Below are 71,259 nucleotides of genomic sequence, written 5' to 3'. Positions count from 1 at the left end.
TCCAATATGATGGAGTGAGACTCATGGGCACTCATTACATTTCCTGGCCACTGGAGTTCTTTGTGGTGCACTCCAAAGAGTCTTGAGTCCCCGGCTCTGCACTCCAATTGACTTGGAGTACTCTAGTCTGTACTCCAACAATCATTGGAGTGCACACTCCATACACTCACTTTTGGAGTGCTTTTGGGATTTTTTTGGAGTGCATTTAGGCTGACCCATTTTTTTCTCTCAACAACAATCGGTCTTGCGCTCTCACTTTGTAAACCCAATCTCCCTTTGCTCTAGACTTAACAAAATGCCCGCTTGTACGATTCAAAATCCATCGGCCCTTATTGGGAAAGTCCCGGTCCTGGACGGTAACTCAGTCGGTTTCCCCGCTTGGCGCACCCGACTCGAGGAACTGTTTGCTATTCAAGGGGTGCACGACATCGTGACCGGCAGGCTCCTCCGACCTGAGATGGACTACAAAGACAAGGAATCAAAGCCGTTAACTCAAGGTTCTCACCGATTGTATTACGCTGAGGAATCCGGCACCGATTGGGACACCTTATCAGACATTGCCAGGGCAACCTTGAAAATGACTTTGTCCATTGATCTAGCGATTCGTTATAAAGACACCAAGCCCGTGAGTACGCTCTTCAAAACAATCTGTGAGGCGTATGAAAAGAACACCTGAGCACGCCACATGATGCTTCAAGATGCCTTCTGGACGGCTTGTCACAACCCAAATAAGCCAATTGCCACCTGGATTGCTCAAATCCAAAACTCGGCCTCCAACCTCAAGTCAGTCAAGCTTGCTCCTGCGGACCAACAGGTTTGCGATTGTCTCCTTCGCGGCTTGGACGACTCCTGGAAGCCGATCAGGGACCATCTTGTGTACTCTCCGAACGAGATGTCACTCAACGACGCTATTGGAGCGCTCAAAGCGCACGAGGTCTTGATGCAAGTTTATTTTGATCACACTGCTCCAGAAGCTTTCGCGTCTCCGGCGGTTACTAGGAAGAAGAAACCTGGTTGTTGGAACTGCGGCGAAATTGGACACCACTCATCCGCCTATCCCAACCCCCCGGCCAAAAACAAAGGAAAAGCTTGATTCAAAACTCAAGCTGGTGCGGTGTCGACGTGTCGTCTTGGAGGAGTTGGTCCAAGCAAGGACGAAGAAGAAGATGATGATGACAAGGACGACTTTGACAGAGAAATCAACATTGTTTGGGGATGAATCTGAAGTAGAAGAAAACTTTTATTTGTAGGAAGGGCAACACCGGCACAACCTGATAGTTAATTCCTCAATGGTCGTTTAGAGTATATTTGTTGTCATGACATTTCCCTGTTCTTTAGCATCATTGGATCTCTAACTTGATTTTAAAAGAGTTTTTTATTTTATTTTCTGTTCCCTGTCAGAAATATGGTCTACTAGGTACATTAAGTAGTTTAAATATTTCTTTAAGTAGTTATGGTCTTCAGCAAGGGGGTGTGTTGAGATATGCTTATATCCATTATGTAGTATGCTTCAATCCATAACACTAACAACTTGTATATAGTCTATACTGAGTTGTTCTAGGAGTTTCTTCCCCCAGTGAATCAGAACCATATCTTTCTCTTACTCCTGAGTGTCACAAGACTGTTTGTCTGTGAACTTCAGTATTCATCCCTTGTTCCCTTCAACACTTGTCACCAAGTTACCCTCAACATTTGCCCCCAGCCACCATCACAAGGGGCCAATTCCTTTGAGACACTAACAGTGTCTCAGAGCCAATCTGCCGCCATCACCCCTGACCGCCGGGCTACACAAGCCTACCTCCACCACACAGCCAGCCCTGTTGATGCCACCCAAATGCAACAAAACCCAACTCAACTCCTTGCAGGCGCCTTCAATGGTTTCCTCTCAACTTAGCCTTCAACCGGAGAACAAACCTATTGAAAGCAGCAGTCAAACTGACCAAGAGGAAGAAAACTGTAGCTCAAAATTGAGAGAATTCAAAGGACTAGGATTTTATTTCTTTTAATCAGACTCTGTGTAGCTAAATCACAGCTGTTTTCTATCTGATAATTAAGAAAAGAAAATTTCCCAAGTATTTACCTAGGAGCAAGAAAATGGGCCGCTCTTGCCAGATGGGAGTTTAAAAGAAAGTGAGGATGAAAACTGCAAGGGTTCTGCGTATGTCGTCTTTACAATCTGCGCACCATTGACCTTTGTCAGCTCATTCCTCATTCTGTCGTTGGATCTCTTTGGGTCTGTTTCTTACGCTCTTTGAGCCTGCGGGTCTTAGGATCCGTTTGATTGGTTCTCAGCGAAACAGCAAAGGAATAGTGCAGCGTTATCTATAACGGTGGTGCAATTCTTTTAGCACTTAGTTTCCATTTGCTGGGTTGTGGACACGTTCACTCACCAATTGTTTTCCCTGCACTTTGTGTGGGATTGGTTCGAGCGGTCTTTTTCTTTTTGACTTGGTCTGGTCTGCAAGAAAGGATCAAGGCATTAGCACACAAATGGTCAGTGTTAAAGCTTAATCATTTTTTTCTCACCTTTGGTGGGCAATGTTATTCTTGCTTTAAGGGACTTTGGCTTGGGATTTACCGCAAGCTTGATTTTGCTATGCGCTGGAGCCGTGCCTGCTTGCATCAAAGTTTGATGAGTCAGTTTAACGACCCTGCGGAGCGAGTTTTGGACTGCGGAATATGGTTTGCTTTGCTTACCATTTTCCGCAGCTGATTGAGTCCCCGGCCGCTTGCTCAATTTATGAGTTCGCAGCCGTTCACCTAGGCGTGTAATCTCACAAAAATCAGGAAATGCTCCAGAATCAACGGAAGGATGGGAGGTACCCTGTCAAGCGGTGCCAGGTGCGGTACCAGGTGTCCGTTTTTTGGAAAAAACAACTAGGTACCCGGTTCCACTGGGCCATCTCTACTACTAGTAACTACAGCCTCAGGCTTAGGATTTTTTTTTTCCTTTTTTCCAAAAATTAAGATTTTGGTGGTGTAAATTGAGATCTGAGAGGCTCCCAGGCTTGACGGGAAGTCATCCAATAATCAATAGGGGGATTCAAAGTTGGCCATGCATGACTTGCATGCACTTTTGCAAGTTGGTGTTCAAGGCTTTCATTGAAGACCAAATTTCAAAAAAACATTCAAGCAGGCTTAGGGGGTGTATTAATGGCTTGCATGCACTTTTGCAACTTGGTGTTCAAGAATGAACTTGAACACCGACTTGCAAAAGTGCATGCAAGTCACATCTGGCCAACTTTGAAACCCCCTATTTAATAGGGGGTTTCAAAGTAGACCCGCGCGTGCATGCAGGTCACTTTGTATAACCCAGTTTTTTTGGGAGACTGCAAGTCAACGTTCAACACCGGCTTGCCTTGCCTTGCAAGTTGGATGCGCGGGTCTATGTAGTTTGAAACCCCTTAATGAGTAGGAAGACAAGCTCTTTATATGAAGTTACAATATTCTAACCACAGGAAGAGCAGTCAAGTATTATGTAATAGTATGGGAATTCTATTAGGGGGGTTCACAATACAGTTGCGGTAGTCATCCATTGTGGTAGATGGAAAAGTGAAAAATCAAAAGTTTTTTTCTCATACATATATTTACTTGCCCTAGGCCTCAAGATACAACCAAATGGACCTCAGAAATGTATTCTACAGCCAATTTTACCCCTATCCACCACTGGAAGCATCACTGGAACCCCGCTGGATTGGAAGTTACACCCTCTTGGAGTCGGACCCTCATGGACACCGCCAGCCCCAGTCATCAACCTGTCACACCCCTCAAGTCACCTTTCCCAGATACTCAGCCCCAGCCAAACACATACTCTTTCTTATCCTACCTATCTCCACTGCATATGCAGGGGACCAATCCCATTTCTTCTGTATTTGACATGTCCCCGCATCATTTATGCACCCCTTGCAGCTGCATGCAGTCTTCTGACCCCATTTTGGCATTTCTGCACTCTTTACATTATTCTGACACCACTCATGCACCCCTTGCATGAGGTACCCCTGTATTTGACATTTCCCCACTTTGTTTATGCACTCCTTGCATTAGTATGACCTCATTCTTCATTTCTCACCCCACTTTCTACCTGTATTTAGTATCTTCTGACACCACTTGTGCACAGCCCCACTAGCTAAATTCCCTCATGCAGGGTCCCCCTTGTAGCTAAAATCCCTCACATTTGTCTATATAAGGAGCTCTCTCCCCCCAGTTGTTTTTCCCTCAGCTCAGTACTCCCCAGTTATTTACATACCACCTTCACACTTACCATCACATCCATACATCACCACAACCCTCATATATTTGCAAATCAACTCTCACATACCTGTTGTCAAACAACTTCATCTGGAACTAGACCAGACCTATCACTTGATTAAACCAAGCTTAGCCTGGTGGGTCTTGTTATTGGATAGTATAGAAGGGCAGAGTTTGCACCTCCATCATCCCCTTCTCCATTCAGCAAAAGGATTTCACAATCAGTTTTGAGTCTTACACCGTCAGTACCAACCCGCGGGCAAAATTTGACAACCAGATGTGGGGCAAACCTGAGAGTGTAACATAGGCCCAAAACTCACATTGACCACATTTTTTGGGGTCTTTGGAGGTTGTAGATTCTAAACCTATGTGTGTGAGCCTGAGTCTCTATGGTGACAACAGGACACAAGAAATGGGGGGGGGCAATATTTGGACTTCTTTGGATAAAGAAAATACAAATATAAGAGAGAAAGAGAAAGAGAGAGGGAAACTGAGCAGAATCAAGATTTGCAGATATTCAAGGTTATTCAGGTGGGAATGCACGTCCACTGGCAATGCTACCTCTTCAGAAGAGTGCTGCCAAGCTGTGCTAGAGAGAGCTACAGCCTCCTCTCACCAAAGAAACATGGAGGGCCTCTGGATTAGATAAGTTTAATCCAGCCACAATGTTTTTGCTTCCTTCTGGATAGTCAAGGTTCTTTAAAGGGAAACCTATGTGGTTTGGTTCTTACAAAAACCACAGAAAAAGAAGCAGTTAAAAAGGGACAGCCCTGTGATCAAGAATGAGGCAAAGGCCAGCAGAAAAGAGCAGATCAAGCAAGACACAGAGTTGTACCTCTGAGATAAACAAGGTTCAGTGAAAGAGGTTACTTACTGTCAATATCCTAGGTGCCTGTGACAGTAGGTATACTGGGAGTGTGGTAATCTCTTTGGTGGTGATCCTGGAGTTATCTGGGGTGTGGTTCTGGTGGGCTGAAGTCTGTAGATCCGCCTCAGGCAAGGGGGATCCTGACTACAAAAATTTTCACAGTTTGCTTATGTAATTTACATATGTACATGTGGTTTGGCGTGCCTGATAGCGCTGACACGTCACAACTGCGCATGTGCACCACAACTCAGTAATTCAGGGAAGGAGTATAGTTACAAAGAATTGGTAAGTTGTAACTAGGGTTAAAATTGCATGAAGAAACAGAATATGAAGTCTAAACAAGGTTATCTATTAAGATGAAAAAGATATGAAGTAATTCATATGTATAAAGTAGAAAAAGGCAGACTTTAGGTCAGCTGAGATGACTCTAAGGCTGACAATGTGGGCTTGCTGATTGCTCCAGCCAAAAAAAAGTTTCATTTTTTTGATCTCTGCAATTGGCACCTGGGCATATATACATACTATAAGGCCCTATATATGGACTTATACTTATTTTATGGGCTCATGGAGCTTTCTAAAGCCATAATCTCATGTTTAATTCACACATCTGTGAACATAACATAGCTTCAAGCCTCAAAGCTGCTTAACAGGTCTTGATAAAAATGAAAAGATAAGATAGTTTTTGCCCCAAAAAATCAACCAGGCTCAAGCTGATCTTGACTTTCTCTCATTTTTCTCACCCATGGCGGACGTCCAGCTGACTCCAACCACGTCCGGTCTCCCCGCGGGGCCCCTATGTTTTTTTGAAAAATTCCGGGCCCCCCAATGGCAATTGGGACCAGCCAAAAGTTTGACCTGACAGATGCCTACCGCAACTGTAGGATATAAAACTTTAGAGCTAATTTTAAGGTCTTTATGAACAATTTTTAAAAAATGAAGAAGTTGCTCTGATTCTCAGGAGACACCCAGTCCTGTACATCTTGCCAGATTTTTAAACATTTGTTGATAAAGGCCTTAAAATTGACTCTAAAATTTTATTTTTATCCTATTGTGAACCCCCCTATTACATGGTAGTGTGGATGAATCTATGTATGAAGATTACTCTATGCTACAACAGATGGCGGATGTTGAGATCGGTGGTATCCGTCGAAAGGAACGATATCCGCGGGTCAGGGTGCAGGCTGGGCCACATCAGGCCACATCCGGCTCCGAGGCACCAGATCGAAACTTTATGTAAATGGGCGTCTGGCCCCATCTGAGCAGGAACCACTCCATTTCGCCGATCGGGATCATCACAGCCACCACCGATGGCAGACGCGGTTGGCTTCGAAGCCGGCCAAAGTAATAATCCGTTGGATGTCATTCTGGCCACCGGTGGATACGATAATACAATCAGATTTTGGGAAGCGTGGTCTGGGATTTGTGTCAAAAGTATCAACCATCCGTCAAGCGTATGTCCTACTTGGGAGTTTCCAATGATTTATCTTACCAGCAGAAGAAGAGGTTATCTGACTTAGGAGTTATTCTGTTAGCAAATTAATCGACTCGCTATTTCTCCTGATAAACGCCATCTCGCTGTTGCCGGAAACGCGCATGTCAGACTATACGATGTGGCGATCGCCACAGCTTCTAATCATCCCGCTCCAAATCATGCGACTCCAGCCAACGATCCAACATCTCAACATCAACAACAGGCACATGCTCAAACCGGTCTCGTAAGTCATGCGGTCTGATGGGCTCCTAGTAAATGCCACCCTCAAAACTGCTAAAATCTTCCCCCCCCCCCTCCAACAGCTTCAAAGCTTTCCCCACAATGGAAATGTTACTAGTGTGGCGTGGCCTAAAGAAAGTAAATGGTTCGTCACTGGATGTGAGGATGGTGCGATGCGAATATGGGACACTCGGTGAGAACAGCTCAGCACGGACTCGGGCGTCGTAAATAACTACTTAAGCCACTACGAACTTTTCCTCAGGACACCTGTGGCACAACGCACAGTTGAGTTTGTTATCCAACACTCTGTCTCCTCTTGGAGGGTTTGTGTTACTTATATCCGCTCTGATTTGATTGGAAAGTATGACCACAAATGCGCCGTAAATGGTAAGGCCCACACCCCTGCCCCGACGTCACTAAAATAGACAGGAGCAGTAACCCCTGGACCGCATACAGATATTGCAATCCATCCAAACCAAGGTGAAATCATCTCGTGCGATCAATCCGGGGCTATCAAGATCTGGGACCTCGCTGCGGACTCGTGTACTCATGAATTAGTTTCGTCGAACTCTTCTCTAGCACTCGTATCTCATTTACCTCCACACTCTGACTTACCTCAAACAGTTCCCAGAAGACGATGTACCCCAAAGAAGTGTCAGCATCGCTAGTGACAATAGTTGTCTTGTTGCTGGAAACAACTCGGTTAGAAAATTTCTTTCCCGCGAAGAGAACGTCCTTTTTGACAGTTGGTCCTGTCTTTAATGCGAACAGGGCAACGTGTTTCTCTGGAATATATCCACATCAGCCATTGGAGGATACACAGATCTTCAAGCAGAGGCAACGTTCAAGGCGCACAAGCGCTACTGCTTGAAAGTACTACTAAGCCCTGATGTGAGGTGAGGACGATACATAATGTTGAGAAAAAAATGTTATTATTGATCTGAGGAAAAACTCTTGAGTGATACAGGCTTTTGGCGACGTGTTCGGCAGATACCACGATCAAGATATGGTCACTGACACCTAATCAGCCTCCAAAGCTTGAGAAGACACTATACGACCACCAGAGATGGGTATGGGATCTTGCATTTTCCGCCGACTCGGCCTATCTCGTCTCGGCTTCCTCCGACCATTCCGCCCGGCTGTGGGAACTCGCCTCGGGTCAAACCGTCCGACAATACTCTGGACACTCCAAACCTTGTGTCGCTGTTGCTTTAAACGATAGTTGAGTCTCTTCTACCTTCTTTTCATCCTTTTTTTCCTGCCTCGCCGTTGAGCTCTTTTTTGTTCTATCCCCTGCCCACTCTCTCCTAGTCAACGTCGTGTAAAGAGAAACCAAACTACATCAATGCTCAACGATAATATACCAAGAATGTGTGTATATACATGTATGATTGGCCAACTGTTGATACATTCAGCTTATTTCTTGTGTCTATGTTCATGACTTCATTTGGACTTGCTTTGTTTTGTTTTTCCAGTGGAATATATGTGTGAGTGTGATAGCAAATTTTCAATTTATTCTTGTTGGAACAATTAATTTTAAGTTTTCTATTCCATGTAACCTTTTCATGAGTAGGAGAGACCACGCAGAGGTGACAGGTTTAGTTCCAATTTACATAACTGGAGTGCAATCGGGTGGAATCACGACTCCAATAATTTTGGACTAACCCACTGTGCACTCCAGAACCTTTGCATGGTGCAGTGGGTACCATTCCTCACCACAGAGCATATTGGAATCCATGACTTTGGTGCTCCAAATATGAGTATGCTGGAGTTTTCACTCCTACAAGTCTGGAGTGCAAGCTTGAGCACAACAAAATGCGAGCTTAACCAAGCCTCTCTGGAGGAGAGCCCCGCAGGGTCTCTGTCTTACAGAGAGGCTTGCCCCCAAGCGGCAAATTCTGGCGTGAGAGCTGACAGACCGTAGTCCTGGCCAGCACCCAAATTCCACTAAATCAATGCCTGCACATTTTTCACGCAACATATGGGGTCATGAGTAGCACAGCCTTGTAGCCTGGCTGCTTGCGCAGCCAGCCATCCATCCATCATCTATCCATCCCCCCAGAGCAGTGCTAGAGATCCTTTCAAAAAACACGATCAGCTGTTTTCCAAAAGTCAAACTCTTGTTTTTTTTTACTCCTGTACACTCCACTATCCAATAAACTTGCTGCATCCTACCTGTACTGTGACAAAAACATAGTACAGAAGCCACCATAACTGTACACTTTGGCATGTGTATTTAGCTCTTATGTACTTGCCTCGCATGTACAAAGGTACGGACAATCCAAGAATATTGGTAAGATGAAGTTACAAGCTTTGTAACTTCAAGACCGTTTGAGTTAATGACATGTGATCTATGTAGGATTGAAGGCGAGATGCAGGCCTTCAATCTGGCACGAGGGCAGCCTGATTGGCCCGCAGGAGGCAAATTTAGTGTGGTGTTGAAGTTTGACACCAGCCAAATGGTTGGAGGTGGTCCTCAGCGCTCACGCCAAATTTCCCCGCTTACTCCCAAGTCCCTCCTTCGGAGGCTTGCGCTTCGGGCGAGGGGCGCCAGCCTGCCAACTCAGAAGGGAGGACTGACTAAGTTCAAACAAAATGCACTCTTGACTTCTAGTCTAAAAACTGGGGCTGATTAGCTCTTCTAATTCAGATTCCTTCCGCTGTTTCTGTATGTGTGGGGAGGCTGTTGTGTTTAATTGCATGTGCCAACCAACAATACATCCAATTATGAATATGCAGCAAGAAATTCAATTCACACTTGAATTGGGAAGATTCCAAAGTTTAACGTAACCCTAACCAAAATTCCCCCGGCAACAAAAGTGAATCAACTCACCCAACCTGCTAGTCTTTTCCTCATGTGTTACTCTATCCAATTTGTGAGGAAGAGACTAGTAAGCATTTTTCCATCTTCTTATCCAACAATCACAGCTAAGCATAAAAACTCAACAAAACACTAACAACCAGGGAAGTTTTGGGGGCACTCCCCAGGGAGTGCCACAGCGGAATTTGGTGTTATTTTTTGTCTGAACTGGGGCAGAAGTCCTTACAATGTGATGTTGAATTGTTTCATTACTTGCCAAGAACTATAGGCCAATCTAGTTTGGAGTGATATGTAACTATTCAACTCTGTTGAAGTAATCTTGAAGTCAAGCTCATGTCAATTCTACCTTAAGTTTTACCTTTCCAAATCAGTGAAATCTTGCAATTTTGTATTTACGTTGGGGCAAACTGCCTTCATCAAATAGATATCACACCTGCAAAGAAACTACCTAGATTTGGATAAAGAAAATATCAGAAGTAAAAACATTTTTAGTATTTGCACAAGAGTAAGAAAGATCATGTTGGCTGGGTAAATGAGGGTGAAACAGTTCAGAGATTACTCTGCTGGAAATGCCCCTCTGGCCTGAGAAATGTTTGATTGGTGTGTAATTTAGGGGCATTTCTGCCAAATAAATGAGGGTGACACAGTTTGGAAATGATCCAGCTGGACATGCGGCTCTTGTCTGGAAAGTGTGTTATTGGTGTGTGATTTGTCACCCCATTGTATGTTGTCAAAATAAAATTGTGTCGCCTGATAAGAATTGGTGCTCTGCCTCTTTTCTAGATAACTCCGGGTTTGTATGGTTACTGGCGCTGGGTTTCTGCAACAAACATATCTCTTCAGCGCTCCGTGGTGTTGCGTGGGACGCAAGATGAAAAACCCAAAGTTCACGGTTGACAGACCAGTGACACTTTGGTGAGTGAGAAATAAAGGATTCTGATTCACTGACAAAGGAAACTCCAGGGAAAATCTAGTATAGACTATATACAAGATTTTCTGTGTTATGGTTCAATCATACTATCCAAGTTTCTTAAATCCACACAAATGTGGAAACCTAGATCTCAGTTTTGGCGTATTTTGGATTTAGAAATTGCACAACAGAAGAGCACACAATTTAGACAATAAACACAGCTGTTGAAAATATCCCCAAAGACCAAAGGCCCTATGGATGACCCTCCAGCTGTGCCAGAGCAACAAGCAAAAAAGGGCCGGTTGTGAAAGACTCTGTGAAAGAGCTGTCAAGGAGGGGCCTAACCAAGCAACTAGGGGGCTTCCAGGGAGGGGGCAGGAAAAACCGGAACCCCTGGGGGACATTTTTGCTTCATGGTGCCCTCCTGAGTCCTTATATACCCACTCTTCCACTGGGATGATCCAGCCGCACTTGTTGCCAATGCCATGGCCAGCTCCATTCAACATGACACGCCCCCGTTTCCACGTTACATTACAGCCTCATTGCTGCCGCCCCGCTGCCGTCTCCCTCTCCGGGACAGGTTCCTGCAGATCCAGCCTGGCCAAACAGCGTTTGGGGCTTAAAGGGCTGTAACAATAAAGTGATGGTCAAAATGACCCCAAAAACCTGCTTGTATGCAACCCTCACATACATGACCAAAGACAATAAATAGTTGGCGCGGTCAAAATGGCGGCTGAACCACTCCTCATTGAGAGGAGTTTATTCATTGACCCTCCTCTTGATGGCCAGATGTGCAGGCCATCGAGGAAAGTATGTACTTCTCTTGCTGAATGCTCTGTTCCAGTCATCGAGGGGAGTACACTCCTCTCAATGATTGGAACAACCCAGTTCTCAATCAACACTCTGTTCCAGTCATTGAGGGGAGTACACTCCTCTCGATGACTGGAGCAATCCGGTCATTGAGGGGAGTACACTCCTCTGGATGACTGGTGCAATCCGGTCATCAAGGGGAGTACACTTTTGTTATGCTGGTGTCCGGGCCATGCGGGAATTCCGGAAAATGAGATAGTGGATCAACTTGCTAAAAGTGCTACCGAAGGGAATCAACTTTTTGATCTTAATCAGCAACCCAGAACGTTAGCCAATATTCAGCAAGTAATCCCAACCAGAGATTTCCCATTTTCTGGAAAAAAAAATTGCAGCATTTCCCCGCCTGAAGGCCTCCATAATGAGCCTGAAACTCTGGAGCCTTGCCGTTCTTTCACTCTCAAAGCCCGTCTATTTATAGTCTTTTCCTCTTCCCTTGAGTGCACGTTACATTACCTTTTTCTCCACTCAAATCATCATTTCCTCTTTGTTCATTGCAATCTATTGTTTCCTCACCTCCAACTCTTGACATTCCTTTTTGTTTTCCTTCTCACAAAAACACCTCCTCCTTTACGTTTTTTTTAGCCAATTCAATCAATTTCCCCACTCCATACTCCTACCATTTCAAGAATTTTCCCTGCCCTAATCTCCTACCCTTTCCTTTCCCGACCCGGAACCGCACACCAAATTGCTTTACTCACCACCTACATCAGGTCACATTACCTTATCCTCCCCAACCAGGATGACCTCCGCATGTTATCTCACCTTTGTTATCCGATTTCCTCGAAATTCAACCCCATATGTATCCATGTTTGTTTTTTGGAACTCTCGCCAATTCAATTCTTTCACATTCCCATCCTCCACTCTCTCGAATTCACCCCGCCATCTGATTAAAACTTACGAATCTATTTCACAAGCATTTCAGAAGGAGAACAATACTACACCACAGATGCAAAACTCCAAAGGTTGTTCAAAGGTGCTTTGAATGAACTTCAAAGGAAAATCAATTCAGTTGGGACGTCGCCAACTTGTTCAAAATCAAAAATCTTGCATATTGTCCAAACAATACTTGATTTTTTTTCAAATGCTTGTTTAAAAAGATGGATTAATGCCCATTCAAAGTTTCTTTGAACTGAAATCTTAAAAGTGCGTCCGTGTTGTATTTGAGACTCCTGCTCATACACGTCCGAGGTCCTAAGAGTTCTGAAAATCTCCGAACCGTTGCCGCAGTACAACATTCAACGTTCCGCGCAGCTACTGAACACCTAGGACTACTTGCATCAGATGAGCACTATGCTACCTGTCTTCAGGAGGCTTCTCTGTGGATGTTAGGCGCTGGTTTAAGAGCTCTATTTTGCATCATGCTGGTCCACAGCCCGCCAGCAAACCCTCAACCGCTCCTCAATCAGTTCATAGACATATTAGGCGACGATTCAAAGTAGAGCCTCAGATATAGTCCTGGAGGCATCGAGCCCACTGCCCAGAACTGCATTTCTCTAACTAAATACCAAATTGAGGCCCAGTTAAAAAAAAATCGAAGTTGCTTGAAGAGGTTGGCTTACTGTTCTTTATGGCCTCAACTTGGGCACATTTTTTTGTCCAAGAAGCTGTCAAATTATAATCCAGCTGAGGGGTATGAGGAGAAATACTCAAAGCTTACACCTGAGCAACACAATCTGTAGACCACATCATCAAACAAACCAACAGGAAGGAACCCTGGACAGTCTATATTGATGGCCCTGGAGGAACCGGCAAAACTTTTGTCCTCAACACTCTGATTGATTATTTCAAACTGTAGAGGTCTCAGGGTGGCCGCTGTTTCTTCTTCTGCAATTGCATTGTTGGTCCTGCACAATGCTACCACTGCCCATGCTTGATTCAAGATACCTCTCAAAATCAATTTGACCTCTATTTGCGTATGGGAGTTGCAATCAGCACTTCGCCAAGAATTATCTGAAGTTCAGATTATAGTATGGGACAAAATATCAATGTAGAACCGGCTTTCCGTCAAAGCTGTTGACAGATCTTTTCAAGACTTGAAGAAAATGGACATTCCTTTTGGCGGAATAAGGGTCATCTTCCGAGGTGATTTTTGTCAGACTCTGCCTGTTGTGAAAATGGGTGATATGCTGTCACAAGGGAAACTATGCATGCTAAACTCTCCCCTATGGAAAAACGTCAAAAAATTCCATTTGAGGCGCAACATCCAATTGTTGGGCTCAGGTGACCAGCCCCTTGAACAAGGCGCTGTTCAGTTCAATAAATAGCAGCTGAACATAGGAGAAGGTACTACACAGAGGACTTAGTTGATTGAATTCCATTTCCCTTTGGCACTCTGTTCAGAAACCACTCAATCCCAGCTCTATCATCCCACATCATTAGATTCATTTACGGGGACTTGATGGTCCATCAACACCCATTTTTGGAACAATTCTTGACAGGATATTACAAAAGCAGTTCCATAATCACACCCCTCAATAAATATGTGAAAACAATCAACAAGCAGTGCCCAAAACTCCTTTCTACCAATCTTTTCATATCCGTTTCAATAGATCAAATGACCGATTCGACTGAGAAGGCTCTGCCAGAAGAATATTTGAACAAAATCAATGTACCAAAATTTCCTGAAAACAAACTAGAATTGAAAGTTGGACAGCCCTTAGTACTACTCCGGAACTTGTGCTTGGATGATGGTTTGGCAAACGGAACTAAATTGTTGCTCCTCAATATTGGATAGACGGTGCTAAGAGTCAAGGTCCTTACAGGCACGGAAACTGGGAAGATTACAGCTTTACCTCAAATTAAGCTCAAATACGAACCTGACATGGAATTTTCCTGTTCCTTCACGCGATTTCAATTTCCTGTGGTCAGCGCATTTGCTATGACTATCAAAAAGTGCCAAGGACAGTCCTTGGACCATGTCAGGGTCTTTTTACCTAGCCCGGTCTTTGCACACGGTCAATTGTATGTGGCATTATCAAGAGCCACCTCCGTCAGTGGATTGGGTGTGGCTTATGTACCAGAGGAAGATAATGAGGTCATCACCAATGTTGTAAACATCGGCCTTATTTCCTCCCACTTAAGTCCTTGCACCATAATAAATTCACATTTCTCCTCTTACTATTCAATACATTCTGCCCACGTATCTTCAGCCTGTAGCATAAACATTGTTCAACTCTTTTCAACTTTAAGATGATTATTGGGTTTTTGCCAAGGTCTGTTATCATTGATGTTGCTGTGCTGAGATTCACATTTGTCTTAATTCAGTAGTAAATAACACTAACCCAGAAGCCATTCTGTCAACTTTTTGACACACATAGAGTAACCAGTGTTGATATGAATTTTTGAAAGAATGGCCGGTTCAGGGCAGAAATCCTATACAAGTGCTTCAACATTGGTATATACAAGTGCTTCAACATTGGTATATACAAGTGCTTCAACATTGGTATATACAATTGCTTCAACATTGGTATAAGTCTGTCATAGCTTGGCATGGTCTATACCAGCATTAATGGGCCTGACTTTTTCACAAGGAAAATTGTTCAGGACATAGAAATTCTACAACATGATTCCTGAGATAATATCATGCCTGTGCACTTAAGATGTGCACAATTTCCTTTTTTGATTGAGGCGCTCAGGTTTTAAGCCTTTGTTTATTTATAAGTTTTCATTTAGAAGCTCAAACAATTTCCTGTTTCTTGGATCATCTTTGTGTTCCGCAGCGCAGCCACGATTTCCCTAGTCCGTTCTAAATTCAAATTCAATAAGAAAAAACAAGCTATTATCCGAAATTACATTTCATTAACCAACAAACCAACTAAAATCTTCAACTCACTAAATCAACTCAAAAGGGGTCTGAGTTCAACTATCTACCAACTTCGATTGGGTCATTCTCCTCTGAACAATTTCCTCTTCCATATCAACAAACTTGAGTCTCCGGATTGTGATTTCTGTCACTTGCCGGAAACAGTCGATCATTACCTTATCAAATGCAAGAAATTTTCAAATAAAAGAAGAAAGTTTAGAACAAGATTAGTAGCTAATAAAATCAAGATCAATCCGGATTTGTTAAAACACTTACTTGATAACCCATTGACTTTCGAAACACTGTTGAAATTCATTCTCAAAACCAATTGGTTCAAAAACATCAGAAACTATGTCAATGAAGAAGACTAAATTAGTTATTTTTTTATTTTCTAATTTCCAAAAGAGAGATAATTTGTAAATATTGACTTACTGTTTTAGTGTGTTCTTCATTCATGTACTCAGTGGGAGAGATTGGGCTAGATCCTAGCGGGGGTCGAGTTTGGTTAACTTCCTGCCTGCTTACATCATCAGGGTATGTGGCTTGAGCAACAACATAAAACGCTTTCTGGGCCGCAGTCGTGACGGAAGTTCACTGGATTCGGCATTCGCAAAGGTTTAGACTCAGTAAAATAGATGGATTTTCAATTTATCACTTTCTTTGGGCGCGTCTTTTTTCTTTTCTTTCTTTCTTCCCTCAAAAATCACTCAGATAAAATACAAATCATACTCAACAATATAAATAATCTCAAATTATTCAATCATGTATTTTATTCTAAAAATCATTGCATGTATCTACATAATCTAGTATTCACCTAGTGCGCAATGTCAAAACAATAAGCACTAAAAAAAAAAAAAAAAAAAAAAAAAAGAAAAAAAAGAAAAGAGTACATTCCTCTCAATGACTGGAGCAATCCAGTCATTGAGGGGAGTACATTCCTCTTGATGACTGGAGCAATCCAGTCATCAAGGGGAGTACACTCCTCTTGATGACTGGAGCAATCCGGTCATCGAGGGGAGTACACTCCTCTCAATGACGGAAACAATCCATCATTGAGGGGAGTACACTCCTCTCAATAACCGGAACAGAGCGGCCATCAAGATGAGTGTTTACTCCTCCTGATGACCAGAACAAACCGGCCATTGATGTACTCTTGATGACCGGTTTGCTCCGTTCATTGAGAGGAGTAAAATCTACCCCAATGTCCGGAACAAATCGGCCATTGAGGTGAGTTTGTACTTCTCTCAATGTCCGGAAGATCCTGACATGATCCTCACAATAGCCACAACAGACTGGCCATTTATAACGTGGTGAGTGGCTGTTACAACTTACCAGCCAGCACAAGAGCTGGTACCTCTTGACAGCAGGCTTTTGTTGGCCATCAAGAGGCAAGCATTGCTCCCCCTCCCCCTTGATGTGGTGTCTGGTCATTGGGGGAGTGGTTGGGTGTCAAGTGTGGTTACTTGTAGTTAATGAAAGTCACTATGGTCATCAAGATGCTGCATGGTGCAGTCAACATCAATTACTGTAGTGTTTGCATGCTGTGTGGACCTGCTGGTTCCATTCCCACTGCAAGTTGACATCCAAAATTCAACTGGCACCCTGTTGCATGGGTACCCAAACTCTTTTTTCTACTGTAAGACCTAAGTCCCATAGTACATGGTTATTGGCCCAAAGTCTTGACGTGAGATCATGTGGTTGCAAGCTTGACTCTTGCAAACACATGCACATCTTTCAAGTTCCTAAAAACTAACAGTTGATCTATTTCCACTTATTGGATTTCTTGCATGCTTGTTATAAATCTTTGGAGTCCCAATTTTCTTTTTGTTTCAGTTGTGCATGTGTGAGCTTGAAAATTATCCAAGATGTAACACAAAAACTAAGGCTGCAAAGTTTCTGCTATGAATGTAGCAGCCAACAACCTACGTATTAAATTTATGACCTTAGCACCTGAAGCTCTGTTGCTGACCAAGCTAATTTGGATGGGAAATGAATGGATTTTCCAAACCAACAGGCAGCACTCAAGTGCATACAAAAACTAGCAGCGGGCCTCAATTGCTATATTTGAACTTTCCTAATATTAAAACCAAGAGTGGTCCAGCTATGCCAATGGCATTAGTGTGGCCTGAAGTAGCAGAATTCTGATCTGAATTAATGTAGTGTAGCAAATTTCTGCTTGTTTGCTAGCGCTATGTGCACAGGCCACAAAGTAGCAATACCTCCTACTAAGCTGCACTGCAGAGTTATTTGGTGGTTTTTGTCACTAAATATGCTTTATAGTACCGCAAAGCAGATTAGAAGCTCACATGCCCCTGTAGCATGCTGTAGTGTAGAGGCCCAGTGGTGATACAATACAAGATTCCACATATTTTTGGGTTAGACTAGGAAATAAAATTAAGATTTATTGTCTTTTTGATTGTATAGAATACACCCAGTTCAAGTTCTTGTGTAGTGGCAAATCAATACAATACAAATAATTGGTCCAATATTTTGTTGTGTTGTGTCAGTTTGACAATTGAGCCTACAATTTGCAGCGGCAAATCCGCCTTGGCCTCTAGTACTAAATATATTGGACTTACTTCGCGCCCTGCAAAAAACACTTCGCGCCCTGCACAGTGCGCGGATTCCAAACACTTCGCGCACTGCGGGTAAAATACGCAACTCTTTGAAGATTTTTCTTGACCAATCAATAGACAGGCTTCCCATTGGCCTCTCTGAATTCTTTGGGAGTTTTTTGAAGCATTCTTCTATGTTTAAAAAAATCATTAAAAACCAGAAGAAATGTAGGATTTGGGCGCCTAAAAAACAAGGTTCCCATAGCCCAAAAATTTCAAATAATTTATTGAGTAATGAAACATGTAAGAACAGCTACTTCAAAGATTTCAGCCACTTTGTGCAAGCATACAGGTCTGAAAAATCAGAAACTTCATCACATATTAGCACATTACATCTAAATTATCCTCATTTTTCAGACCTGTATCCTTGCAAAAAGTGGCTTAAAACTTCTGAAGTAGGTGTCCTTACATGTTCCATTACTCAATAAATGATTTGGAATTTTGGGGCTATGAGAACCTTGTTTTTTAGGCACCCAAATCCTGCATTTCTTCTTGGTTTTAATGATTTTTTTAACATAGAAGAATGCTTCAAAAAACTCCCAAAAGATTCAGAGAGGCCAATGGGAAACCTGTCTATTGATTGGTCAAGAAAAATCTTCAAAGAGTTGTGTATTTTACCCGCAGTGCGCGAAGTGTTTGGGAATCCGCGCACTGTGCAGTGCGCAAAGGGAGTCCGAAATATATAGGGAATTGGAAAAACAACTCCCATATTTTGGGAGTCGTCAAATACGATTTATTCAAATTTGTTCATTTATTTTTTCCCAATAAATGGGAGTTGTCCGCCCAAAAGGCCCTTTGCAGAAGGCCTCTTTGGGAGTTGTGCGCGTGCAGGCACATCAACTCCCCTATATTACGCGGCACGTGCACAAACACCATGTAAGCTGTAAGCAACATGCACACACACCACATAAGACATGTGCACATGCACTATTTGACATGTAACATGTACACGCCATGTAAAATTTACATGATATGTAACATGTATACACCATGTACCATGTCGCCCCATGTACCAATTTGGTATGGTCAGGTTTAACCAGGGGTGCGTGTGCCGCCATTGGAGCAGAGGACTGGACGGAAAGGACTGTAAAAATTGTGAACATCAGCAAAAACATGTATAAAGCGCGTCATTGGAAAGGGGAGATTCAGGCGGCTCTTTTGAGATAATAAAATCAATATAAAGTTCAGCAGAACTGGGTCTACAAGAGGTTTGAAGTTGGTAATGCATGATGGCTAACGTGCAGCCCTCATATGTAATGTTCTGATGACATAATATTTCCATAATTTTCATAGCACAGAGTATGTACAACGTATAAATATCCCTAAACCTTTTAGACTGTTTGGTTGTGTAACAAAAAAGCTATACAGTTAGCAATAATTTCCTACTGAGCCAATCACGCCCCCCTTATATCTCATGTTGTGATGTCCGGACCCGGTTGCAATTTGGTCCCGGCGACGTATGGGAGTTGTTTTTCCAAGTCCCAAAATTTAATTGCGCAGAATGCACATCTCTACTGGTGAGGTGATAAAATGTTGCTAGTGAAATCCAATCGTGAACCCCCCTAATGTATTGTCTTTTCTGAGAAGGTTGGACCTTCTCTAATCTTTTTTGTTTTGGTGTATGGGTTTATCTTTGATTTTTAGATTAACTTTTGGCTGGAGTATCCCACAGCCCTCTTGTCCTTTGCAGGTTGTGTAATGGTCTGGTGCTTGGTTGGCCCCTCCGTTTGGGCAGAGGGCAGCGGTCTATCACCATGAGCTGTGGTTGGAGGGGTCAAAGAGAAGCTCTGGTTCCAAATATGACCTCAGTTTTTCCTGAAGTCTAATCCAAGACCATCTTCTCAAGGATGATGGCTCTGGGTTTCAATTTAGCCTTGGGCTGTATCTGACACCTGTCAAATCAAAAATTGGAGTATATATGAAATACTAGAGGCCAAGGCGGCTCCGCCGCTGCAAGGTTAAATTCCTGTGTTGGAACAAAAAAAGCTCAATTTGGACCAGTACAGTGCTTGTCTGATAAAACACCACATCAGTTATCAGAAAGTCTAGTTGTCAGGAATTGACATAGAACTAAAAGACCCAAACTCCTGCTGTTTCGGGCAAGCCAAAGTTTGAAGCAGATTTGTGCTAACACTGCACTAAATGTGCTATCATGCTGTGCAACACCCCTGAATACATTACCACTATGGTCTATTTTGTAGCAGAAAAAAACCCCTGCATTATTTTGTAGTGCAAAATTGTAACAGTCCAATATATGTTTTGGCATTGGATTGTTTTTTCGGACTTACTTTGCGCACTGCGAGAAACTCTTCGCGCACTGTGGGGGTCGTCGTCTCGACGTCCCGCCCCCAGTGCGCGCTTTCGCCACGGCTCTTTGCGCACTGTGCATTCCCCCCAAAAAACGGCTTGCATTTCTTGAGATATTTTTTGATGAATCAATAGAATGACTTTTTATGATCCCCCTAAAAAATAATCAAGTCATTTAGGGGTCTCCTTGAGCCTAGAGAAAATTGACATGAAAAATCATATTTTAACGCGGCAGGGACCTGTAATACCGCTTCCTGTGCCCCAGTAGCCCCAAAAATTTCACAGTATCATGGTACATGTGCAAATTCATGACCTGATAATTTTCAGAATTTCCAACAGCTTTCCTTTAGCCCAAATAGGTATTGCGTTTATTATTTTGCGTATATGTATAACTTTTTTGTTACACACAAAAAACGTACAAAATTTTGAGATCACAGAGAAATATGCTTCAAATTAATTCCCTGAAATTCCTAGCAATAGTGTGTCATTATAAAATGAGATATAAGGGGTGCGCAGCAGGCTTAGTAGGAAAATTACTGCTAACTGTATAGCTTTTTTGTTACACACCCAAACAGTCCCAAAATTTCAGAAATGTTTTAATTGTGGATATTCTCCGCGCCATAAATTTCTTGGCAATAGTGTGTCATGATAACATGAGATATAAGGGGTGCGCGGCGGGCTTAGTAGGAAAATGGCTGCTACATGTATAGATTTTTTTTTACATGCTGAAACAGTCTGAAATTTTCAGGAATGTTTGAAGTTTGCATATTATCCGGGCCATAAAGCTCTTAGCAATAGTGTGTCATTAAAACATGAGATAAGTTAGCAGTCATTTTCCAACTAAGCCCGCCGCACTACATCTCATGTTATCATGACACACTATTGCCAAGAAATTTATGGCGCGGAGAATATCCACAATGAAAAGATTTCTGAAATTTTGGGACTGTTTGGGTGTGTAAAAAAAAAGCTATACAGTTAGCAGTAATTTTCCTACTAAGCCTGCCGCGCACCCCTTATATCTCTGGGAAAAATTCTGAAAATTATCAGGTCATCAATTTGCACATCTACCATGATACTGTGAAATTTTTGGGGCTACTGGGGCACAGGAAGCGATATTACAGGTCCCTGCCGCGTTAAAAAATGATTTTTTCATGTCAATTTTCTCTAGGCTCAAGGAGACCCCTAAATGACTTGATTATTTTTTAGGGGGATCATAAAAAGCCATTCTATTGATTCAACAAAAAATATCTCAAGAAATGCAAGCCGTTTTTTTTGGCGGAAAATGCAGTGCGCGAAGAGCCGTGGCAGAAGCGCGCACTGGGGGCTGGACGTCGAGACGATGACCCCCACAGTGCGCGAAGAGTTTTCCGCAGTGCGCGAAGTAATTCCGTTGTTTTTTAGCACAATATAAGGTGATGTTATCATATCAGAATAGCTTGTCTCAGAGCACCAATACAGTCCAATACCAGATGTATTGCTGGGATGAGTGATTGGATTTTCTCCACATCACCCAGAAAAGACATATTTATTACCAATACAATACCACTGTATTTTATTGGCTTTCCATACAATCTGCTTTTGTTGGGTATTGCAAGAACAATTTGATATGCAGCACCACCCAATAAATACCTTGGATCATATTGGCTACAGCGTTGTTCTTTCATTCAACAGGTTGTGAGCTCATGAACAACAACAAAGTCCATTTCATCAAGTCTGCTTCATTCAATCCCATCTCCACTATTATGCAATTTAGCTTTCAGTTCCTTCAATTTTCTATGGAAGAGAGTTTTTATTGTTACTTTAGATCATTCTATTGATCAGGAAGAAGAATTATTTTAGTTAAAGAAAAAATTTCATAGCATATTTAATTACAGTCAAGTCTCTCTTTGCTTGATTAAGCCTCAGAATGGAAAGATTAAGAAGAGGGATGATTAGACTGATGATAATAACTATTTTCTCAAGTTAGAGTGCAACTGATACTCATTGATCAAATTGTCTATTTGCTTTGACAGCTCAAAAGATTAATATCTGTGTGATATTTATTGCCTCATTACTATTGAATTTCTTTAACAGGACACATGTGCCTTTAGATACAAAAATCATTTGTTCTTACCTTATTTTGCTATAAGAAAATCTATCAAAGATGTAATAGCTTACAAGAAATCCAGTTGTTACATATATTGTTTACACTGTTCACCCGCTGGAGACCTAGACGCGAGCCATTTTGATCAGCTGCAAGGGTGGATTAGCTAGCGTCTTGATTCAGATGAGCTTTGTGCGTCCGGGAATGATTCAATTCTGTAAGCATTTGACAACAGATGCGCACACGGAACAACAGAAGAATTGATTGGAGGACATGTTGGACATGTGCACACGATGATCTGGCGCTCTTTGGCGAGGCAAAGGTAGTGCCGGGCGTGTTGAGGACGGATTAGGCGGAGACAATGATAGTCTGTGTAAGCAAGTGTTTTGAGCACGCGGAGAAAGAGAGGGCAAGCTTACAAGGATGGCCATGATGGCCATGGATCCCGCAATGACCCAGTTGATCTGGCGAGCGTCCCAGCTGATTGTCTTTGCGGCCAGCAGCAAGGGCGAAGTTAGTCAACTTTCTGTGGCCAGAGCTAATCGCTGCCATCGGGGCCAGGTTAAAGTAATGTTGCGAGACGATCTTGGAGTTCAAGGAAGTGCTTACAGTGCGAATTGACAAGTCACAATCATTGAGATCAACCAGGGTAGGAATTGTGACAAGAAATCCCACGCTTTTGATTGCTGCGCGCGAAAAGCTCTCAGCAATGCTGGTTGGATGGAATCCTAGAAGAAAAACCAAAGAGGTAAGTGAACACATTCTAGAGTGATGATGTTAGGAAAGGAGAGTCTAGAGATGAATATACCTGTGGCCAAAAGCTTTTCAGCCGCGTCTAAGAGGCTCCCTGCAAGGATGACCACGCTAGCCGGTCCATCATCAGTGTATACGTCCTGGGCAGCCAAAAGTTCCACCAGTAGTCTAGGGGGATCCGCAAGATCCTGGTCACGCCCGGCAATCCGAGCTCACTTTTTGCATCTGCTTGGGCATGATCCATTGGGTTCCGCGGCGCGGTGAACTGGCTTCTGGATCGGCGAAAGACCGATATCCTTGCCCGACGCCCAGAGGGAAGACTGATTGCCAAAAAAATTCCTATACACAACGGGTTAGTGAGTTGGTGTTTGTGAAGAATTGGCAAGACAAGGGACAAACACATATTTGAGGACACATTTGGCACAGAGATCAAGGTTGCCGCGCTTTTGCTATTGATTTCCAGTTACATCCCTGAATAGTTCCTCTTGGGAGTTCGCCAATCCATCATGTAGTGGAGAGGGTAGCAGGAAGAATACAAATCAAGCATAGAGTTGTCGGCGCCATCGTTACAAAGCGTGGGTGCGGATGCAATAAAGGCGGAGAAAAGCGGGGCATAGGAACAAAGGGCCTAGGATGAGGGAATGAGGTTTCAAGCGGTTCCCGTTGAATCCGCGGATCACGTAGTCGGGAGGGGCACGGAGATATATGGCCTTCTGGGCTGACCACCGGAAGCGGTGGCAGTCGTCGCAGAGGCGTCCCTTCGCAAGTGCGCGGGATAGATGGGCTGGGAGCGGGTGCTGAGGGGCGGGAACAACTGGTAAGCCCGGCCTGGCCGGAGACTTGATCAGACGGCTCAAGCAGCTTTCTGGTAGCGTTGGGGGGTCGCTTGCGCAGTCCAGGATGCGAGCAAGCCGTCGCCGGCCTGAGGGCTGACGCGTGGGCGGGTCCACGCTCAGTTTCACCAGCTTCCATTGGCAGAGGCTCGCAGGCAGACAACCGAGTGGGTTGCCAGAGAGATTCAGCTTGCACAGGCCAGGAAAGACCAGCGGCAGACTCCGGGGGATTTCTAAGAGGGGGGGGGGGGGGGGGGGCATACGTCAGTCAACAAGCCAACCTGAGCCCAGTAGTCGTGTGTAATTAATACCTGTCAGTGAGTTCCGCGAAAGATCCAGATCTTTAATCCCAAGGATTATGTCTTGGGTCCGGTCTGCAAGTGAAGGGCAAAGAGGGCTGCTGGAGGAGAAGCCAAAGATCGGGCCGAACAACAAGTACCATGAGGTCACATTCTTGCAGCGTAGTCAGCTTGAGACCAGGAAGCGCGACTCGGCGGGATAGGCCCAAGAGAACGCGCTGGAGGGAATCGAGGACGGCCCGAGTGGGCAGGTCATACAGACCGAAAATAGGAATATGAACCGGATGCTGATAGAATTCAGCCAGAAAATCCAACCTCAGTGCAAAATCTTCAAAACGGTCTATGCAGAGCAAGACCCCTACTTGTTCAATAATCTGACAGAGGTCAACATTTGTCTCTTGCTTTCGAAGCTTTGGCGAATTTTGTTGCATCACGGCCAGCGCCTTGGCTTTGTCTCGGCCTAAGCCTTGTCAATAGGTTTTTGAGTTGATTTCGGGATCATGGATGCGGCAGTCAAGATCATCAAACCAGTGAGCTGTCTTTCCAAAGAAACCCAAACCCAAGCAAAAAAGAAGGTATGAGCCAAACCAATCAGCTACATTGTCATTGGCTTCATGAGTTAGAGGAACATTGATGACATACATAGTATCGGGAGGAGTAATCCCAGAGATTTGAACAAGTTAGACGAATGGATTGGGGAGGCTACGGTGGGCGTTGGCATGGATTCAGTGGGCATGTTGCTCGCGAGGATGCAGTTGGCGTGGCGCTGGACCAAGGCAAGGCTGGTGCACGTGATGCGAGATGTTCGGATATTTAAAGGGGGTGAGGTTTGTGTCCGCTGTCCCCCAGGGGTTCTGGTTTTGTTCCACCCCCTCCCTGGAGGCGCCCTAATTGCTTGATTAGGCCCCTCCTTGACGGCTCCTCACAGAGTCCTTCACAACCGGCCCTTTTTTGCTTGTTGCTTTGGCACAGCTGGAGGGTCAATTCAAGGTGCCTATTTCAGGTGTTTGGGGATTCTTTCAACTTGTCTATTGTGTGTGTGATATTTTTGTGGTGTTTCACAATAAAACACACCAAAACTTAGATCTATGTTTCCACGTTTGTGTGGATTTAATAAACTTGGATATGTGATTTGCAAAGGATTTTCAAAAACATTTTTTTAAAATTTTGTCCAAGCTTCTTGGAAAAGAAAATATTTTTTGAAACTTCATATGCCTTTGGCACATGGCTCATGAGTACTGGTTGCTCAAGAGCTTATTCATCATCAAACCTAACCTAATCAATCTTCCACACTCCAGAACAACTGGCAATAGACCTTGTCCTCTGATTCCTCAGTAAAACATCTCCTCCAATTGCAAACAAAAATCTTTCCCGCTTCCTTTATTTTCCTCCTAATCAACTCCAATCCTCAACTGATCTCCTCAACCAAAAATCAACTCACCGACTCAACTCGAAGAAAACCTGGAAATTGCTCCGATTTGGTACAGGTCCTCTTGGATTATTTCAATCCACAACCCCCAAGACGCGCAAGCCGCCAACAACGCGTCAACTGACATGATGACCGCCACCCCCTTGAGACCAGTCTATCAGCGCTCCCCGCGATCCCAGCATCAGAAACCATGTCAGTGTCTTTTCTTTGGGCACTTCTGGCCCGCCCGGATAGCCCTGCGCAAGGTGAAAAAGTCATGATCAACAAGATGATGATGACCTTGCTCCTACAACTCCTGGATAGCAAAGCCGAGCAGAAACGACTTTTAAAACAAACCTCGAGGGAAATTCAGCTTGCGCCAGCGGATCTTAGAGATCTTTGGGGCCAGATGCAAACCCTTGAGGCCGGCCAACTCATCAAGGCAAAACCGCTCCCTATCAAGACGTACGGGCCAATGGCCATCCCAAAAAAAGCCGCCCCCACCAGCACCACCATCAAAAGCCAAGATGGTAGCAGCTCGACCTGGATTTTCTATCATCCACGCGCGCTCTGGTACCGCCCCCCTCAAGGATGTCAACGCAGGCAATGTAGTTTGTAAAATAAAACAAATGAAGTTTTAGATAAACTCTGCGCTAAAGTCAACGGCGAGAAGGTCGCGGTTAAAGCAGTACACTTCCTACCCTCAGGAGATGTCTTTTTCTACCCCAAAGACCAACACCAAAAAGATTGGCTGAAAAAGAATTGACACACCTGGAGTAAACAACTCCACCTAGATCTGGAAGCATCACCTAGTACCTATTTGGTCTTCATTCACGGGATCCCTCGGAGCTTTGCAGCCGATAAGTTAGAAATCAAGATAGCGTTAGCAACGGATGACTTGTTCTTGTCCAAACGAATCTTTTGCATCCAATGGTTGGGTGGCAGCAGGGAACAAAACAATCCCCGGAACACAGGCACATTGTGGTTTCCTTGATTGACTCCAAACTAGCCAACAGATTGATCAAACAGCAATGCATGTACATTAATTTCCAGCAATACCGAGTGGAACAATTCAAGAGGATGCCGCCACAATGCTTCAAATGCCTGGGCATGGGCCACTTTGGCAAGTGGTGCCGGGTGGCAGATGTGGCGATGCTCACAAGACTAGTGAATGCCCCGCCCCCGTAGAGGGAGGCGGGAAGGTGTGTGTTCTGTGCAAGGAAGGCGGTAAACAGAAGGAAGTTTGGTTGTCTCGCATGCCTTTTGACAAGGCATGCGGCGTCAAAAAAAACTGGCTCATCTCTAAAAATCTTCTTCCTCATGACTGGTACACCCAAAATAGTAACCCCCCCTTGAATCCCCTTTTTGTTGTATCTAGTGCCATGAACTGTAGCAATGCAGCTCATATTCCCCTGTTGTCAGCTGTGCAGTTGAACTGCCACAACAGTTGAGTTTTCACCCTGAGTATTTCAAATTCTGAGCTGGCCTCATCAATTTTCCTCCTTTTGCAAGAACCCTGGATTAATCCACTAACACTTCTTCCTCCTGATCATGACAGCTGATTGGATTTTAGCAGCCCATAACATTGTCCAAGGAACCTTGTAGAAAAACACTGCGTGGTGACACACATAAGTAACCTTTTCCCTTTTAATTCTATTACTGTACTGAAAAATAAGTCAAAACTCCTTCTTGCTGTAGAAGTTGATGTCACACAGTGCCTGGTACAGGCAGGCGGGTGGGCACTTTGGATGAGAATGAAGTATCAATGAAAGAATACCAGCAGCGGAGAAGAGTGCTGAGCTCAAATTATCTTCTACTTTAGGAAAAATAAGCTTTGGATAAATTGAGTTCTTTAAGTCAGAACACTAGAAGGGGACTTGAAGTCACAAAGCGTGCAGAAGGCAAATTTCAAGGTGCTGAAAAGGTAATCCTATTTTGATGTGGGAGAATGAGATCATACAACAAGCGGCGGTACATATAGGAGACACGCACACAAGTGGATAAGGCATATAATGAAACAAAGAGGACGGCATAATGAAATTAGGATTCTGTGGTGCCTGCCAATTCCTGAGAGAAAATGGTAGGGTGGCCAAGATGACCGTGAGCAAGGCGAGGGGTGTTTGCTTCACTGTCATGCGCCAGAATGATATGAGAACTTTGATCAAGACTTGGAGAGAGAGATCAATGATACAAGCTGGTCTAAGAAAGGGTACGTGACTAGACGTGTTTAAAGTCTCAGGCAAGAGATCAAGAAGAGGGTTATTGATCTCTTGCTGCTTGAATTTAATTTTGCCTAAAAGGTCAGACCATTATCTGTTGCAACTTGTATGACAGTTGATGTGGCCCCTGGAGGCCAACTTTGACTGATTAATGTGTACAATCAGCCACGGGTTTTTTCTGGCACTAATGCAAAGCCTGCGTGTACTGTGGACTTCACAAGAGTATCACAGCCCCTGTCCTGTCTCCACCCTATACATAGCTGTCCTTTTCCCTAGACCACAGGAGCAGGTCAACATTCTGTTGACACTCCGCCTTCGCGTCCCCCAAACGTTGCTTTCCTCCGCTGGGGGCAATGTTCTGACGCGGTCAGAAATTACCACAAAAGGATTGGTTGACGTGGTTTTGGTTGTCACAACAGCAACAATGGGAAGTTACTTACGTTACGTTATCCAGCGGAATTTCCGTAACGTAACTTCCCACCGTTACCAGATAACGCGTTATTGTTATCTGGTGAAATGTTCCTGTGCTTGTTTGGATAACGTAACAGAGGGGACTTTCCGCCTTGATGCCGCAAAAAATAACGCCGATAACGCGCTAACCGCGTTATCTGGCCTAAAAGCACCGTAAAATTGCCAAAAAAAACCGCGTTATCCGCACGTTATCCTCCTCAGATTGCGGGGGATAACGTAACGGGTCTAATAAAACAGAAAAAAAGATGAAAAATCCCACTTTCTTAAATCCACACAATCCTAGACCTATGGATCTAAGTTTTGAGGTGTTTTATTTACAAAATTACAACAAAATAATAGCTCTCACACACAAGTTGAAAATCCCCAAAGGCCCAAAGGCCCTATGGATGACCCTCCAGCTGTGCCGTAGCAACAAGCAAAAGTGGGTCGGTTGTTAGAGTAGTCCAGGAAGGCCCTAATCAAGTGATTAGTGGGCTCCCAGGGAGGGGGTAGGACAAAACCGGATCCCCTGGGGGGGAAAACTTGTGCAACTCCCTCCCTTTAAATAGCCCACCATTCACAAGTCCGGCTTGTCCTTCAACCCACCGCCACAATGTTTCCTTGCCAATCGTCACCCCACCAGTGGTCTGCGCCACTTTGCCTTGCCAGCTTCAACCACTAATCGCCTCCGCCAAGCCCTGTTGTATCCTTGCCAACGCTTGTCTTATCCTTGTCAACGCTTGCCGTATCCTCGCCAACACTCGTTGTATCCTTGCCAAGCAGAAGTAAGTAACTTAGGCCTCTGACCAGCTCATCCAGATTGCAACCTGTCCTATCTGGCGTGCACCCTTGCTCATATCACCGCCGGAAAGTTTTCTCTTGCCCGACAGCCCGTCACAACCAGCCTCTTAGCAACATCTAGCCCGGTCCAAAAGAGCTGCATGCAAAGATGGAAGAGATCCAGCACGCCTCAAACCTGAGCTTGATTGAGTTATGTACAGTCCCTGAAAAAATAGTTGGAGATCTGTTGGCCAACACTGAAGTGGATGTATGCTATAGCCTTCTATACCAAGAGGAACAAATTCCCTGCGCTCTTTGAAGACAACCAATGGTATTTACTTCCTTCCCCCATCTATTGCTCCACATCCACTGACCCTATATCGTTTATTTTTTTGGGACTTTGGCATCAATCTTGAACAGGTGGCCAAGGTCCTATCCGGAGTGGTTGAGTAGTCCATTGACGCCAACACAATCACTGACCTCCGCCAGGAAGTCACCAACCAAACCATTTGTCCCCGTCCCCCTCCATCCCCCCCATTGTGCTTAGAATTGATATGATTTTTGTGCTGCTAAAACTGCAAGTCCATGTGTAAAAGCGGAACACGATGAAGCTTGAGGAGATCACACAGGATTCCCAAGATGGCCGGGTGTTCTGGAACAGCATGTCCCTCTTTCCCCGTCTTCTGCATCCCACACTCCCTCGGGCCTGCTGACCCTGCGCTCTTCGCCTCCCTTCCTCACAAAGTCTACTGAAAATCTGCAAACAATTTCAAAAACCAAATTTAATGTGCTGCTCGGGGGGGTTGCCCTGGGGCACAGGGTGCCGACTGAGCAGGACCAACACGCCGGGCTCATCCAGGCGCCGAAGTGGGCCGCTGTGTGGGACGCAAGGTCTGGTGCGGGCGGCTTCCTGGTGACCAAGCCCAAGGTGCATCACGATGACCCGGCGACCATGGAGTGACCCAACAAGACCAGGCAGGTGACCTCAGTTGCCGCCTTCCCTTTCGCCCTACGGTTCGGCATTCTTTGCACCGGCGTCACCTTCCTATAGATGGAGGATCTGGCGACGTATGCTGCCGCATTGAAGTTCACCCGCTCAGCCATCCACAGTCCAAGATCTTTGGCAAACAGAGGCTCTTAGTTCTTGCTCATTTCGCGGGACCAAGGCACGGCCAGATTAAGGAAGTCTATGGCTTGCGCTTTGATAACGGGGTGATTGGATACGTTGCCCATGGGTCAATCTAATTTGGCTCCGCGCTGGCCAGTTTGATGATGCAAGGCTTACGGCACACCCAGATCGCGCAAGATGCGGTGGAGTTTTTCGAGCCATATGAGTCCAGGCAAAGAGTCGGGCGACAAACAAGGGGGTTGCAGGGCCCAACTTACTCTTGAATCTCTGTCATATTTCGTCGTCCTCTTCCCCATCGCCGTCCACTCTCCTCCAGCTCTTCGGTCTCACTCATGTTGGCCGCTTCGGCTTCGACGCACCTCGCGGTCTCTTACGGCTTCATCGTCAATCAACCCCACATGCCCGACCACGAAACAGACCTCCTGTTAATCGCTGTCCTCGGCTCTCTCCATGGACCTTGGCTACATTTACTGCACTCTGTTAAAACATAATGAATGCAAGACTTTAGTTTGTAACTTTATCAAAATTAATTTGCCTACAAAGATGGATAAAGGTGAAGCCTATACAGGGTAAAAAAACAGATATCTGAGCAGCGTGGGAAAGATGATTTGCAGTACCTTAGCCAGCCCTGATAGGATTTTCAGCTGGGAAAGCTGGCTAGCCTGTCAAAGGGAAAGATGATTAGAAGAGTTGAAAATGAGCACTGGTTTCTGTGGAGGAAAAAATAATTGACAGGGGGCTGATGCCCTTGCAGCGGCGAAGCCGCCTTGGCCTCTAGTAACGTAACTAAAACAACACTGCTGTTAGCGCAACAATAACGGCACCAATTCAGTTACGTTATCCGTTACTTTTTGTTACGGATAACGCAACTTTCCATTGTTGACAACAGCATCCCGGCGAAGAGGGGCGGGTGCGCCAACGTTGTTGGACCAACAAGGGTTCTGCACCTTTGTTTGCCAATCACTCCAGCAACAGTAAGTTGAAGCCTTTCCCTCTGCGCTCTAGAAGCGCGTTGAGGGATTGAGCCCACAACGTTAGCAACAGGTCAATCCCGTAAGTGCAGATAGACAAAAGGAACTCCTGCGGGCTCAAAACCACAGCCCATTCTTCCCAGAAGGCTTCCTTCCAAAGAGTTTCTTCCCAGTTACACTACACAAAGTACTGGCTATACCTATCATGTGGAATTGCACACTTCTAAGCAAACCAGTTTGCTTCCACTGTTTCACAAAAAAAAAATCAAAGTTAAAAAGAAAAAAAAAATCAAAATCAAAATAAAATTGTATTCTCAAACGCTCACTTGGCAAAGCATCTTTGCAGGTGGGCGCAGGAAAGCAAAAAAAAAAAAAATCTGCAACCTGAGCGTCCAGAACTGGTTGGTCAGACCATCCTGTTCCAGCAATGCTCAAGTTGGGGGACCTCGCTGTGAGAACTCCTTTGGGACGGGTGGCAGTTATTTTTGTGGCCAAACCTTGAAAGAGAACACTTTGTGCAGTAGTCTCTATCAGACCTAGATCAGTGAAATGTGTACCACAAAACCCTCATATAATTCCTACAGCGGATGGTTCCAAGGAATCAGTGAATTTCCAGGATGTTTGGTTATTTACAGGATTGTGATGCTCCTTCTTAGTTGGAGGATATATACTTTGTTAAGATCACACTGGTTGTGAGACTACTAGTTGAGATCACAGGTGATGTATGTACATAAAACTTTGAAGTGAGATGTGTGTTCTATTTACAATTGCCTGGGTGGCAAGCTGAAACTGAGGAAGGAAAACATGCTCCTTATATAGTAAAATGTGAGGGATTTTTGCTGGTGGGGAAGTCAGTTGAGGGATTTATGCTGGTTTTAATTCTCCTGTGAGGGATTTTTGCTGCATGGAAGCTTCTATTGAGAGATTTTAGATAGTGAGCCATGTGATAAATGTGTGATCCAACATGTGACTGATGATGCCATGTGACCATACAGGGGTACATGTGTGCACCTGTATAAAGTACACCCTAACTATGTACTTGTACCTGATTCTATAATATGTACTACCAAATATAATTCTATAGTATTTGATTATGTTCTATAAAAAACAGTTTAATCCCAATAACTTTTGACTAGCCTAGTGGTTCAAGCGAGTGACTAGGGGTTAAACGACCGTAGAATCTAATTATGAAATAATGCATCCAAGAATATGCATACTTTTCACACAGTGAACCAAGACTTTATGCAATTCAATACCTGAAACAGATTTGGCACACCACATTGCTGTCATGGAGAAGTTTTGGTTAATGAAAACGTCTTTTTGATGTTTTGTCAAGCTGTACCAGGAACCCAAGAATCCTATTGAAAATCGTGTCCTCAAAGCGTTGTTTGGACGCTTGATCAGGCTGTCCTTGCAACCCAAGTGTCCTATCAATTGCATGGCTTCAGCAAATGACCTACGGACACTGGTGAAAGCGTCAGGATAACCCAGGTATCCCAAGAACAGCTGGGTTGAGGCCATTGTTCTCCCAACACCAAGTCTCCTGTTGTGGTAGAAGCAAGTGGTGCTCCGTCACATAATGACCACAGCACCATTTCCTCTGCAAGATTCCCGAGTGCATCAAGGGTTCTCCAAACTCGGCGGAGTATAAGTACTCCAGGTAACTCCGTTCAAGATGAAAGCCGCAAGCCAATGAGAATAGCAAAAGAGTAATCCAGTAAAACCCAATAAACATATCAATAACACCATGAAAGAACCGCAATAACATCCTCAGCATCCGTAACCACAAAGAAAAAATAAAGTCCGTAAAAGTAAAAACAATCCTCCAGATGATGGGCAATGATGGGGAAAAACTCCCCCCCCCCCCCCCCCCCCCCTCAAAATAAGTAAGTGATTAAGTAAAAGAAAACTCCTCCTCCCTCCGCCATACAAAGAAAACCCCCCGTGATAAAACTGCCACCGCATCTCATAACCCACATAGAACTAAAAACTACACAATAGAAATAGGATAAAACGAAGAAAACAGATCCTCCTCCCATCCCACGCACACCGTCACCGCCACTCTCTGCGCTTCCACTGCTCGCCGTAGACAGCCGCCAAACTCCGCCGCATCCATCATCCACGCCCCTGCCTAGCCTCCGGAGGCTTGGGATCCTACTCGCCTCCTCTGCTTCAGCTGCCGCGGCTTCCCCCAGCTCCGCGCTGGAATGCCTGGACTGCGCAGCCTGCTCCGCTCCGCATGCCGCAACTCTGCTGCATCCAACCGTTGCTCCGTGCTCAAGGAATGCGCCCCACCTCTGCAACTCTAATCCGCGCCACACCTAGGGCATCCGTAGCACCACACACCCGGAAAACCCACCGGCTGTTCTGGCGCCCCGTGCCCTTATTTGTCACCACACCGGCAAAGGGACTTTGACATCCCAGAAACCCCAGATCTCGCAACCATTGCGGTTGATGAGGAGGTCAATGAATAAATTTTGTCTAAAAAGCATCCTAAAGCCAAAGAGACAACCACAATATTCCATGGCGGTCCTAGCAGGTGCTAGGACGTGTGATTCCTGCAACTTTTTTGGCAACGTCCTGGCTTTTCTAAATTGCTCCTGTGGTGTACGCACTCTTGATGGCTGGTGCCGGTCATTGAGAGCAAAGCTGCCCTCTTGATGACTGGTACTGATTAGGCATCAAGAGGACATACACCACAGGAGCGATTGAGAGAAGTTGGGACGTTGCCCAAACAGTCGCAGGAATCACGCGTCCTGGCAACCACTAGGACCGCGGGGGGACGTTGTGATTATCTTGATGGCCGCAGGACAGATTTTAGACGGAATGTATTCACTGACGGCCTCATCAACTGTGATGGTTGTGGGATCTGGGGTTTCTGGGACGTCAAATTCTCTTTGACGGAAGATTTGGCGTTGAGAGGACAATGGCCTCAACCCAGCCGTTTGTGGGATACCTGGGTTATCCTGACGCTTTCACCGGCGTCCGGAGGACATTTGCTGGAGCCATGCAGTCAATAGGACACTTGTGTTGCAAGGACAGCCTGCCCAAGCGTCCAAACAAAGTTTTGAGGATCCACTTGTTGAAAGAATGCCAGGGTTCCTGGGACCGCTTGACAAAACTTCAAAAAGATGTTTTCATTAACCAAAACTTCTCCATGACAGCGAGGTCCCCCAACTTGAGCGTTGCTGGAACGGGATGGTCTGACCAACCAGTTCTGGACGCTCAGGTTGCAGAACCTTTTTTTTTTTTGCTTTCCTGCGCCCACCTGCAAAGATGCTTTGCCAAGTGAGCGTTTGAGAAGACAATTTGATTTTGATTTTTTTTTTCCTTTTTTCTTTTTACCTTTGATGTTTTTTTTGGAACAGTGGAAGCAAACTGGTTTGCTTAGGTATTAATTGTGCAATTCCACATGATTGGTATAGCCAGTGTTGTGTAGTGTCACTGCCCGCAAACCGGTGACAAAATCCGGATTTCATTGCGCTGACAAAATCCAAATTTTGCCCCGAGTTCGAGCCCCGGGGCTGTCTTCACCTGCCATTCTCAGTGGCAGGTGCAAGTGGAATGCACAACTCCCTCGATGGCCGGTGCTAAACTCCCTCGATGGCCGGTGCTAACCGGTCATTGAGGGGACATACACACCTCCCTGTCTGTACCGGCCATCAAGAGAAACACACAACACTCTCTTGTTGGCTGGTCAGTGCCGGCCAGAAAGAATAAAGTATTATTTTCACTCGCGATGGCCGCTACTGACCGGCCATTGAAATGTGATGCACACACCCCTTGGTGGCCTGTCAGTACACCGGCCATCAAGACAAAAACACTAAACTCTTGATGGCCCGTACTGGTCAGCCATTGAGAGCAAATCACTCTTGTTGATGTGTATACACATCACCCTTGATGGCCCGTCAGTACTGGCCATTGAGAGGAACAAAATAGACTCTCAATGGCCTGAAATGATTGGCCATCAAGAGGACATGTACACCTCGTACATTGACCCAACTGGTCATCGAGAGCAAAGCGCTGGACTCTTGGTGGCCAGTCAGCGCAGGCCATCAAGAGTGTAGTATATTCCTCTCAATGGCCGGTATTGACGGACCATTGAGTGGGGTATGTATGTCCTCTCAATGGCCAATCATTTCAGGCCATTGAGAGTGTATCATGCTCCTCTTGATGGCTGGTACTGACGGGCCATCAAGGGTGATGTGTATACACATCAACAAGAGTGATTTGCTCTCGATGGCCGACCAGTACGGGCCATCAAGAATTTAGTGTTTTTGTCTCGATGGCCGGTGTACTGACAGGCCATTGAGGGGTGTGTGCATCACATTTCGATGGCCGGTCAGTAGCAGCCATCAAGAGTGAAAACAGTACTTTATTCTTGCTGGCCGGTACTGACCGGCCAACAAGAGAGTGTTGTGTGTTCCTCTTGATGGCCGGTACAGACGGGCCATCAAGGGAGGTGTGTATGTCCCCTCGATGACCGGTTAGCACCGGCCATTGAGGGAGTTGTGCTTTCCTCTTGCACCTGCCACTGAGAATGGCAGGTGACAAAATCCACGGCAGGTGACAACAGCGCCGGGGCTTGAACTCGGGGCAAAATTTGGATTTTGTCAGCGCGACGAAATCCGGATTTTGTCACCCATTTGCGCTAACTTAACACAAGTCCCCCCTGGTGGGAGCGCTGTGGCTGGCGGCGAAGCCGCCCCTCCCGCAGGGAGGCGGAGAGCCCTCCGGGCGGGGTCCCCCGGACCCTCCGCCCGAGAGGCTTTGTTAAGCTAGCCGTTTGCGGGCAGTGTGTAACTGGCAAGAAACTCCTCAGAAGGAAGCCTTCTGGGAAGAATGGGCTGTGGGTTCGAGCCCGCGGGAGTTCCTTTTGTCTATCTGCACTTACGGGATCAAGCTGTTGCCAACGTTGTGGGCTCAATAGGGCTCAATCCCTCGACGCGCTTCTAGAGCGCGGAGGGAAAGGCGTCAACTTAACGTTGCCGGAGTGATTGGCAAACGAAGGTGCAGAACCCTCGTTGGTCCAACAACGTCGGCGCGCCCGCTCCTCTTCGCCGGGATGCGGTTGTGACAACCAAAACCACGCCAACCAATCCTTTCGTGGTAATTTCTGACCGCGTCAGAACGTTTCCCCCTGCGGAGGAAAGCAACGTTCGGGGGACGCGAAGGCGGAGTGTCAACAGAACGTTGACCTGCTCCTGTGGTGTACAAGAGTGTAGTATGTTGCTCTCGATGACCGGTCAGTACCGGTCATTGAGAGGATTGCTTTGCTCTCTCCGTTTGCGGGCTGTGTGCCGCTGCGCCATCTCGCTCCTGCGGAACCCTTGGCATTGGACTGTTTTTATCGCCGGGTGTTTGTCATCAGATCGTCTTTGTGGGTCTTCACGAACAGTCTGTGCCCGTTGCCACAGTCACGCGCTCTAATTCTCCCAAATATAGCTAATGAAATATTTACAATATGTCTAAGGAGGGGAACCCAAATGCCCAAACTGAAATGTGACCCCCTTGGGAACTTCTGTCACTTAGCAAATGCGCATGATAAACGGACTTCAGAATGATTAATCAATTCGTAGATGTAAACTAGGGAGTTTAGATGTTTATGCTGTTGAGGTGGTATATGTACGCTGTCCGCGGTATCTAATGACGTAGGTCATAGATTCATAAGCTGCAGTCTGTTATCTTGATTCGATTCACAGTAACCATTCGAATATTATTTTTTACTTCTTATTTTTCTGCTCTATTGTCTGTAGTGTCCTGTATGCTATTGTGATAATTGGAGTGAACTCAATGTAAAGAAATCCTCACAAATGAGCGAGATAAAAATGAAATCAATGAGAGAAGAAACAAATGTTCGACATTGATGTGAGTGATTCAGTGTGTGACCAGCCAGTGGATTCTAGACGGGAATGTTGATGGTTCTTAGCTCAGCGAGCCTCGAAGCACGGAGTGTTTTCCGCAAAGAAGTGGACCACTGATAAAAAAATGAGACATCAGAGACTGAGAGATCAGGTTGTGGGTCTTGGTAACAAGAAGTGAACTGAAAGAGACTAACCTTCACGGGGCGCGTGGACCGATCCTCTGCGAGGGCCTATCACAAGGGCTTTTTTCTCGCCTCCAGCGACGGGGACATAGTGCCCCTCGCCGATCATGGCCAGTAGCTTCACCAAGGCTCGGCCGGTACGTGGATTACGGAATTGGCGCACATCCTGAATCTCGTCCATGTCCTCAATTTCTTCCAATTCAAGCTCTATGCCCTGGTCTAAGAACCTTCCAGCAAAGTAATCTGCAGTCTCAAGAGCACTTCGGTGAGAACCTCGCGAACCAACTGACCCTCCAGTCGCAGGTCCGTGGCTAAGACTGACTTCACCACCGCCCCATGGATTGACGGGGTCTGCAGAAGATAATTATGGAATTGAGCGCCTGAAATTTTCCAATTGAATACTGAATTATTTCATCTAAGGGAGCACAAACTCACCTGCGGTCCCGTTAACGATGCAGATCGGCACAGCGTCTCCCAATAGGGTCGCGCAATCCGAGTTGTCATCTGTCGGCAGGTTGGCACAGTGGATGGCAACTCCAGCAATGTAGCTCGAACCAAGCTCGAGTGCGAGGCGATAGCACATGTGTCCCCCGTTAGAATAACCAGCAACAAGGGTGCGTTGCGGACAGGTGGACCAATTCTCGGAAGAGTATTGTATGATAGACTTTGTGAAGCCGACGTCATCAATGTTCTCAAGCTTGGCCGGATAGGCGGCCGCTTTCCGTGAGCTGAAGAAGAAGAAAAATGAGTACCAATTAAATGTCTACAATTTCCTCGAAGAAGTGCCACTCACTCGTTCCAGTTGCCCTTATATCCGCTGGGATAGGCCACAATGAATCCTAATTCTGCCGCCAATTTATCGTACCCCATCGCAGTTGTTCTACTACGGAAGATAGGCCCGGTTTCCGTAGAGCCGTGGAAGGCAATCAAGAGGGGCACGTTTTGCTTCCCTTGGACACTTTCAGGAACGAAAAACAGCACCGAGCGTTGGAAATGGTTGTCCGTGGCCGGTTTGGGTTTGTCTGAAGATTTGGAAGCAAGGACTGATGGAATGACTGAAGATTTGACCGAGATTTTAATATCGAATAACTCTCCTGGTGCGGCGAATGCAAAAGAACTCATGATGGAGAATGAATCAAACGAAAGATCACGTGGAGCGGAACGACACAGCTAATACAAAATGAATGAAAAATTTAAAGGTCCGTCAAAGAGAAAGCGCTTGCGAGCCTGATAAAAACTGAGATTGGAGTGTGTTGGAGTTTGAGTCGTTTGAGGAGGCAAGTTTATATACAGAGACAAATCTTCTTGGCAAACGGAGAATCAGACAGTTTCGGTAGTATTTCCCAGAGCGTAAGCTAGGCGGGTACCAGATTATTGTGCACGTTGGTGATGCTAGAAAACCAGCTGTTAGAGCACGTTGGTGGTCTTGGTCTTGGCGAAGAGAATTATATTGCCAAGGAGCGGGACCGGCTGATGCTGAGAATGGGTGAGCTAATGGGGCGGCTTTCTTCACAAATCTGGCTCGCCCTGCTGAGAAAAAATACTCAGTGGGCTTCAAGCGGGACGCAGAAGGTACTCGACCGTAACTTGTACTTCCTCCAATCAGAAATGTATCAAATGACACAGAGCTGACCCAGAGCGAACGCCTAGGGGGGGTTGACAGGATTATTGAGCTGGGTCGACTTGTCTTATAAGGATCGTGTGTAAATATTAAGCTAGAGTTGTACTCTTCGACTTAAAAGAGTGTTTTTCATAGACGAGGTCTATCTTTTAACAGAAGCTAGGAAGTTGGTCGAGTGGTTAGGATGGGCGAGGGAATCTTATCTGCTCACCAAGAGCCCCTTTTATAAGGTCACATATCGACGCTCATTAGAGAATCAAATTTTTTTGCCCAGCTGGCTGTGTAGCACTCCCGAGCAACGGTCCACGGAGCACCTTTGATGTTGGGAGCAACGCCAACCCAGTCATGTCGAACCGGGCATTGAGGACCTCATCCCCGGGTGTTGCGTTTCGACGGTGGTGGACACTTCCAATCATAACCCCCAGTCGCAGGCCTGAAGCGCGAGGTTTCAGCGACGAGTCAAGGCCTTCTAGACTGTGCCACCGTGCTCAGGCAAGTGCATCATTCTTACCTCGTCTACAACAACACTATCTAGGGGTATTCTTCAAAGTCTCAATGAATCCATGCTGTTTTGTCTATTAGTTGGTAGTTCGTGTGAAGGGCAACCAAGCTAATGTAATGGTCACTGATGTGATCGCCGGCAGAAAAAGAAACAATTGACCTTCCTGGCTCATAAATAGAAAAGGGGATGTAAAATTAAGAATCCTTGCCCAAAGCCGGATCTCACACTCCGTTTTCCATCTCAAAAAATTACGGCGGTGTTTTTTTCTTAACTGTTCTGTAAGCTCAAAATTCAGGTAGCTGTGCTAACACTACATTAGAATGCACTGATGGTCAGTTTTGGTCATCCGGACTAATGCCAAATTCACGCTTTAATCTTGTGGAATCTACTAGCTTTTCCTGGAGCCAATTGTAGCATCATCTAGATACAGCTAACAGAAAGCTGAAAAGCCTGTTCACTACAAGAGAAACTCGAGAAACTGCTAGCAGTTGAGATGCAGAAGCTCAAAGGAAGCTTGAGGTGATACCCAAGCCTTTCTCAAAGTTTATTTCAACCAAGGTTGAATACACAGTCACTGTGCACATTGCACAGTGACTGTGTATGAAAGGGCAAACTTGTGAAGTCCCTCTTCTGCGGGGGGGCGGGCAGCCCTGGTCACGGAGCGACCCCTCCGAAGGAGGGACTTGATTCTAAAACTGACTTACAACCGTGTCACGGTTGGCCAGTTTTGGTGTACACCACGGGCGCACCAGAACATCATCTGGAGGTAAGCGCTGCGGTTGTTCTGACGGTTTGTCTGCCCGCGGCGGCAACCGTTGGGGATTGGTACACATGTATGTTTGGGCAAACGCTGGGCCAACCAAGCTGTTGGCTGGGCGTTGGAGTTAATCCCCAGAGCGGGTGCAAAATGTACCCAGGCCGGCCCGTCACCGCCGCACGCCTGGTGGACTGGGCCGCCACCTCCTTGGGGCCCAATAATCAGGCACCAAAACCCATGTTCCTGCCAGTGGCTTGGATGCAAGCAGTGCCAATGACACTGGACGAGTGTAGTGAGCTTGTGAAGTGGCCTTGCTCAAGGGCTACATTTACATTCACAGGACAGACACATTGGTACCCCCAAAAGCTCATTCCAGAAGACCAACCCACAAACTTGAAGTCATGAGGATTCAATAATGAGTGTGTAAAATGACTTCAGAAGAATGAATGTAAAAACACATCAAACACTGTTTTTTTGTTGCCTGCAGTGCAGTTTTGTACTTTTTGGTGTGTTTTCACTGCCCACAAAATCCCAATTGAATTTTGGCCTTAATTTTTTCATTTATTATAATTCACTAGAGGCCAAGGCGGCTTTGCCGCTGCAAATTCAATGGCCATCCTGCCTCTTTCAATTACCCCTCCCCTTGACAGGCTAGCCATATTAGACAGGCAAAAATTATTTTAAATCTGGTTAAGTAGGCTGTTGTGAAGCATCTCCCATTCCCTGCTAAGGAACACACACTCCATTGCATCCCATGCATGTAACAAATACATATTTCTCATTCAAATCAATTTTATGCAAAAAAATTGGATTGCACAAGTCTTTAATTAATCTGAATAAGTCAAGCCCTAATATTTCTGTGAGACTGCTTAATATATAGCAAGAACAATTAAAAAAAATCCAAGAACACTTTAGTTATGATTCATATAATTACTTCATAATCCTGATTCCTCCATATCCAAGCAAGCTCTGTCCATGATCCGTGCCATTCTTGTGTGACCTGGTCTGTCTGGAGTTTGATCAATGTTGCCAGGAGGAGGGCCCCAGGGAGAAGCATTGGGAGTGGGGGCGGCAGGGATTGCCATTGACACTTGCGAGTTGGTCTGTGCAAGTACCACCTGCGCAGGGGCAAGGCAGAGGGGGCTGAACTTAACTGAGTCCCTCCTCCGCCTCCAAAGGAGGGACTTACAAAAAAGAGTTTTCTTTTCTTTTTGGCATGACAGGTTTGCTCAATGTATGTACATCAACAGGCAAGAAGCCTGCACGTCTATCAGTATTTGTTTTGTTATATAGCACCCCACCCTAATTGTTAAGAAATCAGCTAGAAAGAAAGCCCCATAATGGGTCAGACAGGGGTCCCTAGGAGCATTGTCTCACAGATTGCAATACATTTGATGTCAGTTTCATAAAAAAAGCAAAATTTCTTTTCATCCTCTGTACATACACTTGTCAGAGCTATGGAAAAAAACAGACAGATGTGTCACTTTTTTGCCTCAAAGGAACTGCCTGTTTTGGGGTACCTGGCGGAGTGTCTCACAGGTCATCTTCTGATGCTAATTTTTTGTTGAAGGAGGGGTGGTACATCCCCAAAGTTTTGTGAGGTTTTAGGCCAAGTGTAGACCTTCATCATGGTCTTTACGGTGCCACAATAGCTATTGTTTTGAAAACGTTATTGCATACTTAGGATTTTCTCTGCAAAATCTGAAAAACTCGTCACGCCAAAAATGTCCACTGATTGAGAAGTCCCCCCTTCGGAGGCGGGCGCGAAGCGCCCAGGAGGGACTTTTGTAGCTGAGTTTGGGAGGGGGCCTTTGACTTGCAAGCGGTATGGCAGGGTGGGGGAGTCTAATTCTCACATCTACTCTTGATGACCGGTCTGACTGGTCATTGAGAGGTGGTAAGTCCCCTCGATGACCGGTCTGACCAGTCATCAAGAGGTGGTGAGTCCCCTTGATGACCGGTCTGACCGGTCATCGAGAGGTGGTGAGTCCCCTCGATGACTGGACTGACCGGTCATCAAGAGGAGATGTGAGTCCCCTCGATGACTGGCAAAGACCTGTCTCAAGAGAAGATGTGAGTCCCCTCAATGACTGGCACAGACCGGTCATTGAGAGGAGATGTGAGTCCCCTCAATGACCGGCACAGACCGGTCATTGAGAGGAGATGTGAGTCCCCTCGATGACCGGCACAGACTGGTCATCAAGAGGAGATGTGAGTCCCCTCAATGACCGGCACAGACCGGTCATTGAGAGATGTGAGTCCCCTCGATGACCGGTCTGACCGGTCATCCAGAGATGTGAGTCACCTTGATGACCGGCAAAGACCGGTCATCAAGCGGAGATGTGTCTCCTCGATGACCGGCAAAGGCCGTTCATGGAGAGGAGATGTGAGTCCCGATGACCGGTACAGACCGGTCATCAAGCGGAGATGTGAGTCCCCTTGATGACTGGTCCAGATCGGTCATAGACATTTAACTTTACTGCATATGTACTGACAACTGAGTCCCCTTTTTACCCTCCAGCTGACCTGTAACCACTCGGACAAGTGTGTACAGGCCAGCATTGTGTCTGCCCAGGCACAGGGCCCTGGCAACCAAAGTTGAGGTGCTCAGGGTGCAAAGCATGAGGACCCAGGTCTTGTGCAGCTGGGTTGGATACTTAAAGGGTGTGAGGGAAGCTGTTTGTCCCCCCAGGGGATCTGGTTTCGTCCCACCCCCTCCCTGGAGCCCACTAATCACTTGATTAGGGCCTCCTTGATTACATTTTTGACCAACCTTTTTTTGCCTGTTGCTCCGGCACAGGCTGGAGGGTCAATCCAAGGTGCCCTCCGGGGTGTTTGGGGATTAATCCAAACTTTTATGGGATTTTTGCTAATGAGCAGAGGCAAAAACTTTGATCTTGCCTTCTGTGTTTCTGTGATTTTAATAAACTTGGATTTCACATTTCAGTCTATTGATTCTGATTGTTCATTATTTTTTTGGAATAGTATTGAAGAGTTTCCAAAATCATCATTTGATGCAAGGAATTTTGTAATTTTTTTGTTTTTCCAAATACTTTTTATTTTGTTACATTCATTCTTCTGAAGTCATTTTACACACTCATTCTTGAATCCTCATGACTTCAAGTTTGTGGGTTGGCCTTCTGGAATGAGCTATTGGGGGTACCAATGTATCTGTCCAGTGACTGTACTGGGGGCAGCCGACCCCAGTTCAAGCCTTGGTGCTGGCAAAAGCAAATTTGCCAACAGCTGTGGGCAATTCACAGCTCAATCCTTTTGGTCTTTGGTTTAAAAGCAACCAGTGTGGTGTTCTGTTCCTGTGTCAATGTCAAAAATCATACAGTAGCATTGTGACAATTCAGTTACAGCAACACTAGGCAACATGGACCAAATAAGGAAGAGAAATGATACATAGGAATTTGTCTCAACAGGGGAACAGAAGGAAGGAGTGTGCAGGGGGAAGGAAGGAAGGAAGTAACAGGAGGAAGAGGATGAGAGCCCAGAACCCCATAATTCTGGATGGGCAAGGGTACTTGCATTCTAGGCAGGTGCTGGGTCATGGAACAGTCTATCAGGAGGCTGCATTGTTTGGGAGGTTGAGTTAGAAGGTATCTAACACAGGCTGCACAGCATCTTGGCTGGAGTCTTTGTATTTGTTTGTTCATGGAAGATTCTATCAGGAGGCTGTGTTGTTTGGAGGTGGAGTTAGAAGGTATCTAACACAGCCTTCACAGTGTCTTTGGCTGAAGGCTGTGTATTTGTTTGTTTAAGGAGGAGCCTATTGGCAGGCTGTGTTGTTTGGAGGTGGAGATAGGGTGTATCTGGTCCAGCATTCACAGAAATCTCCTGCTGAAGGATGTGTAGTTGTTTGTTAGTTTGTATATCATAGATGTTTGGCTGTGGATTTAAAGTGTATCTAGCACAGCAAAGCTGTGTTGTTTGTATTTGTGGCTGTGTAGCAAGGCAGTGTAGGTGAGAACCCCTGCAGCAGAAATCCCTCACAAGGAGCTTCCTGCAGCAGAAATCCCTCCTCCTCCAACATAAAAGGAGGGCCTCTCCCCACTATATTTTTCCTTTTTTTTTCCCATCAGCCTACAGAGGTTTGGTCACAAGTGGTTAGTTAGTTTAGTTAGGATCAGCCTATAGAGTTTTGGTCACTGTGGTTAGTTTTAGTTTTTAGCAGCCTAGGAATTTCTGTTTATTGTGGTTATTAGTAGTGGAGTAGTTTAGAGAACTTTAGTGTGTGTTGAAGAAACAGTGGTAGAACCAACAACTAACCAACCAACATCCAACATCCAACCCATATATATATTTATTTAGGGTCGGGCTTTAGGCACGCCAAAAAAATTCCAGATGCACGCCAAAAAAGGCATGAACTCCGGACCACTCCAAGATTTTTGGAGTGGATGATTGTTCACTCCAAAACCAGCCCCCATTTGGAGTGCCCAACCCGGCACTCCAGGATGGTATGGGGTGAACACCCTGCCACACCAAAACCAGCCCCCCCTTGAGGGACGGTCTGCGCCGGCCACCAAGGGCAGTATACTTGATGACCAGCACAGGCCGGCCATCAAGCGGACACACCCCTCTTGATTACCGGCATAGACCGGTCATCAAGAGGATATATCCCTCTCAATGACTGGTCTGTACCGGCCATTGAGAGGGATCTGTCCTTTTGATGAGCGGTATAGACCGTTCATCAAGAGGACAGATCCCTCTCAATGACCATTCTATCCCGGTCATTGAGTGTACTGCCCTCGGTGGCCGGCCTGTGCCAGTCATTGAGTGTACTTCCCTTGGTGGCCGGTGCAGACCGGTAATCAAGTGTACTGCCCTTGATGGCCGGCCTGTGCAGTTCATTGAGTGTACTGCCCTTGGTGGCCGGCGCAGACTGGTAATCAAGTGTACTGCCCTCAATGGCCGGCGCAGACTGGTCATCAAGTGTACTGCCCTCAATGGCCGGCGCAGACTGGCCATCAAGGGGGGGCTGGTTTTGGTGTGGCAGGGTGTTCACCCCATACCAGCCTGGAGTGCCGGGTTGGGCACTCCAAATGGGGGCTGGTTTTGGAGTGAACAATCCTCCACTCCAAAAATCTTGGAGTGGTCTGGAGTTCACGCCTTTTTTGGCGTGCATCTGGCATTTTTTTGGTGTGCCTAAAGCCCAACCGTATATTTACTTTGTAACAGATTATTATAACAACATAGGGTCAGCAATTCAACATCACAAATTTTACAAAATATATCAAACCTTATCATGCTCACCACATTTAAACCAAGTTACAAAAGATTTGCCACAACTATTGATGCAAGTGATCTAGGTCAGATAGAGATTACTCTACAAAAGTAAGAGCTATCTTTGGAATCAGCCACACCATTTAAATATTGATTACAAGACTCTTGGTTATTTGCATGGTACCATCAGAGGGGCAGGTCTTTCAAACCACCCATAAATTGTAATAGGCTTTCAACTTATTCACAACTTATCTCCCCCTCAAAGGAACTTCAATTACCCCTCATCCATCCCTTTGGAGTCCCTACACCGGTTGATCAACGGTCTGACCACCGTGGAGCCACCAACCGGGGTTTCTCACCAGTTTGCCAACACCTGAGGGGTTGGTGAGACAGTCAAAGAGCTCAGCCGTGGGGCCAATGGTCCCAATTCAAGAAAGTGCGCCCGTGGTGTAGCCAGCTTTTGGACGGCTGCACCTCCTGTACATTCATCTTAACGTAGGTGGAAAGTTGGGTCAGAGATAGAGGAGAATGGTGCGGACCTCCTCATCCAATTTTTAAAGGAAAATATTGAAAATTGGACCAGCAGGAATTTTTGCAAGATCACAAAAATCTGAAAATCTGACTCTTCAAGATTGAACTGAAGTTGATTCTTGGCTTCTCAATCAGCAGCCCTCCTTCATAAAATTCCTCCAAACTTTTTCTATTTACCATCCTGGGATGACAGTCTTGTCCTCTATTGATTACATAAGGAATGTTTGGTTTAAAGAAAAAAAAAAAGTCATGTTGGACTAAAATTGGCTGGTAAAAAATCCTACACATACAATTTTTGAAAAATTCAAAATCCTTCTTGATGGGGATAAAGACCCCCATCTTGGGCACACTCTGCCCAACATTATTATCCACTGGGTGGTTGTGTGTATTTTACATGATTTTTACAAACAAAAAGGACCTCAGAAGCCCAACCATGACACGCAAGCATGCACGTTTTAGACACAAGCCTCTCCCGCACTTTGTGCAGTTGATGGAGAGGCTGTACAAGCTAGATGAAAGGTCATGATGTAGTTATGTAGAGTTTCAATGGCAGTTACACTGGAGTATGCCACATGTCAACTGCTGGCAGTTTCTAGAGTTTTTCTTGTATTGGTTGCTGTGAGAAAAATCACCCAGGGCTATTATTACTCATAGCACACACCATGGGAGTTTGCTTGGCACTTGCACGCAAGTGCCATTGCACAATATTGTTTAAGAACCCTGTTAGATATATCCTGTAACATTAACCTCAAAATACACTGAAGTCATGATGAATTCATGTTGAGATGATGCTCAATTGAGCTGAAGGAATGCTGAAAAAGGGTTGAATTTGATTGAAAACCAGCCCAAACTTGACTCTATGTATTATTGGAACTATTTGAGAACACATTTCAAACTGCCTTGCAAAGCAATATCAAATACACCGCAGAAAAATTTAAAAAAGCAGTTTTTCACAAGAATGATATATTTGGATTTATCATGTGTTTATCATAAATTCCAAAAATCTTTATGTATGTTAGTGTCACAAAAACATGCACATGTACATTTGTGTGACACATTCTTCAGTTGCTGAAGTTTTTCAAAACATAGCTGAAGCTCAGGGAAAAGTCCATGGGAAAAAACCTCATATTAACTAGGAGTTGGACATGACTTCATAAAATCTCCCTAAAATTTTATTCATACATATTGCTGAAAACTACATACAATTTGTGAAGGGTCCAGATAAGCCTGTGGTGCTGCATGTGCGCTCAGCTTGGTGTCAGTTGGCTCAGTGATGAAAAATGTGACACACCACCATGCATGTTTAAATTTGTGTAAAATATTCTTCAGCTGCTAAAGTTTTTCCTCAGGGAGTTCAAATTCTGGGACAAGTCCAGGGGGACCTCAGATTACACGGGGTTGTGAATGACTTAAGAAAATCTCCTCAAAGAGATTTATGTACAGATGTATGAAAATCAAGTAAAATTTGTCATGGTTCTCTGAATCCCCTGGTTCTGTGGGGGCACTCAGTGTGGCGCAATATTGTTTTGTGATGGACAATGTGTCACACAAACGTACGCGCGTACGTTTGTGTGACACAAGTTGTCACACAATCCCGCACGCATTATACGTTTGTGTGACAGTGCGACCCTCAGTCAATGCAAGCCAAAGTCAAACCATAGTACCAGGGCCAAATCAGACCTCCCAGAGTCTCACTACACTCCATCATAAGTTTGAACCATGTGTAATAGAAGCAATTTAACAAAAACTAGCAGATTTTTGGTGTGCACCCTGAAAATCAATATAAAAATAGTTTCTGAGAAACCAACAGGGTATGTGTTTACAAAGAGGTCAAAAATCATCACCATCAAAACATGAGGAACTTTGGTCAAGATTGAGGATCAAGTAAACCTTATCATTAAATTGGCCTTGTTTCCAGGATAGGTATGGCATACATTTTACACATTCATTATACAATACATCAAGTGTTGTTCAAGTTAATATAAGAATATGTTGTGTCAGAAATGAACCTTGCCTTCAAACCAGTATCTAATTGAGATCCAACAAAATCTATAACTGAGTTCAGAGATGGCACTTGCATGCAAGTGCTGAGCAAACTCCCATGGTGACAACTGTCCCATTTAAGAGATGCATTATCATGATCCTTGCTAATTGTGAATGTAGGCAAGATTTTGCTTGCAAGCTACCAGAAATAAAAAGAGAGATCAAGAATGGGCAAAAAATTGATGGATTTTGGTTTATTTACAGCACATAGAATATGTATATCAATATATACATTCTTATGAACAATGCTTTGCTACCTATCACCATACCTCAAATACTAGCAAAGACATGAAATCAAAAAAACACCGGAGCTGGAAATTGGTGGCATATCCGAATCTGCTAGTGTGCGTGTGCAAGCTATTTGGACGACACCCCATTGGAGATTTTTTTCTCTTTTTTTCTCTTTTTTTTTTTTGAAGAGTTTAGACATGTCAAGAACAGTGCAAGAAAGAGAAAGAGGAACAAGGACGTTGTGAGGAGACAACAGAGAGAGAGAGAAACAGGCAAGATAGAAGGGGGGAGGCGATGAACGTGGGTTAAGAAGAAGAGACGAAGTCATGGATGGAGACAAGTGCTACCACCATGAGATTCTCTTAGGGAGGTCACTAGGGTCAGTGTGGGTTTCAGAGACCGGGGGCGATCCCGATTTAAGACTAGAATGGGAGCTGGAGAGGCTAGCCAGGCCTGCAGGAGTGGCTGTAATTTTTGAGGGGAGAGGAGCCTCGGCGCTGGCGTCGGGAAACTCGTGAGGTATTTCTTCGGTAGTCGGCGTGAGGATCTCGCCTCGTCTGAGGAAAGTCTTGACCCTGACTTTGACCTTTGCGGGCGAGCCGATCGGGCTGTAGAACTGGGCACACCGCCCCGCGCACATTGCTGAGACCGGGTGGTCATCGCAGCGGCGAAGACGCGCACCGTTAACGCCATATGCCATTCGGGAGCCGCTCGTCGAGGGCGGATCATCGCTCAGATGGTGCGTCGGACTGACCTCCGTCGAGTGCTCAGGCGATGGTGCCTCTGACGGATAGCCATCTGGGATCTCTAGTCGTGAGAGGATCGAAGCCCGGTGCAGATCTCCAGGGCGAGAGGGCCCTGAAGCCGTGACCAGCGGCGAAGCTGCGCCCTCACTAGTCGTCTTCTGGGAACTCCAGAGCTGCCGGAAGCTGACCTTGAGTTTATCCAGGACGGAGGTGAGTTGCCCCTGCTGAACCAAGGACTGTGATAGCTGCCCCTTCAGCTCAACGTTCCTTGCCTCCAGGTGTTCAAACCAATACATGATCTCTTGGATAGAGGCAAACCGACAGCGGGCGACATCGGACGTGACAGGCACGTCGGAAGCAACAGAGAGATGTTGCTGGGCAATTTCTTCAGGTGTGCCCATGAAAGAACATCCAAATCTCTCCCATGGACAGCGACTTAACTTGGATTCATTGCGTGTTAAATCGGTAGCGGATCGCTAGATAGAAGTTAGATTATGACAAGAGCAAAGATCAGTGCGTGTTACGTTGGATGAAGTGTGGGTGTGCACGCTAACCACCTGGGTTGGGTCCTGAGCTTTGGAAACCAAGGTTGCCCGGTTGTTGAGCCATTGAAAGCGTAACAGGCCAGATTTTGAGTTAACATGGTCAAGTACTGATCGCTGAAAAATGTTTGAATCCAGCAATGGTGCTGCAGCCTGGGGTTGCTGTGGATTAAGGGATGGATTGATAACCACATGATCAAGTTGAGCCTGATGGGTGTGGACGTGGTTAAGGACGAGGTCCCGTTGGCAGACGAAGGAGCAGCCGAGTTTGGACTTGAGCGGACAGGACACTAGTAGCTCGTCTACAAGCTTGTTGATGATCTTGGGGGCCGGCACAATCAATGAGAGCGATAGTGGCAGTCGGTCAATCGGACATGTTGCAGAGACCTCCAGTGACTTGATAAGGCACTGATGAAAAGCGAAGGTAAATGGGATGGTGAGCGCGAAGTTTGTTACACTGGGGTGGCACGGTTTTATGTAAACAGATGGCACCCATGAACGGGGTTTTGACAAGATAGTTGAGCGGTAAACACTGGCCATTCACTCACGGATTGACAGAAGATGTGGTCGGTGGATTCACACATGACTGGTTCTATAAACGGGTTCCTATTGACGGGAAACGGAAGAAGTACAAACAGATGAGAAGTGAGTTTGCAAGAATCATTCGATATCAAGTAAACAAAGATTATGACGGCAACACCCGGCGGGGAGACACTAGGGCAAATCGCACGGATCATTTGTTGAAAAACTACATATTTGAGAGAAGCCGGACCCGCAACGAGTATGTGAGGTCCATAGTGTTGTAACCCTCAGTGTAAGAGTGATAATAACAGAGAAATGATGCTTGTTGGCCACATTTCTTACCGGCAAATTGGACAGACCAGGTTCTCATTGGGTTCCGAGATGTAGTCGTAACCATCTTCGAAGTTATAGAGGCCCGCAGAATGGGTGGGTGAGTCTGGCGCTACGGTGGAATGGGAAATCGATTGTGGAGATGATGGATTCATGTTGAGAGAGGTGAGGTTCTTGACTTCTTCCGGGGTAACAAGCTTTTGAGGCTGGGAAGGCGCTATGTAATAATGGTGGGTGGGGTCGGGATGGCGAAGGTCTCTTGCAACGAAAGGTTATGAGAGTTCCGGCTTTCCTTCCTTTTCGCATGAAACTCAGTCCTGGGTTGTTAGGCGAGGTCACCAGATCGACAACTTAATATAGCCTCGGAGGAAAAATTAAAAGGTTCAAGGATGGCAGGTTTTAAGTGTTCCAACGAGGCTGTTTGGTCTGGGAAGAGACTCGACGGAACTGGGCGACGCAGGCCCAGCCCAGATATCGGGGAGTTTTGAGATGGTACTGAGCAAACGCTTCCCTCACCCGCTGTGACGGATGATTTTCTCAGCCCATTCGAGCCACCGCGGGCAGCACTCATGAGCACATCCCTGGGATATGCATTCGACTTGAGTAGAACGGTCATAAAATGGGCAAGAGGCTCATCAAGTCCAAGACTCCGTCCTGATATCAGCCTTTGAGGGCTCGCTTCGCTGGCCATCCGAGACTGGAGGCTATCCAGAAGTCAACTTCAAGCCACACACCCATGTGAATGCGCCTGATATCCACAGTCCGACAGAAGCCTTGACTTAAATACTCTGCCCGATAAAAATGTTATCAGGTCGAACATCGTCTTCATCTCATGGCTCGCGAGAGGTGACGAGCTTCTCAAGCTATATCCCGCCAGTAAATCTGACTTCTGAGCTTTTAGATTTAAGTGATCAACCCATCAAATTATCACAAGACGATGGTGGCATTCTTGGCCCAGCATCAAGAAAACAGACATGGATGGCCGGTCAGGGCTCAGTCGGAGCGTGCAACAAACAGTCCGCGGGAATAATTCCAATGCCATGGCCAGCTGATGCCGCGGGCCCCATTAACCGTTACTTTTCCTTTCTTTGGTGCTTTAGATCTCAACTTTCTGTCGAGACAGCTGTCATAGCTTTTGTGACTTTCGGCCAATCACCTTCCCCATTGAAAAACGACGAAAATTTAGTTTTGACGAGTTTTTGTCTTGCCTCGATACGCTTCCGACCATCACGGAACTGTACTGCAGCTAACTTGACCTAGTCCAGCAATCTGTGAAAGATTACCTGATTTGCACGCAAAAACCTCAACCACATGGGCACCAAGATCCCCAAGACTCCCGTTTACACCTCTACCAATGAAAGTTAAACTCTCCTCCGGCCAGGCCAGGCTCGGGAAAGCCCTTGTGTATGTGGGTGGCTAAAAACATGGATTTTTATCAATTTCATACCTTTCTCCCACATGTTCTGGGTGTATGCTCAGGATGGTTTCACTTTTGGAGGCACAAAACACTCCTTTTTTGCAGATAGCCAGTTCTGTTAGCTTGAGGGCACATAAAATCACAAAGAAAAGAGAAAATTTGAGGGATTATGTATTGCATGGTTGAAAAACTATGTCCAACTTAAAATTTCTTTAAGTTATACCCCCCCCCCCCAATATCAGCAGTGATATTCAGCCCTTAGGCTTCACCAATTGGAATAAGTGGCTTGAATTTATTATTTCAAGGTGTAGAAAAATACATTAAGCAGATGATGTATAGAATTCAGCAGGAGGGCATTTTGTGTTTTTATAATGGACAATTCAGTACTAGCACTCCTCACACAGGGAACAATTATACACATTTGAGGTTAGACTATTCACATTGGTTTGGTTAAAATTGAGGTTAGCAAACCCGGTTTAGCTAACCTACTAGTGTCAAACACATTTTTCCAGGTTAACTTCCTGGTTGACAAACCCATGAGGGCTATTGGCCCACCAGAGGTTTGATTTCAGGTTAGTGGTTGCTAAATTTAGTGACCGCTAAGCTGAAATCAAACCTTTTGTTTGTTAACCTGAGCTAACCTGGCACCAATGCGGGTGGCCAATCAGGCTTGGTGGGTTAACCTTTCTTCCTCTGACCGTGAAATTTTGTCTTTTTGTTTAAATTCTAATCTCATTTTTATCCAGTTTTGTTTCTAGTTTCAATATTAAAACCTGTTTTTCATCACAGCTTATTAGGGAGGTTCAAGATAAGGATACCTGGGAAGCAGGTTGAGCAGTTGCAATTATTGCTATGAGGTTGCTTGGGATGATTTCTTGCTTGAACTGCAGGCTTAACTTTAAGCAAGGAAGTCACCTGCAAGCAACCAAATTTTGTGTTGCAGGAAGCAGGAAGTCTTATTGTGGACCCCCCTATTCCCCTCAAATTTGCCACCATGAAGTCTGTGGATCTTAAACGGGTATTTTTTTGTCAGAAGGGAGGCCCAAGGGAATTAACTAAGGCCCTGTTTGGCCCCAATGTAGATATTTGCTGATTGATTCAATAAAATCTACAACATTCAACATACAGCATCCAAAATTTTGTAGGCAACCTACACTACTGTCATCTTCATTGTTGCTATCAGATTGCACTGAATCAGCTATCTTCAGCACCATAATACCAACATGAAGTGTAATGTTGCTATGATGGTGCTGAAGATGGCCTAATAAAATGAGATAAATGGCTTGCCTTGCCAAGAGAAAAATGTATGCTGGGTTTTAGGTGTTTTATCTTTTATTGAATTAATCAGTGATTAATACAGCCAAACTTGAAAAGCTTGCAGTCAGGTCGGCCCAACTTTTGGACTGCTGACTCAAAGCTGTATAGCCCCTGTATGACAGGCAGCATACAGTAATGTGATCACAAGAAAATTGCTACTTCCTTTTTTTACTTTGGGGCCTCAAGGGTTGCACCATTGGAATCCTGGAGCAATTTTAATTCAATCAGACCCTTTGCTGCATGCCCCCCTCCCCTGCCCCGTGGCCAACACGGCACCCTTGTCGAGCCAACCCAGCCGCCCAAAGAGGTTTTGAATGCTGTACAGGCCTGTGGCTGAAATGGAAAAAATATTTTCAGCCTAACAGTCCCGCAATCTTTTTGAGTTTGGCTGTATATTGGTGCCAAAGGGAGCGTAAAAATGTATGAGAGTCCTGAAAGTCCGTAAGAAAAATCTACAAGCATGCGGCAGCTTACATAGGTCTTTTGTACCCCTCTTTACTACATAGCAGAAGTGATAGCATTAGGAAAACCTCTGACTCTGAGTTTATGCACTCTCCCTCGAACAACCCAAAGTGACACTGTTAAATGGCAATAAGAGAGATGGGTGTGACTTGAAATCTGGCACACCCAAGCCAAAGAAACCATGATTGTCAGCTGATCCATCATGTCCTCAAAGCAGAAAAATTAGAAGCCCACACGACACATGATTATGAGATCATCCATGCGAAAGTTATGCCCAGAAGCCCCGGCTACACACAGGTCTAAGCAGGCTGTCAAACAGCCGTTGCGGACTTGTCCGAGCTTGGAGGAGCACTGAGCCTCTCCCCTCTCCATGCCAGCTGGCCCAGCAGAGCACATTTTTCTCGCACTGGCTAGCCAATATCCGAGTGCCCCCTTGGCCCACAGTCCCCGACCCCATGGCCGCATTCTCTCCGCCAAGAATTCATATTTATGATAGAATACGGTACATCACGTGTCTGTCTTACTAATAACAACCAAACCCAGGAGAAAAAAGCAATCGAAGGGGACAAAGAACCCAGAGGAGAGTGATCCGTCCGCCACAAAAAACAGGCGCGATACATGTATGTAAGAATGTCCGGCAACAAAAGTGTGTGTGTGTGTGTGTGTTATTTTGGGGGAGGAGAGTAGATAAATGAGGGGGTGGGGAAGTTCTCGGTAGGGAGGGGGATGGGTTAGCCGCCGTCGTCGAGCGAATGGATGAAGGAGAAGGAATTAAAGAGGTCGAGATGATGGTGGGGATGATGAGTGGTGGCTGGGAGATGGCTGGTGGGGTTGAGGATGAGCGTAGATTGTGAGGAGTGGATGAAGGGAGGGGTGGGGATGGAGAGTGTGGACTGGGGGCGCAGGTGGGGCGGGGTTGAGGGGGAGGCGTGGTCGGGGTGGAGGAGGAGCAGCCGGTAGTCGTCGTGGATCGTGGGCAGGCGTGGGGAGGAGGTGGTAGAGGAGGAGGAGGGGGAGGGGGAGGGGGAGGCTGAGAGATGGTGTGGGGGCGGGGGGATGAAGAGGGTGGAGAGGAGTGCGAAATGGTCGATGAGGATGCGGAGGACTTCCTGGACGCGGTCGATGCGAGCGAGATAGTCCTGCAAGGGCTGTTCTCCGGTTGTTCCTGATGTTCTTGGTGAATGGTGGGGGTGGTGGGGGTGGTCTAGTGTGGAGGGCAGAGGCATGATGCCTGGCTGGAAGACGATGGCGAGGTTCTTGGGGGTCATGAGGTTGTCGGGCGCATGGAGCGAGAAGCGTGCGAGGAGCTCGAGCAGGTAGTGGAGCAGGTCGCGTGCCCGCCTGTCCATCTGGCGCCGCAGCACGCCCTCGAGCTCTTCGACCACTCCGGCGCCGGCGATGGTGCTGCTCCGGCCGGCTTTCGCGCCCGTCGAGGGGCCCTGTTGGCTGGTGTATCGCCGGTAGATGATGACCATCTCCATCGTTGCTTGGTGGGGGACTAACGGCTCCTTTTTAAGCAGGGTGGTCAGTTCGAGGAGAGTGGCAGGATGGGCATGGCAGAGAGGCTCAACTGGCAGGGCCCACAGATACCTGCGCAGGACGCCGGCGACATCGTGGAGGCTGAAGTAGGGGAGCTCGGGGGTAGGAGTGGGTGTTGGTGTTGGTGTTGCTGGAAAGAGCTGGGAGCTGGTTGCGGCGATGTTGAAGAGTTTCCCGTAGAGGAGGGCGGGGTCGGCGAAGAGTCGTTCGAGTTGGTTGATGCGCTTGAGGTTTCCGTTGATCCTGAAGATGCCCTGGGTGGCGAGTCCCTGGCTGCAGAGCAGGCGCTGGGCACAGACATGGACGATGGTGGGGATGCGGATGGGCCCGTAGAAGGCGTGGAGGTGTTCGCTGGCGAGGGGCAGGGCCTGGCTGAGCGGTGTTCCGAAGAGCGCGGGGGTGGCGACCGGCCGGCAGAGGCAGGCGAGCAGGGCGGAGAAGCGGTGGGGGGGGTGTCGTGTGCGTGTGCGTGTGCGTGTGCGTGTGCGGGTGGGCAGCAGTTTGCGGAGCAGCTGTCTGAGCCTGGTGGCGTCTTCGGCTGGGTGGTCGTTCATCGCTGGGGGTGCGGTGGGGCGCCGGGGGTGGGGGTGGGGGAAGGAGGGCAGCTGACTCAGTACATACATAGTGGTGATTCTGCTGACATAAGCCCACACCACACCACACTACCACAGCACAGCACAGCACCCTCCCCCGCAAAAAAAACAGCTCAACACCCAATCGATGGCAGACTCCAGCTCGCCGCCAGCCGAGGCACACCCGGGCTTCCTGCGCGCCGAGAACCCCGCCGACGCCTACCTCCTCGCCCACGGCAGGCCCGCGCCCAGCTCGGCCAGCCTGTTCTCCGCGAGCCGCCCCCGCCCGGACTCGCCCCTGCCGCTGCCCGCCCTCCTCGCCGGCTTCCGCGCCGAGCCGCTCGCCGGCGCCGAGCAGCACTGGGCCCAGTGGGCCGCCGAGCTCGCCCAGGGCTTCTCGCTGCTCTTCTACGGCCTCGGCAGCAAGCGCGCCACCCTCAACCGCTTCCTCGAGCACCACCTCGTCGCCGGCCGCCGCTGGGAGGCCCTCGTCCTCAACGGCTTCCAGCCCGGCTGCGACCTCGCCGGCCTGCTCGCCGAGCTCGACACCCTCATCGCCCAGCGCCCCGCCGAGCCCCTCCCCCCGCAGAGCAGCAAGCCGCGCTCGCTCGAGGCCCTCGAGGCCCACGCCGCCCGCCTCTGCGCCCTCCTCGCCGCCGCCGCCCCCCCGCCGCGCCCGCCCATCGCCATCCTCCTCCACAACCTCGACGCCCCCAACTTCAGCCACCCGACCGTCCTGGCCATCCTCGGCCTGCTCGCCAGCCAGCCCGCCATCCATCTGCTCGCCTCCCTCGACCACATCCATGCGCCCCTCCGCCTGCCCACCCACCTCCTCGCCGCCAGACCCAGCAGCCTGCACCAGCCAGCGGCCCCGCCCAGCTTCAACGCCCTCTACCACCATCTGCCCACGCCCACCGGCTACACCCTCGAGAGCCTGCTCAGCGGCACCCTCAACGCCCTCCTCCCGCCCGCAGTCCTCCCCCCCACCGGGCTCCAGCCCGCCAGGGCCGTCCCCGACCTGCTCCCCCCCGGCCCGCCCACCGTCCAGGCCACCCTCCACGTGCTCGCCTCGCTGACCGCGAAGGCCAAGGCGCTCTTCCGGCTGCTCGCCGAGCACCAGCTCCAAGCCCTCAACGCCCTCCCCGCAGACCTCCAACCCGGCCTACCCCCGCACCACCCCACTCTCCCCGCCCCGCCCCTCGCCATCTCCATCCCCGCCCTCTTCGACCGCGCCCGCTCCCACTTCATCGTCTCCGCCCTCTCCCAGCTCCACGCCCTCCTCGTCGAGTTCCGCGACCACCACATCATCCGCGCCTCCACCCTCCCCCCGCCCTCCCACCTCCAACCGCCCGAGAAGCGTGACCAGCAGGAATGGATCTGGATCGCCTTCGACCCCGACCAGCTCGAACTCATCCTCGCCCAGATCGACTCGCTCTGAGCCCAACCCGCGACGGGGCTTCCACACTGATGTCTAACCACAAAAATAGCCTAGAATCTGATCCGTGTTGTCGGGCCCGTGTTTGAGAGAAGGAGAGAAGTGGGCGATTGTGCCCGGATGTCCATCTGCTCTGGGGCCCAGCTTGCCGGACCCGGGCAGCCCCCAGACCCGGGCCGCGCCCACAAAGAGCATGTGCTGGCGGGCGCGCTCTTGCCCCCCTGGGCGCTGGCTGCCAGCGGCCCTTTGGCCACCCAGGCACACCATGCCCTGTTTTTCTTGCTTTTGCTGCCATGTTTGCGGGTGTCGATGTGCCGGCGACGGCCGTGGGGCGCGGTGCTCATACGCCCAGATCCAGGAGAGCTCGGCAGGTCTTGATTTGGCCCGGACGATGGGGGTGTGCTTGGCATCATAACGGGATGACAATCTAAAAGAATATTGAATTGGAATTTATTATCTAAATGAAACCGACACGCTGGAAGAAAAACAATTAGGAATTGAAGAGCACATCACCAGGGGAGATATGTTCCCACTCCCCAGGGAGTGCCACCGCTGAATTTTATGTGAGTTTTGGTCGGATGTCAGCCGGATGGGAACAGTAACTTATCCCTACGTGATTGTGAACTTGGTCATAAGTGATTCAGATATGATTTGAACCTCATTCAGAAGTGATTCACAATTGATGCGTCAGTAAGGTTAAAAAATGAGGTTGTTTTGGGTCTCAAGTCAGCCATAAAACTATTGGGATTTAATACAATTCTATGTAGAACTCTTTGATTTCATGTGGGTAAATTGAGGTCAACTGATTATACATTGAGACATTAATCAACTACATTTGACCGGTAAATCCAGTTGAATTTGTGTGGAACACCAGATCAACTCAATCATAACTCCAGAAAAGATTTTCATTGTGACCTGCCCTGGTGAAAAAGATTGCTGTGCTTCACTTCAAAACCCATTCCACTGTGACAGACAGGCACGATGAATGTGACTTCTTCCAAGGCTGTGTTATATCGGAAAGTTATGCTACTTGAAAAATGAAAAGAGCCATGAGACTAACTAGATGGGTATGCAAGATGAACTTCACTGCATGTTTCATTCATGTGAGGTACGTATGCTTTTGGGGAAATGTTATATTTTGCAGTTGCAAATGTGACATGAATCCAAAACAACTATATCACACATATTGGATGTTACACTGTAGAATTTAAAAGGCACAAACAATGATTACCAATATCCTTGCCTGTGAGATTACAAAAGATTGAATATTCAAGAAGGGCACAGGGGAGATGATCTCATGTTGATGATATGTTGAGGTCAACCTGCATGCTCTTGTCATCAAGTAGCCATTTGCAACACCCTAACCCAAATCTCAGAGCTGAGGAGCCCAAATGTTAGTGCCAAACAAACTCAGGCTAGATTTTTGGATATAATCATGGCCAGTAATAACCCCAGTGGATCCTTGCTAGAACGTTTCAAAAGGAACACACTGTCCCCCTATCTTTCTCAGTTCCCATTTTCACAACACAAAAAAAAAGAAAATTACCCATCCCTTTTGCCAAAATGTCTTCAACCTTCTGTCTTGGCCAGTTTATCATCTCCTTAACTTCCACTAGAACTGTAACCCTGCCTTGTGATGTCCCTCAGGTAGCTTTTCTTCAACGAGGCCGACACCTAGTTCACATATACTGTGCACCACATAATTGTTTTGGAGATCTCAGTCAAAAGCAGAGTGAATATCTCAGTCCATTATTAGGGCCAGTTTCTAGCTGTTCAACTCCACCCAACGAACGAGACATCTCTCCTAATGATGTAGCCCTTGTCAAGTTGCGTGCCTTTCTTGTGACGAAGAATTGTATACAGCCTCAGCTGAGGGGCTGTGTTTTCGGTTGCTCCAAAAACATATCTCAAATTCAACTAGCCTTTGCAGCTGCCGAAGTGGAACTCAGCCCAATCTGGAACTATAGCCCAGATGTTTTCTTTTCAATTCCGCACTTCACGTCTGAAACCACTAGAGACTACAACTCCAGACTACCTGCTTGGATTTCAACATCACTTCAAAAGTGCAAGACAAACATGAAACCCCATCAGATATCTGCCCTAAAATTCCTCCTCGAGAATGAAGATTCTCAGAACAACAAGCCAGAATCCTTGTGGTACCACCATGACAATGCCTGGCTTTGCAGTTACTTTGAAGAAGATTCGAATTCTAGCGTGGAGGAACGGAATGACAACAGGTCTCAGGGATCAATACTAGCTGATGATATGGGATTAGGAAAGACATTGACAACCCTTGCGTTTATTCTGGCAACAAGTAACAATGGAAGAAGTTTCCAACAAGCTGATCCCAACAAACAATCTGCAGCTACACTAGTCATCTGCCCTCTTGCAACCCTTTCAAATTGGAAAAACGAAATTGATCTCCATTTCAGAGATCATGCAATCCCTTACAAGGTTTTCCATGGAGACGATCGGAAGAGCCTTTCTAGAGAAGACCTGCAGTCGACAATGCTGATTTTGACAACTTACGAAATGATTGGAACGATGTAAGACTCAAAAGTGGTTTTGAAACCCTTTTGCTGAATGGAGAAGGGGATGAAGGAGTTGCAAGCTCTGCCCTTCTATACTACCAGCTACAAGACTCACCAAGCTCAGCTTGGTAAGTTTTAATTAGGTGATAGGAGTGGATGCTCAAGATGAGTTTGTTCGAGACACCGTATAAAGAGTTGTTATTGATATATAAGGGTTGTTATGAGTATAGTTGTAAGTTGTAAGTGTTGAGAGTACAAGGTGGTGAGTGAATCACTGATCAGTAATAAACTGAGGAACCAAATTGGGGGGGGGAGAGAGCTCCTTATATAGACAAATGTGAGGGATTTTAGCTCCAGGGCAGCCCCAGTGAGGGATTTTTGCTGGCTTGGGCTGTGTACAATTTATGCAAGGAGTGCATGCATGATGCAGGGAACAATGGCATGTGATGCAACAAAACCAAACAAAAGTGGAGGTGAAAGTTCTAGACTGTGGAGAACAATGGCACAGACTACAGGGGCAGTGCTGAATGATGTAATGCAGATAGAAAACAAAGGCAAACTAATATATGCAGTGGAGATACCATGGAGTAGGGAAATGTATGTGTATATTGGGGAATGACAGGGTGCTACAGGTGTTCCGGAGGGTCTAACTTCCAGTGCAGTGGAGCTCCAGTTACGCTTTCAGCGGTGACTAGGGGTTAATTTGGCTGTAGAATCTGATTAAGGGGCCTGTTTGGTTGTATCTTGAGGCCTTCTATGGGTGAAATATACTAGTGAGAGAAAACTTTTGATTTTTCCCATTTTGTATACCACAACAAGTGGTAACAAGAAACACCCCAACCAGCACAACATTGGAGCTCTAGATCTGTTCTGGTTCAGGATAGTATTGGACGAAGCCCAGTAAGTGAATTGAATGATCTGGAAAATTGGCATACATGGTGCTGATTCATTTTTATGATGATAGCTTGATAAGGGATGCAGCGACAAACCAAACCCAGAGCATTCAAAATCTTCAGTGCCAGTTTGTTCTTTGCTTGACAGGAACACCTGTCCAAAACCGATGGACCGACTTGCAAAGCTTGATTACCCTGTTGAAAATACATCCATGGGACCAAGAGTGGATCTGGAGGAGCTGTCTGGTCCCTCAAATGAACGTGGGTGTGTGAGAGGCAATCAAGACCTTAAATCAACTCATGGATGCTGTTTGCTTGAGAAGAACAAAGGACGTCTTGTTGAATCTTCCCGAGAAAGTGGAGAAATTTATACTTTTCAAAATCAGCTCGGAGTGGGAGGAGATTTCAAAAGATCTGCACCAGACGTTTATTGAGCTTTTTGGGAGGCTACGAACTGCGGGGGAACGATGGGATTCTTCAGAGTTTTTCAGACAGTTGACAATGCTTCGTCAATTTTGCAACCATCCATTATTTGCACGGTCAGAGATACAGCATCAACCAAAATGGCGATGGCAGGATTCAGGAAAGATTGTCCACCTAGTCGAGAACCTGAAGATCTTCTTGAGTGGGGTTCAAGGGATTGAGAGGACAAAGGCAGTGGTATTTTCCAGTTTCACTGGCTTTCTGGGGATGTAAGTTATTTGTCATTTTGATCATGGAAATGATATATGTGTTGATTCTGATTCAACCTGATAGTATTGAGCGAGCACTACAGGAGAATGGTATCAGATTGACATGGCTCACTGGGGACCAGACCATCAGAAAGCGTGATGAAAACCTCAAACAGTTTCGAACCCACAAACAGTGCAATGTTCTCTTGGCCTCAATCCAAGCTGCCGGGGTGGGCATTGATTTGCGTTGCGCTCAGAATGTATATATGATGGTAAGCCATCTTGATTTTGTTACAGGGGGAGAGGAGAAACCTAATAATGATACATGATTCAGGAACCGGGTTGGAACCCTGCAGCAGAAGTCCAAGCTGTTGATTGACTTTACTGTTTGGGACAGGTTCATCCAGTTCATGTTTATCGATACTATCTAAAAGGAAGTCTGGAAATGAACATATATCAGGTACAGAAAAGGAAGGGAGAGCTTGCAGTGTGCGTGATTTCTTTATAATTTCATGTTTGCACTTACTGAATTAAGAATGGGTCGTAAATATAATAGGCTTAGTGTACCATCGGGGGGAAATGAGCAATATGAATGTGCTCAGCTACTCATGAACAATATGATAGGTTAAGAGGTTGGTGAAAATACTTACTCTGGAGGGAGAGCCTTATCCGACTGTTAACAATCCTGATATGTTGATGGGCGCTTGTGGATTTAGAAGATTCCTCTGGGACTCCGAAAGCGTCACCAAGTATTCCGATGAGTAGCAGTTCAACGGAAGATTACGAGGAACTTCCTTGAAGCCAGCTGGAGGAGATGTGATTGAAGTCTGCCTGCGAGCCTCCAAGACAAAATCGTGTACAAATTGGCGTCCTTTTGTGCTAGTCTTCTTCTGAATAAAAATCTGATCCAATTCTTGCGCAAATTTCGAAAACTCTTCTGACCTCCAGAGCAAAGGAATTTTGAACAGAGAGCGAGGGGGATTGATCTCAGTTTCAGAGGTAGCCTTGATGTTATCAAATAGAGATTTCGTGTTAGGGCTCAATGGGAGTGTAGAGAGCGTTTCTTGACGATGTTGCGAGATCTGAAGTTATTAAAGAGCTTAGCCCACATGGCAGGCAGGAGAAAAGCAAGAATGTGGCATACCTGCATTCGTACTTTGGATTTACATTCAGATTTTTTCTTCTTGGATTTGCGCTGTTCTGAAAACTGACCCAATCGTAATCCTTTCTGCCTTCCAAGAAACCATCGGTGGAGTACGCCCAGCTGGAAGGATGTGTTTGAGGCTTCAACCGGATCCATGAAAAACGGAGTAAATTTTCCAGCTGCATAGGCATTCCTCCAATGTTTTAGGATAAATTTTGCAAAAAGTTGGTTCCAGTGAGAATCCCATGGATGAGACCAGCAAAAAGTAACACCAGGAAAATGAGATTTTGAGAGGTCTTGGACAAATAGGATTCGAAAGATTGGGGATATCTTCTGTGAGGTGGGTAATGGTGAACCAACAGGAATGGGATCAATAGGCTGTATGAGAATGGAGTCTGGAAGGTTAGAGCCAATATGGAAATTGTGGGCAGAGGGAGGGAGCCTCCATGACTCCGAAGGGGTTTTCTTGCGGTTGTATTCTATGTCTAGGAGAGCTCGTGTGAAGGCAGCGATACAACGAGCAAATGATGAATTGGAATTGGGTAGGATTGTTGAGTAGGCAAGATTAACTTTTGCAGCACCAACTGGTGGTTTGCCATCAGAAAAATGAGACTGGGATAACAACATTCTGAAGTAAAGGAACCACAGGAAAAAAGAGCAGAGTCAGGAGGGGGAACACCAGACGAGGTCCAGATTATATGTTACACAAATCATGTGGTGTCATGGTTAGGGGAGAGACAGATTATTATTGTGAATGAAAGGCGATTGGGGTTTTATGTAATTTACAAAGGACCTTGGCTCATGCAGAACGTAGTTTGGCTCTCAGTTTGTGAAAGGGGTTTTTATTTGGTCAATTGAGTTTCCCTCTCATGTATGCGCGTACATGTGGGTGACTTTGGGCAAATGCATTGCTGGTTCCAAACTTGGTATTACAATCTGAATATTTGGGCCGATTGGCCGTGAAAAAATGTATGATCATCATTTTATCTTGCTGCAGATTCCCGCCCATGTACGCGCGAACATGACAGTGACACCAAACACATGAAATGTCTGATCGTACATGAGCCCCAACCATTGATATTTCTTGCTCGGGAGCAAGCGCCAATGCCACATATTCTTTAATCCCATGCAACATCCAGCAAATTCAATGCCTTTTCTGAGTGTTAAGCCAAAGCAAAATAACTTTGCCGGCAAAATCTGATCACCGCAAAGCATAATCTAATATCTCCAAACAACCTCAATACATAAAAAATTGAACGCTAGCTGAAGTAGATTCAAAAACAGAGACACAGCCACGTAAAGCAGAGATTTGTCTAACGTGTTGGGGACACAAGCCATCTCATGACCATGCACAACCACAGACATGAGATAGATGGGGATCCTGAATCTTTCACTTGAATCTGGAGCAGAGCAAACCAAAGAATTACTATACATCCAGACAGAGGTAGCGAAGAATACAGTCAGGAACAAATGGAGCAGTAGTTTAGGATCCACAGGGAGATGATGCAGCTAACTGTTGATATAACAAACAGTTAGTTACAGGAAGTTAGCAGTTATCTTTTGCTCTAATAACTCACGATCACATTATATTCAATCTTTTACCATTGATGATCCTAAGGATGCTGGCCTGCTGCCGGGCCCACCAAGCCCCCTGGCGTGGTATCTGGGGTGGAAAACATCAATGGTCCTTGTCGAATGTGAATTCATAAATCAGCTCAACAGAAAAATAGAAGAGAAACTTCAAGCCAAATACCTTTTCCAAGACGGTTCCTTTTAGCATCCCATATGGCTTTGACATTTGGGATTGCCCATTCAGGAATACGCATATCTTGTGCGCCCGCTCTGACTTTGCCATCACACAAAATATACCAACGCCAAGCCTCATGTTGCCGTTCTTTGGTGTTGCTAATGTTCAATTGTTGTTCTTCATGAGAATCTGGCTCAAAAATCTTGAGTGATTCATCAATCTTGGTCTGCATGTCTTTGAGCCAAACAATTTGTATTGGAGATAGAATAGCACGAAAAGGTTCCATTGGCTGATGAGATGCTTGATTGAGACAAGAGAGGTCCTCTGACAATTAATAATTTTTGTAATGGGGGAGGATGTGATTGCAAGAATTGTGGCCCATGGATACCACACACTTTTTATAATGTAAAATTTTATAAAAGGCTAAAACAACGCAAATATGTTGATTCAGTTGATGCAGTCTCCTCCAAAACAGAATCTGAAGGCGTGATGGTTGCGGGGTTATAACGGGCATTGGAACTTTAGATTCAATCCAACTGAAAAATGTAAATCCAGTTCAATGAGGAAGCAGCGCGCGGTGAGATGAAGCCCGATCTTGGCCAGCTCCTCATGAGCATCTACTGAAGCACATGATATGTACATATGCTCATCTTGCTATCTAAATGACTCGCACTCATGCATGATCTTAGCACATCACATCAATTTCATGGCTTGCAGATTCTTTGGTCAGGTGGTGTGTCAAGATATGCACATGCAACTCTTGGGTGCCATGTACGTAACTCTTTCCTCAAAATGAGCATGAAAAAAGTCGATCTTGGTATCTGAGTAGCAATGATATAAAGCTTGCATCAACCAGCTTTTAGCAGCTTATGTATGAATGTAAATTTCTTCGTGGTTTCCTATCTGATATCTAGAAGAGCTCTGAAATCACTCATCCTCAACCTACTCCAATTGAAACAAACTCTAGTCGCAACATGCCTAAAACACCCAATCTTGTTTGCCATTGTGAATTCTATGGGTGCAATACCATGCAGCATGCAGAAGACGGTGGTGGAATTGTCCCTGGGAGGGTATTGGGACGGAAAGACTATCAATTGCATCAGAAGAAAGCAACTATGCAACTCCAGAAGGAAGGGCCAAATCATCCGGAGGCAGGCCCAATGGGCTCTAATCCCATCCGGGTGAGTTGAATCACATCTGCTATAATATCATAGTTAGATCTTGAGCTAATCCAAGTTTGACCCAGACTGGTCTGACTGCCTCCACCTCTAATCCTCTTGAAAACAACACAAGGAAGGTCCCACTTTTGGAGGAGCAGTTTTGCACACAGGTCATGATTCAGATGGCCCAATCTGTCTTAAAAGACAAACTGAGCAAAGATGGGTCTGCATCTTTCCTGGAGTCGGCAAGGCAGAACATCTCATTCCTGGCAGAGCTGTGGAGCACTGAAGAACGAATTATTGATGCTAAAGCAATGATCCAACAGATTCCCAAAACTCGAGATGCGGTTTTTCATCGACTTGGCCTTGTTCCAGATCTGACAACGCAAATATGTTGCCAAAAATGTTTTGCACTCTACCCTCTGATAAAAGGAGACAAAAATCCTCCGATCACATGCACCCAGTCCTTCTTTTCCCAATATCAGGGGTATTGTAAGTGGGCTAAGTTGCAAGAAATCGTACCCAAATGTGATCAAGCCCTCTTCGAACTCGATAAACAGCAAGTATCAAAACCAATTCGGACATACTCATACTTAACTCTCAAGTCATGGTTGAAACAGCGGCTTTCTCAGAATTCTTTCGAGGCCTTGCTAGACTCCAGCCTGCCCAAAACTAGATGGGAACCAAACCACGACATGGAAGATGTTTGGCATGGTCAAATCTGGCGCGAATTCCCCAACTTGAACGATGGAACTGGGATATTTACCCAGAATTCTGGAAATCTTGTGTTCAGCCTATATCTTGACTGGTTCAATGCCGAAGGAACTTCGAATCTGGGGAAGCATAACTCTGTTGGAGCCATTGTCTTGATCTGCTTGAACCTTCCTCCAAATCAGCGCTACAAGCAGGAAAACATATTCCTTTTTGGAATTATCCCTGGGCCCAACGAACCCAGTCTAGACAAAGTCAACCATCTCTTACGACCGTTGGTGAATGAATTGAAAGAATTTTGGGATGGAGTCTTCTTTGAATCCACTGCTTCTCATGCTCAAGGAAGAACTATACGGGCTGTGATCTTTCCGCTGATCGCAGATCTTCCTGCTCTCCAGAAGGTTGCTGGATTTGGAAGTCACGCCTCAATTAGGTTTTGCTCTTTTTGTATGTTGAGCAAGCATGACATTGAGGAAACGGACACCACAAAGTTTACCCGGCGGAAAAATGAAGAGCACAAAAAACATGCAAAACTTTGGCTTCAACTAGAAAATGCAACTGAACGTAAGAAGTTTGTGAAGGAACATGGCGCAAGATGGAGTGTGCTCAATGAGCTACCATACGGGAGGCCAATAGAATTCTGCTTGATTGAATTGATGCATGCCTTGATTTTGGGTGACTTGAAAGATCACACAATGCGCTTCATGTCCTTGCCATCAGTCGCATCCAAACTTAAGGATATTCAAGAGAAGGATGCGGAATGGCAGAACAAAAAGTCATATACCGATCCTCCGTTTGCAACAGATTGTGTCCCTAACTCCACCAACAAGGGCAAGCGGAAATTAGACAATGTCGAAGAATCAAATCAGACCTTGGAAAAACCAAACAAGCAAGCCCGTGCAGCCAAAGCCAAGCAAACACCAGCCACAACAAAGCTAGATCTTGGTCAAAGCAGAACATGCAGTGGCGCTGGTGCAACGTCAGATGGGTCATCTGCCGGGACATCTGCCCATTCCTACAGCCTGCGGATGCGGAAGAAGGCGCTCTGTGACGCAAATGAGGAGGTAACCACCAATTCTGCAGATGAGAGTGGAAGTGATCACACTGCCACTCGTCCTCAACATAGAGCTCGCAGAGCTGCTGCATCACCAATTCCGGATTTCAACCAACCAAAACTCTTGCCAGAGGAGCTGGACATAGTACGGCGGACTATCTTGCATACAATTGTACCCTCTTGGATTGATCGGGTGCCACGCAACTTGGGATTGGCTACCCACGGATCTTTGAAAGCAGCAGAATGGCTGATACTTTACAAGATTTACTATCCCATTGCCTTGATTCCTCTTTGGACCACAGCATACAAGGATTGCGCAACTGAGGAAAGCAAAATAAGGATATCCTCACTCCTAGAATCAACTACCTTGCTATCCAAAATTTCTCACTTCCTGACTCTCCCAAAGATCAAACTTCAAGATCTCGATGAGCTTGACAGTTTAATCTTGGATTATCAAAAGTGTCTTCAAAAAGGCTGGCCAGAAGCACCAAGCAAGCCAAATCTACATCTGACACAGCATTACTCTGAAGTTATCCGCCGATTTGGCCCACCTCGATCAACAGCGGCTTGGGCACAGGAAAGAGTTAATGGAATGTTGCAGAGGATGCCAACAAACCATCACATTGGTTAGTCACATGCTTATTTGTGCGTAATTATTGCCATTGTGAGGATTTAATTACTGAGAATGTGACATATGTATTGTATTTAGATGATATCCCAAAGACATTGATGAAGGAATGGCATATCAACTCAACATTCCAGTTAGTTCTGAAAGACCACACTTCAAAACACAACCGCGCGTTGGAGGACAACAATAAGAAGAAATCAACTCAGTTGAACAGAACTCTGATGTCAAAATGGAAGCGGGCGGTGGCTGGCAAGGAAGTTTCAAGGGGGAAGCTTGGTCAACATGCAGGTGTACCCCCACTTAACTCAACAGTTGATCTTGTTGAATACATCAAACTCAACGGCAAGACATTCACAACTAAAGATCGTCATCCAGCAAATTCCTTGGTCGAGTTCTACCTAGGGAAGGACCAACGATTTGGTGAAGTGGAGCAAATGTTCCAATCGGAACAAACAGCTGGGAAAACTTGGTTGATCGTGAAACCATTCAAGGAAGTAGGATGGGAGGAAGATCCATACAAGGATTACCCAGATCTCAACTGCCGCTTAGTGAAATCCGATCATGACCTGACTGAGGTAATTGACAGTGAAAGGGTCATTGGACATGTTGCAATTCTTCTAAATCCAATCTCAACATTTGGTTTTGAAATACAAACAATAAGTGCTGTGGGATTGGGGACAGCTGTAAGTCTCAACAACTACCATTAAAACATGCTGGTGTATGTCTTCCTGATGTTTTATTTGGGTTTTCTTTACATATGAAGGGATGGGAGGGCATATGCAACGATTTTTAGGCATAGTACAAAGGGGATCATTGTTTATCTCTTAGCGACAGGCACACTGTTTTTGATTTACCACATCTCTATATATGTGTTCTCCCTGTTGTGAGCGACAAATTGAAGCCTGCCCGAATTGCGCAAGATTTCCCTAAAATCTTTGTCCTGCTTACACCTCGATCCATCTTGAATTCACCTGTTCCTTGAACCATTTGCGTATCATAAACCACCAACTTTTGTTGAATTACTAAATAACAACAACTTCACATTCTATACGGCAACACTTCTGTTATCTGCCTTTGCATTCGTGAACTTCTTCTGATATTCTTAAGAAATCTGGCCTGATGCCTTCAGCCCCGGATGAACCAAGCTTTTCTGGGAATGGAAACCAAGGAGATACCCCTGACGCGCTGGGTCCAGATGAGCGTTGGATTTCGGCTGTTGTAGATGGATTTATTCCAAAAATCCAAGCGGATGGGAACGCTCCTGCAATGGAAACCGGTCCTGATGGTCAGTGGATACTTTTCACCATTTTAATTCCCGTGCTGAGAGAGGTTTAAATTCTGTAGGGGGAAGCTCTTCACTCCCACAAAACCAGCCACTGCCGGAAAAATCTCGACTGGAACCCAAGTTTGTGGTGGAAAACGCTAGGCGGGCAAGGGAGGAGGCGGAGGCGGAGGAGGACCAACATCGCGCGGAGAAACAATTGAGGGGAATTGCGGGAAAAACGGCTCTGGCGGAACATTGCGATAAACTCTCTCGGAGTATCCAAAGCTTCATCAAGTTCTTCCTGGGTAATCCGACTCAGCCTCACGATTATCCAGCATCTCCGAGCCCTTCCGAAATAAAGGGACAGTACTGGGTGGAAAGAAGAACAGTCGAAATAAAAAAGCAACTGGATCGATTACGCCTGCTTCTCAAGGCAAAGACTCCCGCGGAGATCGAATACTTTGTCTCTCAGGCAGAAAAAGAAATCTGAAAGAACATCCAGTCCCCACCGTTTACTCCTGCCTTCCTGAAGGGCCAACATAAGGGCCAAGCAATCAACTCTCAAACCAAGGCGGACGTGGAGAGGTCTCTTGCATTGGCCGGTATCTCAAGACTCACTTTTGACTGGGATACCCAGCTTGGTGCCAATTCGCCCTGGAACTCAGCTGTAGTGGACACTTTGGCAACCAAATCCATTGAATGGATCCGCCGATTGATGCCCTTAACCGATCAAGAAGCTTCTCAGGCGCAGGCAATAATACAACGATGGTTCAATACCAAATGCCAGGAGATTAGAGAGTCAAAAACATAAGCGGGGACGATTACAAGAAATTGAAAGACGAGAAAGCTACCAAGGCACAATACCAACAATGGAGGAAGAAAGTTTGTCTATTCTCTCAACATCTCCGTTCCCTGCGAGACTCACTCTGATAGGATGTATACATGTATTTACATATGTTAAAGATAAGAGAAAACAGGTGCAAAATGCTTGATAAAGTCATGAAAGAGAATATCTTACTGGCCCATGTCGTGGAAAACAAGGACTGTGGCTCCGATATTGAAGATGGCGATCAGAACACGTTACCGTTATCCCTTTCGCCTAATTGGCGTAGCAGCGATCTCACCTATGTACTTCACTGCCTTGACAACATGGTACAGGCCCAGGCCGATCACCACAAGACCATTGAAACAAATCAGCAAATCTATGGACGCTCAGGAACCAGAATCAAGACGTTCAAGGGGGTAAGGGGTATCCCACAAGGTTTGCCGCGTGATTGCTATGCCGATGCTTGGTGGCAACTCCTCAGTCCTTTCGAGCAAGAGACCGTCTCCCAGGTCAAACCAATGGGCCTACCGGAGATCACCCAGAATCTGAAAACACGATTTTCAGCGACAGGTACATCTTCGGCCACTGAACCCCAACCTTGTAACAAAAACAAACAAAGATTAGAAGACGATTCTAGCGGTGTTGGTGCAAGTGGTGCTCCCGCAGAAGGTTCGACTGGGGCTGCGGTGTGGTAAGCCAATCCTGATCTACCCAGAAAACCAGCAACCATCAATCACAATGCTGTCACACCTCAAGAATAAATCCCATACCTCTGGCCCCCTTGTCAGCAAAGCCCAAGCCCCTCAACATCCCCACTCAATGGACATACCCTGGATAATAGTATTCCCTCTTCCCACACTCCCCCTCTCTTGGATAAACCCTCTTCCTAGTCTCAAACATCTACCCAGATCACATTTTACCCCCTTCTTCTAGTGTTTCCTTAGAACCATGTGCTCAAAGATGTATAAGCACCCTTGAAACCCTTCACCCTCCAAACCCAACATGATACACATTATGCTAGACATAGCCCCAAACCCCACCTAGATTATTACTTCCTGAAACACTTCATGAAACACCTGACTCCTCCTATCTTAGATCCTTAGATTACTTCTTCCTGAAACACTTCCTGAAACTCATAACTCCTCCTATCTTAGATCATAGAATATTCTACCCCTTTTATGTCTCACATATCCCCTCCTCCAACTAGGAAGATTGCACCATAGCCCCCAGAAGATGGCATCATCCCCACCCACTATTACACCATCATGTGACTCCTTGAACCACTACTCTGACCACATGGCTGTTTCATCCTATAGAAGTAGAATGTTCTATGCTTCCCTGCAGGTTATCCTTGTTTCCTCATGGCTCCTCTTTCTTGTGTATATAAACTGGGTTGTTTTCCTCTTCATTTATTCCCCATCAGATCCTGTCAAAGTAATTCAGATCACTGGTCACCATTCACTAGCCTAGCTTATGCCATTAAATCAGAGTGGACAAGCTTGATAAGTCTATGCCAAATATATCAGGTTGGACAGACTTTACATTACCTTTAACTTGCTATTAGATTAGTAGAAAGTAAACCCTTAGACAAACCTCAAGAATCCTCTATAGCCACACCTTTCCATAAGAGTCCACACTCTTATATTCTTTTTCTTGTTCCCAGAGAGGCAGCCCATTAAAGCACCATTCCCTCTCCAGCTCTATTCATCCC

The 71,259-nt window shown here is 46.1% G+C and overlaps 7 protein-coding genes across 7 annotated transcripts; 3 read left to right on the top strand and 4 right to left on the bottom strand.

The window, feature by feature from the left end:
* Positions 1–6,423: 6,423 nt before the first annotated feature.
* Positions 6,424–8,152, top strand: PtA15_1A463 (uncharacterized protein; the record flags this gene model as incomplete). The annotated part of the gene is made up of 10 exons (XM_053165493.1): positions 6,424–6,567; positions 6,649–6,831; positions 6,911–7,020; positions 7,090–7,111; positions 7,190–7,214; positions 7,284–7,384; positions 7,452–7,529; positions 7,599–7,723; positions 7,795–8,048; positions 8,139–8,152. The coding sequence occupies 10 exons, from the start codon at positions 6,424–6,426 to the stop codon at positions 8,150–8,152; spliced, it is 1,056 nt and encodes a 351-aa protein (XP_053016679.1).
* Positions 8,153–22,583: 14,431 nt separating this feature from the next.
* PtA15_1A462 (uncharacterized protein) lies at positions 22,584–23,225 on the bottom strand (the record flags this gene model as incomplete). Its single annotated transcript, XM_053165492.1, has 5 exons — positions 22,584–22,604; positions 22,655–22,723; positions 22,845–22,963; positions 23,044–23,128; positions 23,205–23,225. The coding sequence occupies 5 exons, from the start codon at positions 23,223–23,225 to the stop codon at positions 22,584–22,586; spliced, it is 315 nt and encodes a 104-aa protein (XP_053016678.1).
* A 6,391-nt stretch (positions 23,226–29,616) lies between these two features.
* Positions 29,617–29,938, top strand: PtA15_1A461 (uncharacterized protein; the record flags this gene model as incomplete). The annotated part of the gene is made up of 2 exons (XM_053165491.1): positions 29,617–29,721; positions 29,813–29,938. 2 exons carry the CDS (start codon positions 29,617–29,619, stop codon positions 29,936–29,938), a joined length of 231 nt encoding a protein of 76 aa, XP_053016677.1.
* Positions 29,939–37,007: 7,069 nt separating this feature from the next.
* PtA15_1A460 (uncharacterized protein) lies at positions 37,008–38,245 on the bottom strand (the record flags this gene model as incomplete). The annotated part of the gene is made up of 4 exons (XM_053165490.1): positions 37,008–37,054; positions 37,136–37,474; positions 37,559–37,851; positions 37,917–38,245. 4 exons carry the CDS (start codon positions 38,243–38,245, stop codon positions 37,008–37,010), a joined length of 1,008 nt encoding a protein of 335 aa, XP_053016676.1.
* Positions 38,246–48,380: 10,135 nt separating this feature from the next.
* On the bottom strand, positions 48,381–50,332 carry PtA15_1A459 (uncharacterized protein; the record flags this gene model as incomplete). Its single annotated transcript, XM_053165488.1, has 4 exons — positions 48,381–49,259; positions 49,338–49,733; positions 49,874–49,931; positions 50,190–50,332. 4 exons carry the CDS (start codon positions 50,330–50,332, stop codon positions 48,381–48,383), a joined length of 1,476 nt encoding a protein of 491 aa, XP_053016675.1.
* A 3,772-nt stretch (positions 50,333–54,104) lies between these two features.
* PtA15_1A458 (uncharacterized protein) lies at positions 54,105–55,466 on the bottom strand (the record flags this gene model as incomplete). The annotated part of the gene is made up of 4 exons (XM_053165487.1): positions 54,105–54,512; positions 54,618–55,007; positions 55,068–55,284; positions 55,408–55,466. 4 exons carry the CDS (start codon positions 55,464–55,466, stop codon positions 54,105–54,107), a joined length of 1,074 nt encoding a protein of 357 aa, XP_053016674.1.
* A 166-nt stretch (positions 55,467–55,632) lies between these two features.
* PtA15_1A457 (uncharacterized protein) lies at positions 55,633–56,922 on the top strand (the record flags this gene model as incomplete). The annotated part of the gene is made up of 3 exons (XM_053165486.1): positions 55,633–55,724; positions 56,575–56,644; positions 56,752–56,922. 3 exons carry the CDS (start codon positions 55,633–55,635, stop codon positions 56,920–56,922), a joined length of 333 nt encoding a protein of 110 aa, XP_053016673.1.
* Between the last annotated feature and the right edge of the window lie 14,337 nt (positions 56,923–71,259).

The sequence above is a fragment of the Puccinia triticina genome, chromosome 1A, assembly GCF_026914185.1.
Source record: "Puccinia triticina chromosome 1A, complete sequence".
NCBI classification, from domain to species: domain Eukaryota; kingdom Fungi; phylum Basidiomycota; class Pucciniomycetes; order Pucciniales; family Pucciniaceae; genus Puccinia; species Puccinia triticina.
This window is presented reverse-complemented; position numbering and strand designations above follow the sequence as displayed.